Source organism: Panthera tigris, chromosome B2, assembly GCF_018350195.1.
Source record: "Panthera tigris isolate Pti1 chromosome B2, P.tigris_Pti1_mat1.1, whole genome shotgun sequence".
NCBI classification, from domain to species: domain Eukaryota; kingdom Metazoa; phylum Chordata; class Mammalia; order Carnivora; family Felidae; genus Panthera; species Panthera tigris.
The window spans coordinates 126,680,658-126,752,746 of record NC_056664.1 but is presented as its reverse complement, the minus strand read 5'-3'; positions in this window follow the sequence as shown (position 1 = coordinate 126,752,746).

Here is a 72,089-nt window from a genome sequence, read left to right as displayed (position 1 = left end):
AATCCATGATTCCATTGAGTATGTGGTCTAGTTGGGATGACAGCTGCAGAATTGGGTAATAAAAGCAATGTAGAAAATTCAGTGATAGAGAGATTTAAGGAACATTGGCCTTTGGAAAAATAGTCCAGAAGACAGAGTTTGTCCTGGGAGTGTTTCCACTTCACCATTTTATTCATTATCCTTTGATCAGACCAACAGGCTACTCTGTTTTTGTAATACAGCACTCCAGCTGCCATATTTCTCATCATCAATTCTAAATTTTACTCTGAGTCCCATGGCCCTGGTCATACGGCATCTATTATCAGAGGTAGAGAAACCATGATTGTAAGGAAGTTTTATCTGTGGGTCCCCTGCTTTAGCCTGTAATAAAATACCGTAGACTTGGTGACTTAAAAAGAGACTTTCATTTCTCACAGTTCTAGAGGCTAAGAAGTCCAAGATCAACATGAGGATATATTTAATGTCTGGTGAGAGCCTTCTTCCTGTCTTCTCATTATAGCCTCGTGCTGCCTTTCCTTCATGCTTGCACATGGAGAGAGGGGGTTGGGTATGTCGTAAATTTAAAGTCCATTTTATTTATGTCTTCCCTCACATGCACTTTCATGATTCCTCTCCAGTAAGTCCATCAAAACACCAGTAATTAGGAAAACAAATGATAGGCAATAAAAAACACATGTGATTTTAAACATATTGGAAAGCCATCCCTAATCAGTTATATTTTAGTAAAACAAGAATGAACAATCATTTCTAAATAATGTTGTATTAAATTTAATAGTGGCACTCTACCTTAATCAATCTTGAATTGGATCATTAGTTAATGAAAATAGGCACTAATTAAATACTCCTGATTTTTACTTGTATCATGAGACCAAGTTTCCTGATGAAATTCAGTATGAGCATTAGATACATTTAAGTATTTCTATGTTCAAATTTCTCTGCAAAGAAGAGACATCATTGTGAAAGGAAAGGTTTTATAAGCTATTGCCACTACAATTAAGTAGATGCAATATTGTTTTATGAGTACAGATCAGTCAACTCAGGAAAATCAGAATACCAGTCTAAATGGTACCGCTTTATTTTAAGACCTGTGATGGATATAAATTGAGATTTGTAATTGTCTATTCAGGAAACATATCATTCTAGTACATTAGATATTCAGATATCCGTAGAATCTCTCAGTGGAATGCCCACATTTTGTAAGTGGAAATCTAAATACTGTAGTTTGCCTAAGATTAAAGATTTAGCAATTGAGCTGAGGCAAAAATCATATTTCCTGATTCCCAACTTAGGCTTTTCACAGCACATCATTCAACCTTCTTTACATTAATGCGTTAACTGGCTAGAAGTTACTGTTCCTGTTTTCAACATAGCCAAGCGAGGCCCTGCTTTGATGTTGGGCTTTAACATTGGTTGATGTAGTGGCACAATTGCTTTACTTTCTACTGAATACTGTGAGAGATGGTGATGTCTCCAAAACCTAAATAAGGTCTTAATTCTATCCTGGGCCACTAATCTGTTCCCCTACTAACAACTGTAAGAAGGTTTGGAACTCTCTGAATCAACATACGTTTTATAGATGTCTTAGTAAATCATCAGGAGACATGCATCTCAGTTTTCCGACCCCAAAATTTCAAGAACTCATTAACTATGGGGAAAAAAATATCAAAAGAAGGGAAATCAGTAGATTCAGTTGAAAGAAAAGAGGAAAATTGACAACTGATTGAAAATGCCCTGGGTAGTAATAGACTTCATAATATTTTTAAAAATCATTACGGTTTCACATTAAATATCATCTACTCTTCATGTATTCAACTATATAGTTTTTACAATTTCCTTACAGTTCTCTTTTGCATGAAATACAGGAATCTTTGAATATGGCAGGAGATTTAATTAATGTACTTAGCATTATAAAACCATGTATTTCGTAATGCTAAGAACATTTTAGACAGATGTGATTAATTTCAGTGGTGTTATAAAGAAAACATCTGTGAGGGACAATCATATTCTAAAAAAGATTGAAATAGTTAAACACCCCTTAATTTTTTTTATTTTGGCACACTTGTCCAAGGCTTATACTAAGAGACTGTTTATGTTTTCTGCCAGGTGGATGCAAATTCACTCTACAAAAAGGAATTAATTTACTGAGGTATGATACATTTATCTTTTCTACTTTGGTAATTGAATATTCATCACATAACAAGTGCTGCTAACTAGCCAATTATTCCATCTACCCGAAAATAATGAACTTGCTATTCCTATCAAAAAAAAAAAAAAAGCAAGAATTGAAAAAAAAAAAAACAACACTTTTATTTAGTTACTATTGCTCAGATAATTTAAAAATCTTTAAAACATACAATTCATTGCACTATAATGAGTCATTATTCAGTAACCATGGGATTTAAGCTTTAATCTGTTCGGGAAATGGAAGTTTTGAGTTAACATTTAGTCAATGTAAAAAAAAATATCTGATCTTAGCAAGGCTATGTATTTGCTTGAATTTAGTAGTTTGGTGAAATTAACAATTATAGGTATTTCCTCAATACTTAAACTTATTTAAGGGAGTGATTCATTTTGAGAACTGTTTTAATGGAAGTTTGTTTTAGGAATTTTAATTATGTGCTTTGGTATTTAACAAGGAGCCTATTCCACTATTCTTCTTAAAGACTGATGAAATAAGCTAAATATTAAAAAATATTTTTCATTTGTTGTACTTATTTGTCCTTTTATCACCTTTGTATCCTATGTTAAGTATTATTTCTGTTTAAAATAATGAAATGATTGGGGCACCTGGGTGGCTCAGTCGGTTGAGCGTCTGACTTCGGCTCAGGTCATGATCTCACGGTTTGTGGGTTTGAGCTCCGCGTCAGGCTCTGTGCTGACAGCTCAGAGCCTGGAGCCTGCTTTGGATTCTGTGTCTCTGTCTCTCTCTCTGCCTCTCCCCTGCTCATACTCTGTCAATCTCTCTCTCAAAAAATAAATAAACATTGACAAAATTAAAAATAAATAAAATAATGAAATGATTGACAACAGAGAGTCCATCTCTGATCATTCTTCATATAAAAGCCAGTTTGCACCATACACATTCAGACCCCCATCATACAGTAGGAATTCTTACTGAAAATAGGTGGATTAAGTGGAATCCTGGATACTGAATGGTGACAACATTAGCTCCATTTCTTGACTAGGTCTAGGCTTTGCCTCGTAGGCAAGAAATTGTAATGTATGGATTCTGTGGAGAAGCTGGCTAAAGAGAAAAGTTTTACAGACTCTTCCATTTGGAAATCTGTAAGTGAAGTGGACAACTCCTCACGGAAGTATCCTTTATGGAGGTCTTCCAATAAATAAGGCTCATAAGGTTCAAAATGGTAATTTAATGTCTATGAACAGAGAGGGAAGGATCATCAAAAATTGAAGAAGTGATATAAAATGAAATATGGAGGGATGCCTGGGTGGCTCAGTTGGTTAAGTGTCCGACTCTTGGTTTCAGCTCAAGTCATGATCTCACGGTTCCTGAGTTCAAGCCCCACATTAGGCTGTGTGCTGACAGTGGAGAGCCTGCTCGGGATTCTCTCTCTTTCTCTCTCTCAATAAATAAATACACTTAAAAAAATAAAATGAAATGTGGAGACCAAATCAAGAGAGAACAATGATACAGAAGAATCAAACAATGCTAAAATAGGAATATATAATGGATCATAGTGAGAGAAGGGGATGGAGATATATATATATATATATGTTTAGAGTCAGAGGTAAGAGAATGTTTGGAGAGAACTGAGTTTTTAGAATGTTAAATTCTAATTTTCCACTGTAGGATGTAAATAATCAGTATTTATATTTTAAAAATCAAGAAGTAACTTTATAAGTATAATCTTCAGCAATATGGATACAAACACCAGACTTTGCCTCCACTCCTGCTACCACCACCAAAAAACCAACGAGAATAGTTGCCTCACGAGGATAGGCCATGGAACTATGTTTTTTCTATGTTATCTATTTTATGTAGTAATATAGAAAGAAGTGCTTATAATTAAATGGTGTACATAAAATATGTAATGGAGAAGGCTAAGTATGATTTAATTAGCCAATCAGAGTTCTGTAATTGAGTGTCAATTGCTATAGATATTGTCTGATGGTTTTAAGGTTGTACTTGGGACAAATAAAGAGTATGTGGGAAATTATGTCACAATTACTTTCCCTTCTAAAGAAAGCAGGAGCAGAGGAGGAAAGACATTACTGGCTTACTGAGTATCCCCAAGGATTACTCAGTGACACTGAGAACAGAAACTCTGGATTGAAAAGGGCAGTAAAACAGAGAAAGAATCAAATCTAAAGAATGATAACCCCTTTATGTGGAGGAAGACATTTATCCCTCAAGATTTTCTTTTTGAGATATTTATAGAGATGATTCTATGAGATTCCTATGACTGGTAACTTTCAGTTCTCAACATGTCAAGGATTCTGGTCCTGTAAATCTGCCAAAGAAAGCAGTCTGCATCTAAACTGAAATGAACTGCCCATCTGTGAACTCCAGGAACTAGCAGCACTCCAAGAACACACAGGAGGCACTCTGAATACCATCCAGGACCTGTCACCTGCCCAAGTCTAAGTTCATCACTAGTGAGAGGAATGGCATCACTGGGACAGGCTCAGGCAAATCAAAGTTCATTTCTCTAATCTGTAAGGGAAACTCTCTTTTCCAAAGACTGGTGTTTTGTGCAAGGAAGAAGGGATAGGTGGCCCCTTGAAAGGGCGTCTGCCACTATTATATCTGTAAGTAGTTATGAATTTGCCTCTTACTTTCAAGTACTTGTAGTTCTTATATAGTTCTTATGTAGTTCCTATATATAGCCCAGGAAACTGGGCTAAAACATTTAGGACACTGTTATAAAATAGTAGGGATATTATGGTGGTTCTACTTTGTACTTCTAAATGTGAGATATTTGGGGTTGATATGTTTTCCATTTAAAATATTTTTTTTTTCTTAAGAGGGTTTTTACTTTTAAAAATCAGGTATGAATTTTGAATTTGATTACTTTCTTATATGTCATATAAAGCATATGTCATATCATTTTGTAAGTTTTCCACTCTACATATTATTTGTTTTTGTGCTATTTGAAAAGACTATTAATTGATTTATGTGATTGAGACAGTCTAATATTTCTGGGATGACCCTTTATTAATCATATATCCTGTAAATGGTATATCCTATAAATGGTATAACCTATCAATATTAATTTTCCTAGTATTTTATTTTCAAGATTTATGGTTTATATTTATATGAAAGATTTTCCTACAGTTTTTTTTTTCTGTTAAGGCATCCTAGCTTATGGTTTTTACATCGTTTATCCTGTTCTCCTAGTTTTACAAAATGAGAAATATTCTTTCTCTAGGCTCTACAAAAGTTTAAATGACAAAAGAATTGTTAATACCCTTGAAGTTGAAACAGCTTGCCATACAATGTGTGCCTGAGACCTTTTGGAAGTATTTTTTTTTTACAAATTTAACAATATCTTCCACAATTATTGTCCTGTTTATATTAGCACAATTTTATGTATTTCTGTCGTTACATACTTTCTTAAAATCGGCTATTTCATCTAGATTTTAGTTATAGGTATAGGATTATATAATGTATCTGGTAATTATTTTTTTCTCTGTGCCTTGATTATATACTTGTTCTCATGTCTAAATTTATCTGTTTGTACTCTTAGTTGGTTAGGTAGCTAAAGAAATATAGTTTTGCTTATTATATACTTTAGGTAGTATATTTGGCTGTTTTTGGTACTTGTTTCTTTTAGAAATGAAGTTTATAACAATATCAAACAAATATAACATTTGTCTCAAATTGTCTTTGTAGTCTTTATAGTTTTTCTTTACACATTTGAGGTTATGATAAAGAAACATAGTAAGTAAGCAGTACTGCATCATATTTAAGGGTGTGGCCTGTGGATATAGATTATCTGGGTTCAAACTCAACCCTTCTACTTACCAATTCTGAAAGTTGAATAAATTACTTCATCTCCTTCTGCCTTCCTTTTTTAAATACAAAAATGGATTTTGTAATAGCACATAACTTTAAGGGTTTGCTTGGGAGTAAATTAATGTATATATAAAGAGCTTAAGATGGCCCTGGAAGAGTATAATTTCAAAGCGTATTAAGAGCAAAGTCAAGATTACATTAATCTTTAATGCTTTAATGCAGATTGTAGTCTTTATGAGTAATAGTGATCATCTTTGTCCTGTTTACTGATTTATCTTTTTTAACCTTAGATTCATTTTGTTTGATATTTATAGCTCTTTTCTGTTTTGTTTTTTGTTGACACTATTTAATACCTTATTCCTCCTTCAGGGTTGACCTAAGAAACAGGACCCTGGACACTGGCCAGGTCCAGGGCTACTGTTGCTAGAATTCCAGCAGGATTTCATGATAAGTAGAATAAAGAAATAAGGATATTTGGTTATATAAGTTGTTTATGCATAACTTGAGTGAAATAAGTGAGGGAAGTCATAGGGAAGCAGAAAATACACTCTCAAGAACACAGGTTTGCACTTTTCTATATTAAGTGATATGCTTCCTCTTAGGGACATTTCTCCACTGTCTTAATACATCTCCTTCCCAAACTTGGATCATTTGTTGCCCTACAATTAATTTTGTTAAATAGTGTATTAGGATTCATTGGAGACAGAATCAAAGGAGGTTTTTTACACATTTATAAAGAGAGAGAGGGGGAAGAATGGAGAAAGGGAGGTGGTTGAAGAGAAAGGAAGAGAAAGATTTATTTCTAGAAATTGGCCCACATGATGGTGAGGCTTTAGAAATCCAGAATCTACAGGGAAGGACAGCAGTTTGAAAATTCTAGCAATAGTTTATTTGTAGTCTTGAGTCCAGAGACAGTCTGGAAACAGGATTTCTTCCTCCTCAGGGGACCTCTCACTCTTTGCTCTTAACGCATTCAACTGATTGGATGAGTCTCACTCATACTAAGCAGGGGAATCTGCTTTAACACAAATTCTACTGATTGTAAATGTTAATCACATCTAAAAAAAAAAAAAAAAAGAAAAGAAAAAGGCCTTCGCAGCCATACCTAGACCACTGTTTGAGGAAACACCTAGGCACCATAGCCTAGCCAAATAGATACATAAAATTTAACCACCACCACTTTTGTTATTAAAGTACCATTGCTATCAGGCATGGAGCTTATTGGGCTCTTTGGACTGGACCTTGTGCCCTGAGGCTGCAATAACACCTTTAACTCCACATGGTCAGATTCCTTGGAACTTGATTATCTTCCCTCTTGTAGCTAAATGACTCCAGCATATTTTACCACTTTGCCTTTCTTCTCCATCCGTGATGACTGCTGCTGAAAAATAAACTTTTTTTTCAATAATATTTATGAAATAAGATAGTAATAAATGCAAATACTGCAATCAAAAATTAAGCTATGCATGGAGCATATGAAATACAGATGTAAGATACTCTAAAGAGTCAAACAATGTATATGTGGTTTTATACTGGAATCATCAAAATTAAATTCTACAATTTTTAAATTACTTCATTAATTTGGTAGATAAAAGGATAACATTGTACTCTTTATTTCATTAATATGCAAAAGTTTTAACTTTTAAACTTTTTAAACTTTCCTTAAAAGTTTAAGGAAAATTGGAGACAAGAGCAAATTGTTGAGGTCATCAAAAGCAGGAAAGAGCTGAGAAACTGTTAGTCCAGAGGATCATAAGGGAACATGACACGTAAATGTGACATGTTCCCAGAATAGAAAAAGGACATTAGGGAAACTAGTGAAATCTGAGTAAAGTATGAACTTTAATAAGAATGTAGTAATATTGGCTTATTGGTTGTGACAAATGTGCCATTATAATGTTAACAATAGGGGAAACTAAGTGTAGGATATGTGCAAATTCTCTGTGATATTCTTGCAACTTTTCTGTAAATCTAAAATTACTCGAAAGTATATTTTAAAAAATTTAGTGAGAAAAGACAAATTGTTGAATATTGCTTCCAGCCATGATAGAGTAATAAATACTAGACATAACCTCCACCATAAAAGCTAAAATTAGAAAATATACATGAAAAAAATCATTTTCAGATATTTTAAAAAAACAGGTAACATGGAACTATGATCCTTAAGAGAAGGATAGCATATGAGATAGATCTATGATTTTTCCACTTTGGGCCTGGAGCCACCAAGGAGTTTTAAGTTCATTATTCTCAGAAGATACAATGTTGAGGAACATTTGTAGCTCCAGGCAGCCAGGGTAGAGAATTTAGAAGGGATTCCAAGTGGGTCACATCTTCACACCTTAGTAGTAGAGTTAAATATTTCTATAGTGGAGGCTATTCCATATCCTCCCTAGAAATGCTTTAAAAACAGACCTGGACAGGACAGAATAAAAGCAATCTACCAATAACTGCCTGCTAAAACAATGCCTAATGTTCTTTGTAGAAAGATTATATATATATATATATATATATATATATATATATATATAGCATATATATATAAATTGCATATATATATATGCAATTTAATTTTCATGGAGTTAGCATCCAATCAGAAATCTCAAACCATACCAAGAAGCAGACAAATGTGACTCAAAACCACTCAGTTTTTTAAATTCAGTAGAAATTCACCCAGAAATGTCAAAGATGATGGAAGTAGCAAGAATTTTAAAAGATGATTATGTTTTTGTATAAATATTTAAATAAAAGCATGAATACAGGAAAGAGAAATGGAATATACAAGGAGGAACTAACTTAATTCTTCCCTGTATTATCAGGAAGAGGCAAGGATTTTCACTTTCACTATTTTTATTCATTATTTATATTCAATATTTTGGTAATGAAATAAAAAAATATATGTACAACTTGAAAGTTTTCTGCTTTTATTTGCAAAAAGCAATTTGTATGTTCAGAAATTCTATGGAATCTAATAAATGCTACTAAATAACTGACTTTTGCAAAACCACAGAGCAGAGCATATTTAAAAATTATATGTATATATACTAGCAATAGATATAATTATTTAAATTGAACAATAACATTAAAAGCCTCAAACCTGATACATTTTTGGATGTGTTTAATAAAATATGCTTAATAATTTTGTAATGGGAACTAAAATGTATTGAAAGCAATTAAGGAAGGCTTAAGTAAATGGATATTTTTACCATATTTCTGTGTTGGATGATGCAACATTTTTAAAGCGGTAATTTGATCCAGATTGATCTATAGATCCAACACAATCCAAATCAGTATCTCAGCAGATGTTACTTCTTTGTAGAAGTTGATAAGCTGATTCTAAAATATACGTAACAATGAAAATATTTTAGGATAGTGAAATCAATAATAATAATAATAATAATAATAAATAATAATAATATTAACAAATAAAAAGACCAGAGTTGTAAGATATATGTTGTCTGGCTTCACAATTTACCATGTTGTTACAATACTTGAGCCACATTTGTGTCAGTCAAATTTTGACAAAGATGGCAAGTCAACTAGAAATAAGATAGTTCTTCCAGCAATATTTGCAAAAACAAGTGGATCTCTGTACATACAGGCATATGTCATTTTATTGCACTTTGCTTTATTGCACTTCATAGATAATTGCGTGTTTTACAAATCAAAGGTTTGGTGGCAATTCTCTCAAATCTGTTGGTGCCGTTTTTCTGATAGCATTTATTCACTTCATGTTTTTGTGTCACATATTGATAATTCTCTTAATATTTCAAAGTTTTCATTATTATTGTATTTGTCATGGTGATCTGTGATCAATGATCTTTGGTGTTACTATTGTAATTGTTTTGGTGCACCACCAACCACACTTATATGAAATGGCAAACTTTTAACCCATACATGTTGTGTGTGTTCTGACTATTCCACCAACTAGCTGTTCCCCTGTCTCTCTCCCTCTGTTTAGGCCTCCATATTCCCTGACACAAAACAATATTGAAATCAAGCCAGTTAATAACTCTACAATGGCCTCTAAGTTTTCAAGTGAAAGGAAGAGTTGTGCATCTCTTAGTTTAAATCAGAAGTTGTGAATAATTAAGCTTAGTGAGCATGTTGATCGATGAGACAGGCCGAAAGCTAGGCCTCTTGCACCAGTTAGCCAGGTTGTGAATGCAAAGGAAATGTTCTTGAAGGGAATTAAAAGTATTACTTCAGTGTACATACAAATGATAAGCATAACTGCCTTATTGTTTGTTGATGGGGAAGAAATCTTAGTGGTCTAAATAAAAGCTTAAACCAGCCACAGCATTCCCTTAAGGCAAAACCTCATCCAAAGAATGCCCCTAATTCTTGAATTCTTTGAAAGTTTAGAGAGGTGAGGAAGCTGCAGAAATAAATTTAAAGCTATCAGAGGTTGGTTCATGAGGTTTACGAAGCCATCTTCACAACATAAAAGTGCAGGGTGAAGTAGCAAGTGCTGATGTCCAAGCTGCAGCAAGTTTTCCAGAAGATCTAGCTAAGACAGTTAACTAAGGTTCACTAAACAACACCAAATAACATAATTGCAATGTAGACAAAGCAACCTTCTGTTTGAAGAAGATGCTATCTAAGATTCTCATAGCTAGACAGGAGAAGTCAATGTCTGGCTTCAAGGCTTCAAAGGACAGGCTGACTCTCTAATTGGGGTTAACGCTAATGGTGATGTTAAATTGAAGTCAGTGCTCATTTACCATTCCCAAAATCATTGGGCTCTTAAGAATTAAGCTAAATCTACTCTTCCCATGCTCCGTAAATGGAACAACAAGGAAGCCTGGGTGACAGCACATCTGTTTACAACATGGCTTACAGAATATTGTGGCCCTTTGTGAGACCTAGGTAAAAAAAAAAACAACTTCCTTTCAAAATATTACTGTTCATTGACAATATACCTAGTCACCCAAGAGCTCGGGTGGTGATATACAATGAGATTAATGTTGTTTTCATGCCTGCTAACACAACATCCATTTTGAAGCCCTTGTATCAAGGAGCCATTTTGACTTTCAAGTCTTATTATTGAAAAACACATTTTGTGAAGCTAGAACTGCATAGACAGTGATTCCTCTGGTGGATCTGAGCAAAGTCAACTAAAAACTTTCTGGAAAGGATTCACCATTCTACATGCCATTAAGAATATTTGTGGTTCATGGGACGAGGTCAGAATATCGACATTAATAGGAATTTGGAAGAAGTTGATTCCAAACCTGGATGACACTGAGGGTTTCAAGTGTTCAGTGAAGGAAGTAATTGTGCAGAAGTGGTGGAAATAGCAAGAGAACTAGAATTAGAAGTGGAGCATGAAGATGTGACTGGATTGTTGTGATCTCATCATTAAACTTGAACAGATGAGTTGCTTCTCGTGGATAAGCAAAGAAAGTAGTTTCTTGGAGTCTCCTCCTGGTGAAGATGCCATGAAGATTGTTGAAATGACAACAAAAGATTTATAATGCTACATAAACTTAGTTGATAAGGCAATAGCTGGGTTTGATAGGATTGACTCCAATTTTGAAAGAAGTTCTATTGTGGATATGGTGCTATCAAACACGTAGTATGCTGCAGAGAAATCATTGAAAGGAATTGTCAATCAGTGTGGCAGACTTTGTTGTCTTACTTTGAGAAATTACCACAGCCTTCAGAAACCAACAACCTAATCAGTCAGCAGCCATCAACAATGAGACAACACCTTTGACCAGAAAAAGATTATGTCTCATTGAGATCTCAAATGATGGCTCGCATGTGTTAGCAATAATATGTTTTAAATTAAGGTATGTACATTTTTAAAACATAATGCAATTGCACCATTAAAAGACTACAGTAAAAGTAAACATAACTTTTATATATAAACCCTCAGAAATGAAAAAAAAAATATTTAGGTCACTTTTTTGGCAATATTGTCTTTATTGTAGTGGTCTGGAACCAAAACCACAATATCTTTGAGGTATGGCTTATATTCTCTATCAAGTTGAGCAACTTCCCCTGTGTTCCTACTTTACTGAGAACTTTTACGATGAATATTATTGGACTTTGCCAAATTCCTTTTCTGCATATACTGACATTATCATTTAATTTTTCAGTTTTAGCCTGTTGATGTGATATATTCCATTAATGGGTTTGTACATACTGAACCAGCCTTGCATACCTGGGTTAAACCCATTTAGTCTTCCTATACAATTCTTCTCATATATTTTTGGATTCAATTTGCTAATATTTTGTTGAGAATTTTGAATATGTGTTCCATAGAGATACAGATCTATAGTTTTCTTGTAATGTCCTTGTCTGGGTTTGGTGTTATGGTAATGTTGGCCAATGAATTAGGAAGTTTTCATTCAGTCTTTCTATCCTGTGAAGGGGATTGTGTAAAATCATTTCTTCCTTAAATATTTAGTAGAATTCACCATTGAATGCATCTGAGCCTCGTGTTATTTATTTTGGAAGGTTATTAATTATAGATTCGGTTTCTATCTATATAACAGTTATAAGTCCATTTGCATTTTTCCTTCTTGTGTGTTTTGACATATTGTGCCTTTCAGGGAACTGGTCCATTTCTCCTAGGTTATTAAATTTGTGGGTATAGAGTTGCTCATAGTGTTCTTTTTTTATTCTTTTAATGTCTATGGGATCTGTAGTGATGCCATCTTACCTAATTTGTGTCCTTTTTTTCTTTCTTTCTTTTTTTTTTTTTTGTCTTTGCTTGGCCAAAGGCTTATCAGCTTACTGAACTTTTTAAAGAACAAGCTTTTGGTTTTATTGAATTTTCTCTGTCAATTTCCTGTTTTTAATTTCAGTGACTTCTGATCTAATTGTTATCATTTCTTCTGCTTACTTTGGATTTATTTCGCTCTTCTTTTTCTGGTTTGCTAAGGTGAAACTTACTGATTTTAGACATTTCTTCTTTAAAAAATTTTTTTTTAACGTTTATTTATTTTTGAGACAGAGACAGAGCATGAACGGGGGAGGGTCAGAGAGAGAGGGAGACACAGAATCTGAAACAGGTTCCAGGCTCTGAGCAGTCACAGAGCCCGATGCAGGGCTCGAACTCACATACCGCGAGGTCGTGACCTGAGCTGAAGTCGGACGCTTAACCGACTGAGCCACCCAGGCGCCCCTGATTTTAGACATTTCTAACATATGCCTTGATGTTACAGATTTTCCTCTAAGCCCTGCTTTCACTGATACCAGAAATTTTGACAAATTGTGTTTTCATTTTCACTTGGTTTAAATTTTTTTAAGTTTATTTATTTTGAGAGAGAGAGAAAGAGAGAGAATGAGTGTGGAAGGGGCAGAGAGAGAGGCAGAGAGAGGATCCCAAGCAGGCTCTGTGCTGATAGCATGGATCCTGATGCAGGGCTTGATGAGGAGCTTGATCCCAAGAATTGCAAGATCCTGACCTGAGCCTACATCAAGAATAGGATGCTTAACTGACTGAGCCACCCAGGTGCCCCAGTTTAAAATATTTTTTAATTGCTCTTGAAATTTCTTCTTTGACTCATCCATTATTATTTAGAAGTGTTTTGTTAAATCACCAAATATTTTTTGGATTTTCTTGTTATCTTTTGTTATTGATTTCTAATTTAATTCCGTTGTGGCCTTAGAGCAAATATTGTATGAATGTATGCAATTGAATTTTCCATCTCATTGGATGAGATAATCCTGAATTTCCTGAGGAGATGTTAATGGCCTCCCCTGAGGCAGTTGCCATGTAAGATAATGCTGCCTCTAGCCAGACCCACACTTACCTATCTTTGCTTCTAAACCTGTAGCTAGAGGTAAGTCACAACAGACCCTTGAATATGAGGTACAAAGTGTGGCCCTTGAAGTGTGCTATACTCCAAAGAACTACTTGAGTTTTCTAATTTGTATAACCAAAAATCTGGGAAACGTGTGTGAGAATGGGTGGGTTTGAGATAATGGTGGAAGGAACATAAAGTTGGATCAGGTCAGATTTATTGATATGAGACCAATAAGCAGAGATCCTTCATTTAAACTTGCCACTTGAGTAGTTCACAAAGGTTCTAACAGTTTATTTGGTTCATTGAAACATGGACCAACAGATGGCTTATCATGAGTGAACCAGAAATGCTCAGCCTCGTTTGGTTTAACTTAACAAAGAGATTCAGAGGCTTAAGGAGATTGAAATACAAGAGTAAGTTTGTTATTTAAGACCTACTCAGCCACACTGGAAGGACCCATTAGACATACTTTTCATCATACTTGAGAAATAAATTTGTGAGAAAGCCTCCGTGTAGTTGAAGAGCTCCATGATCACTCTTCTGTGTAGGCCAGACCTTACAGTGGGTACCACGCTACTTAATAGGAAAACCCAAATTATTTCTCTTCTTTTATATTGGTTAAGGTATGTTTTGTGACCCAGAATGTGGTATGTCTCAGCGAATGCTCCATGTGAACTTGAGTAGAATGTGTATTCCACTGTCATTGGATGAAGTAGTCTATAGATGCCAATTATATCCAATTGATTCGTGGTGACCGTGAGTTCAATTTTATCCTTACTAATTTTCTGCCTACTGTATTTTTGAGAAAATAGTGTTGAAGTCTCCAACTATGATAGTGAATTCATCTGTTTTTCCTTGGAGTTCTATTTATTTCTGCCTCAAATAGTTTGATCTTGTGTTATTCGGCAGACACGTTAAGGATTGTCATATATTATTGGGGAATTGAGCCCTATATCATTATGTAATGCTCTTCTTTATCCCTGATAACTTTCCTTGCTTTAGTCTGAAATTAGTATAGCTACTCCTGCTCTTTTTTTTATTGGTGTTAACATGGTATATTTTTCTACATCCATTTACCTTTAATCTACATGGTGTCTTTATATTTAAAGTGAGTCTTTGTAGACAACATATATTCAGGTGTTATTTTTGACAAACTGTGACAATTTCTTTTAATTAGTGTATGTTGACCATTGATGTTGGAAGTGCTTATTGGTATAGTTGGATTAGCATCCACCATATTTTTTAGTGTTTTTAATTTTTATTTCTTTATTATTTTTTTAATGTTTGTATGTTTGTTTATTTATCTCTTTATGAGAGAGACAGAGACAGAATGCAAGTGGGTTAGGGGCAGAGGGAGAGGGAAACACAGAAGCAGAAGCAGGCTCTAGGCTCTGAGCTGTCAGCACAGAGCCCAACGTAGGGCTCGAACTCACAAGGTGTGAGATCATGACCTGAGCCGAAGTCGGACACTCGACCAACTGAACCACCCCGGTGCCCCATAGTGTTTTTTATTTATTGCCCTTGTTCATTTAAAAAAACTTGTATTCCACCATTTTTCTGCCTTTTGGGGTTTTGAGTATATGATTATACTTTCTCTCCTTGATTAGAATAATAGTAGTACTTGAAAAAAAATTAAGTGGTTGTCCTAGAGTTTTCAGTATACATTTATAAGTAATATATATTCACAGTCATAATTATTTTAAATTGCCTTTTGATCATATCTGAGTCTGGTTCTGATGACTGCTTTATCTATTTAGCATGTGCTTTTTCTTAGCAATTTTATGCCTCATAACTTCCAGTTGAAAGCTGGAGATATTATGTAATTTTATGCTTAGACATGAGTATTTCATTCTTTCTGCCAGGCGTTTAGTGGCTGGGCTGAATTGAAGTGTGTTGTTGCTATGTTTAGCCTCAGTGTACCACAGGATTCAAGTTCCTCTATTGATAACTTGTGTTTAGGTTGGGACCTTGTTTTCCAGAGGTCCTTTTCCCAATGTCTGCTCTCCTGGGTTTGGTCTTCTGTTTGTGCTGGTCTCCAAAAACAATCTGCATCTTTAACCTCTCTTAGCTGTATTCTGTCATTATTTTTACTCAATGCTTATTAGCCTAATGGTGGGGGCCAGTGCAGAATGTACTCCTGTGTTCTAATTAGGCTTAATCCTGGTTAGGCACTGTGTTTTTGGATCTCAAGACACATTCACTCATGCTCTCTTCCAGCTGCAATGCTGGACATAGTAAGTATTCCTGCTTCCCTCCTAGGTTAGTGATTTTTTTTTGGTCACTTTCCTTCTCTCACTGCAATTGATTTCTGCTAGTGTCCAAAAGTGGCATTTTTTTCCTTCTCCTACAGATGAAGCATTTGGTTCACAGGCAAAATAGGGCAAGATCTATCTGTTGGGGATACCATTACTGATTTCTGTTGTTCCCTCTCAACTAACACCACAAGAGAAGCTCCCTAAAGATTCTCACTCGTGTTCCCTGTGAGTATAGGTGGGGTTCATGTGGAAAAGGCCTGCAACAGTGCAGATTCCCTTCTGTAAAGCCTTCTAGGGGCTTCACATTCAGTGCTCAATTCAGAAAATTCAGCTGTATCTTTCATTGGCTTATATGAAGTCCAGTGATGTCTTCCTCATTTAAACACCTGTTCAGGTCCTGTTTCTCCCTGCAGGTAGCTGTCTTTCTTCAAATTTATGATTACATGGCTGCCCTGACACTTCAGTTCTTTGGTGAGTTTGAATATGTCATTCATTTGCAGTTTCTCCAGGTTCTACTTGTTAAGGGGTAAAGACAATACTTTTTACAGCTCTTTGCATGTATGAGCTTCATGATTTTTATATGTGTGTGTTCATGAATTGTCTTAAAAAATTACAGCACTAGGCTAAATTGACACATTAATAACATTAAAATTACTTATTGGACAAATAAGTAAGAAAAAAGAAGAGGAATTGGGTGTTTTATAGATCCTGGGAAGATAAATGAAGATTAAAATAGAACTTCCAATTTTTTTCTATAATTGTGAATGGGTAGAATTTAGTGAGTACAAAATACTTTGCTCCGAACCCTGTTATTCTGCATTATAATTATTTATTACGCTGTGGCTATTTATTAATGATAACCTTGTATCACCGGTAAAGGTTAACTGATGCCTGGTGTTCTCTTTGAAATTGAAAAAGGGACTGAATGAGTCATGAGCATGAGAGATAAATTCCTCATCCACATAGCTCATTTAGATCATTCTTCTCTCATAGGATCCTGTATTTAGAAACAGAGTTCCTAGTCACCTTGAGAGACAGTGTTTGGATGCTTTCATTGCTGTCCTAAAGCATTTTCTATTTTTACACTTTGAGCCAACATTCGTCTGACTTTAAACTGGGACACCAGCTCTATGATTGTTTTGCTCGGCCTCCAAATTTCCCTTTCCTGTGTACCAAAAGCAATTGTAAAATTAACCAACCACTGCTGACCATTAGCGTTTTATAAAGTAATCAAATACAGGGATAATGATCACTTTTCAATTATTGTCCAGTATAATTTGCAACAATATGAAATTGCCAATAAATCAAGATATACTCTCTCTCCACCTTTTTTTCTTGTATACTATTGTTTCTGTTTGTTTCTTTGTCTTATTTTTTATTTTTGTTACAAAATATAGAATAGATGCTCCCAGGATTTGTTGACGTCCAGTGAATAAAGTCTCAGTTTAACAAGCCATATTGTGTATTTTTATCCTTGAAAATGGCATTTTGAGCTCTGGAGTGATACACTGGAGATCAACTCTTATCTTGCTTTTTTTTCTTTTCTTTCTGTTTCTCTCTTTTTAATCTTTTCTAGCCGAGTCTTAAAACCTAAGTTTCATTGAGGTGAAGACTATATATATGATGTACCTGATAAAATGATAAAATTCATTTTAGGACAAAAGAATTTTGTGAATTTAGTGAATTTATGAGCATCAGTAAAGGCTTTGTCTCTGGTGTTGTCTTCTCCATTTTGAGTGTGTGTGTGTGTGTGTGTGTGTGTGTGTGTGTGTGAGAGTGATATAAGTGTGTTTTGGTTTACTTTCAGTCTGTGATCAAATGGAAAGTTCTCTTAAGGGTGGATAAACATTAGAAGACTAAGAACAAAACTTTAAAATATCAATATTATTGAGTCTATACATTTGTTTAGCCTGGTTTCTAGGTTAGTGTCTTCAAATAGGTTTGTGTTCCAAACTGCCTTTATTATAGATTTTTACCTGGGATTTTAAGATGTTTGATATTTTGGTACTTACATTTCATGGTCCTATGAAAATTATGAAAAAAGTTGAGATTAGATTTTCTTATCCTTAAATATTTCACTTAATAAGGGCTAAGCTAGGTAAAGTCTTAGACTTTTATAGGTACAAAAAACTTAATTTAGTATGATATTTGCTATCATATCCTACCTCTTATCAAATTGATATTTTAAAATGTATTGAAAACAACTAAATATAAAGGCTTGTCCCTATGGTATACATGCTAATTAGATATTAAAATGAGTTTAGGATTCTGTATCAGAAGCTTTGGGTTTAAGTATCAGCTCTACTTTATGTAAACTTGATACAAACATCTATCTTTTCAAGAGCCTCAGCTTTCTTATCTGCAGAAAAATTAGTGACAGTATTGCCTTCCTACTTCATAAAATTTTATGATAGGTAGTATATGTGAAAAAAGTTAACTGCATATTAACCTTAACAGGTTTTCATTATTTAAGTATTTTAATATTTATTTATTTTTGAGAGAGATAGAGAGGAAAAGACACACACACACACACACACACACACACACACACACACACACAGAATGTGAGCAGGGGAGTGGCAGAGAGAGGGAGACACAGAATCTGAAGCTGACTCCAGGCTCCAAGCTGTCAGCACAGAGCCTGATGCGGGGCTCAAACTCACGAACCTCGACATCATGATATGATCCAAAGTTGGTTGCTCAACCAACTGAGCCACGCAGGCATTTCTCATTACTTAAATTATATAGCTAGATGATAGATAGGCAGCAAGATAGATAGTAGATATGCTCTAGGCTTTGCAATACAAAGTGAAGTTTAACTTAGTGACCTGCCTGGAAAAGTGTGAAAAAAACAGGAGGTATTCTTTTTCTCATAGGGTTTCATTCTATCAGAGTTAATAACAATAAATATGACACTTCAAAATTATAAATACTTTGAAGAAAAAAAGGGGGTAAATTTTAAGTGAATGAATAGTTGGATGTTGGGTGGAATCTAGATTGAGTAGCAGGAAAGCTCTTGCAAAGGTGGTATTTTAAATTTTTTTTAAAAATGTTTATTTATTTTTGAGACAGAGAGAGACAGAGCATGAATGGGGAGGGTCAGAGAGAGAGGGAGACACAGAATCTGAAACAGACTCCAGGCTCTGAGCTGTCAGCACAGAGCCTGATGCGGGGCTCGAACTCTCGGACCGCGAGATCATGACCTGAGCCGAAGTCGAGCACTTAACCGACTGAGCCACCCAGGCGCCCCCAAAGGTGGTATTTGAGTAAAGAACTAGATGACAACACAGAGTGGCTAGTGAAATTATTTTAAGATGGAGAGAACCTTACTATTATCCAGGAATAGAGAGAACAGTGAGTTGGAATCACTGTAGGTAGAAGGATTGTGGAATGAGAAAGTGGAAGGTAGGCAGGATCTATAATAATAATTTGGAATCACTGCATATCATACTTATAGAATGATATAAGGATTTTGAATTTTATTCCAAACTTTTTAGGAAGCGATTTAAAAGTTTTCAGCCAGATTTAAAGGAGAAAAGGTGAACAATGTGAGAAATTAGTAGGCTATTTCAGAAGTCCATGTAAGAGATGATTGGAATTTAGAGTAGGATGGAGTTTTTATATATAGAAAAAGGGACAGATTTCAGATGTGTTAGTTGGTGAGAGAAAAAAGAATAATCAAAAATTAATTCTAGCTTTTTGGCTTGTGCAACCTAACCTGAGTATAATTATATTGAAAACACTTACATTAAGAAATTGCCAAATTTAAGTGGATTATAAGCATGAGTTAATATTTAATGCTTTATTCCTGGATAAATTGTATGCCTAGATATGTACACAAAGCCACACAAGGATTTATTTCATTTATAATTCTTTTACTTCAAGACTCACCCAGTTTGGAGACAGTTCCTCTACCTCAGTGATCTTCAGTGAATTCTGATCATTGACATTAAAGTTGTTTTGTTTGTCAGAAAAGGCCAAAGAGTACAATTTGTGGTAACCACTAGATTTGAGTGTTAGGAGGAATACAAATATAGCCAGTTTGGTCAAAGTGTACAAAATCAATGGACAAAACTAGTATATATGTACAAACAAGATAATGTTGGTATCAAAATAGGTCAATTAAATATTCACAGTTATTTGAATGAATTGAATATCAACAATATCTTATGATTTGAATAAGTTGATTTTGTTAATTTGTTTTAGACTTTTTGGATATGGTATAAGGCAAGCCAAAAACATGTCTGTCAGGCAACATAAAGATGCTAGATTTAAACAACCAAAACAGATAAACATAGGGGAAGGAAGGGAAAGAAAGAAAAAGAAAGAGAGGGAGGCAAACCACAAAACAAACTCTTAACTATAGAGAACACACTGATAATTGCTAGAGGGAAGGTGGTGGGGAATGTGCTAAAAGGGTGATGGTTATTAAGGAGGACACTTGTGATGAGCATTAGGTGTTATATGCAAGTGATGAACCACTAAATTCTACTCCTGAAACCAATATTGCACTATATATTAACTAACTATAATTTAAATAAAAACTTGAAACAAATGAACAAAAAAACACATCCATGATTATGCTAAGTGGTCTAAAAACCTAAACTAAAAGGCAGATATTGAAGTTGGATTAAAAAAGTTTTCAACTATATGCTGTGCAAAAGATACCCATTAAAAATATAAATACACAAAATATGTAAATACACAAATGGGTAAAAATTTAAAAGTTGGAAAAGATATAGCATGCTTACAGTAAATAAAAACATGTTGGAATGGCTATATAAACATCAGATGGAGTAGATTTTAGAACAAAGACTCATATCAGGGTTGAAGAGTATAATTGCATAAGTTTATTTTTCAAAAAGACATCAGAATTTTAAAATTTCAGCTGTTTAGTAACATAGCTTCAGAATACATGAAGCAAATCTGATGGAACTGAAAGGAGAAATAGACAAGTTCACAATCTTAATGGATGATTTCAATAACCTCCTGTTAAAAATTAATAGAAGAGCAAGAGAAAATCAGGAAGTGTATAGAAGAGTCGAACACCAGCCTGGTACTAATTATTTATAGAATAATTTCCCTAGCAGTAACAGGATTCACTTTTAACTACATGCAGAACATTTATCAAAATATGTAACATTCTGAGTAATACAGTCTGATAAATTTACAGGCATTCAAAATATAGTCTCCAATCAAAAAAGAATAAAAATGGATATACACAAAAATCTAGAAAAGCAGTATTTGGAAACTCAGTGACAGTTATTTTTAAATAATGTACCAGTTATTTTATACATCAGAAAGATGCATATTGATACCAGAAATGGATACTGCTATGCCCCCACTGCAATGACTAAAGTCAAAAAGAGAACAATATCTAGTGTTGCAAAGGATTTGTAGCAATTGGACTAAATACATTGCTGGTGGGAATGTAAAATAGTGCATTCTCCTTAGAAAAGTATAGCATTATCTTATAAAGTTAAATATATGATTACCATATGACAAAGCAACCTCTCTCAAACAGAAATTTGTCAAACAGAAATGGAAATATATATATCCGCAGAAGTACATTTACATTAATGTTCATAACATCTTCATTCAAAATTGTCAAAATCGGGAGGCAGATCATATGTCCATCCACTTACGAATATGAAAAGATAAACATTATTTTAGGTTATAAAATACTACTCAGGTATGATATTGGCAACATGAATCAATCTTCAAAACATTATGCTAAGTTAAAGAAGTCAAACAAAATATTATGATTTTACTTATATGAACTTATGGAGAAGGCACAATTTTGTGAAAGAAAGCGGACAGGTTGTCATCTGGGTCTGTGCTCACAGGGAGAGGATTGATTGCAAAGGGACACGGGAAAACTTTTAGGGTGATGGAAGACTGTTTCATATTTTTATCTTTGTGGTGGTTTCATGATTATATATAGTTACCAAACTGTACATTTGAAATAGATGAAATTGATTTAAACAAACAACACATTAAAAAACAAAAAAAGAGAGGAAAAAGCCCCTAGAAAAATGTCATCTCCTCAGGAAGGCCCCGCACAACCACTGTATTAGAATGTTTCCCTTTATACCTCTGAAAGCAAATGTTGTAGATGTTCATCACAAGTTATTCTCTGTCCTGCTGTAGAGGTTCGTGGTCTGCACATCTCCCTGGTGAATTCTTTGTATTTTTATTTTACAATGAAGAAGAAATAGAAATTATAAGTAGACAAATCTAGAAACTATTAAATGGGTGGGAGTTGAGGAGCAGCCAATATTAAAACTCTCATTTTAAAAAGAATAATGCTTTAATGGAGAAAATGTGTTTTTCAAACTAGTAGTTTTTGCTCAAGAATTTTGTTTAGCTTTGTTTTTGGTTAGAAGGGGGCTTGATGTTTTCCTTATTTGAAGGAGAGCAGTGGATTCTGAACTATTTCTTCTTCCAGGAAGGATCTTCAGAGCATGTAGTCAACACACATCTGGAAAGCAGAAGATGTTTTTGGAATACAGAAATTCTATATTTCGTCTTCTCACAAAGTGATAGAATAGTGATTATCTATTACCACGATACACACCTGAAAGCAAAGAAGCTTGGCTATGTAACATACCATTATCCACTCACCTGCGACTGCACTGCAAAATTACTAAAATGAGCAACAATCCAGTTTAAGAGGATGTATCTGTGTTGACTTCTGTTTGAGATTGTAGGATGCAAATGATCGTTGCTCTGTGACAATTAGAATAGTTGAGATAACCTGTACAATCTTTCTTTTTAAAACAAATCAGAGAGCTGAGGACAAGACAAAATTGAAAGCAATTAAATTCCAGAAATTGAGGAATTCTTCATAAGTGAGTAATTTTTATCCTTGGCACAGCAGCTAGAAGGACAGGAATCCACAATAAGTGGCTGTGTGGGGGAAAAAAACCAGCTGATATCGTTAAAACCAAACTTTTCATTTACATTGAAGTTGAAACCAGTTTTTAATGGACATTGAATTGACACGATAGAATCTCAGGAAGTCCCAGCCAAAGAAAAAAATTCAGGCACTGAACAAAATTTTTTCTCACAGACCTTCAGTGAGTACATATTTATAGCCTTTTTAACAAAGGGTGTAAAGCAGGCCATCCGAGAGATCCTGCCTGAGGCACAGAACATTTTCCAATTAGAGACAGTTACCTGCTAAAGGCTGAGAGTATAGTGAGCTAGCTGAAAGACGTGCCCTAAAGCTTACCAGACTGTCAGTGAAAGTGTTGCAACTCCCCAATGAAGAGAGGGGGAAGGTAAGGAGAAATGAGATAAAGAAATAAATCCCTTGAATGCACTTTTACTGAGGGATTAGCAGAGATCCTTTGACAACTAGAGGTGGGTGAGAAATCTGAGAGAAGAACTCAGTGACACTCTATACCTTCACTGAGTACAGTGCACAGAAGGCAGGAAACAAGCCTGGAAAGTCCCTCAGAGATACTGCAGGCCTCTATTTAGTGTATTGCTCTAAATACTTGAACAGCACAGCAAAGTGAAGGGAGAACTCCTGAAAAATAAAATCTGAAACTGGGACTGAAAAGCAAACAGCACCATTCAGAGATCTAAAACTAAATTTAAAAACCAACTCCTCATCACATTGTCAAAATATTGGAAACTAGTAATGAAGAGAGTCTAACTGAAGTTTAAATTCAAATTTCAGTACCAGCAACCTGATGATAAGGAGAGTTTTATTTCTGGTAGTAAAGGCTATTATTATATTTTTAAGACTTGTTTTATATGGAATTCCATGTTTGCAATGAAATGTTAAGAGAAAAATTAAAAAGCTACAATAAGCAGTCCATGAACAAGGGCTAAAATAGTCAATACAAGCAAACAGAAATGACCCAGATGATGGAATAGCCAGAGAAGAAACATTGCAATGACTATAATATGATGTCAAAGGATCTAAGGTGACAACATGCTTGAAGAGATAGGGACTATCAGCAGATAGAAACTATGGAAAAAATTTGAATAATAATGATAGAAAAAAAGTTATTCAATAGGCTTGAAAGCAGAAAAAACTCAATAGAAGCAAAATTGAGTGAACTTGAACAAAGATCATTAAAAATTATACAATAAAACACCAAGAAAAAGATAAATGCTCAGTATGGCCTTATAGCAAATAGCCTAACATAGGTGTCATTGGAGCCCTAGAAAGTGAAGATAAAAAGAATAGAACATATTAAATAATTGAAGGGAATATGGAGGAGAGTTTCTAAAAATGGTTGAAGACATCAAGCTAAAAAAAAAAAATTAAGGAACCCAGTGAAATTCAGGTAGAAACAAAAAATAAAACACTAGGAATGTTATAGTCAAACTGCTGAAAGCAAAGATATAAAGCACTAAATGTTGACAGGGAGGATAAAAACCTTACACAGAGGAAGAAAAGATGGCTAACTTCTCCTCAAGGATGTTTTTAAATGCTGGAGGGAAAGGGCAGTTTAGATTTGATATTCATGGAAAATACCCTTTAAAAATGAAGGAAAACCCTCTAATAAAAGATTAATATCCAAAATATGCAAAGAATTCTTAGAAGTCAAAAATAAGCAGATAATACACTTAATAAGTGGGCAAATGATTTGAACAGATATCTCTCCAAAGAAGGTATACACGTGACAAGTGAGCATATGAAAACATGCTCAGTGTCACATTTCCTTAAGGAATTGCAAATTAAGACAATAGTGAGATGCCAATACACATGTAGCTATTGGAATGACTAAAATCCAAAATATTGACAATACCAAATACTGGTGATGTTATGGAGCAATACGAACTCTCAATCTTTGCTGGTACAGATGCAAAATAGTACACCCACTTTATAGGAGAGTTTGGCTGTTTCTTGAAAACCTAAACATACTCTTAACATATGATTCTTCAATTGTACTCCTTAGTTCTTACTCAAATGAGTTGAAAACTTAGGTCCATACAAAAGCCTACACACTTTTGTTAATGGAAGCTTTATTGATAATTGCCAAAACTTGGAAGCAACCAAGATATCCTTCAGTACTTGAAAGGATAAATAAACAGTTGTACATCCATACAATGAGATATTGTTTGGTGATAAAAAGCCATGAGCTATTAAGTCACAAAAAGATACGGAGGAACATTAAATGCCTAAGTGAAAGAAGACAATCTGGAAAGACTACATGTTATATAATTTCAACTGTATGACCTTCTAGAAAAGGAAAATCATGGAGAAAGTATAATAATATCAGTGGTTTCCACGAGTGGAAAGAGGGAGGTGAGAATAAATAGTTTGGCACAGGGGATTTTTAGAACACTGACAAATATTGTCCATGATACTGTAATAGTGGACCCATGTCATTATACCTTTGTCAAAACCTGTAGTATTTACAACACAAAGAATGAACTCTAACGTAAACCATGGACTTTAAATAACAGTGTATTGGCACTGGCTCATCAGTTGTAACAAATGTATAACACTAAAGCAATATGTTACTAATGTGGGAATTGTGTGTATTGTGGGCATTCTGGGGATAGTTTATGGTCATTATTTCTGCAACACTAAAACTGCTTTATTAATTTTAAAAATTTAAAAAAGGGAAATTAAAACATTTTCATACAAAAAAAAAAAAAGGTATAAGTTAGTCTCCAGTAGATCAGCCCAAAAAGATATGCTAAAAGAATTCTTGAAGTTGATTGGGAATGATACTGCATGAAAGTTGAGATCTGCAAGAAGAAATGAAGTGCGCTAGAAAAGTAAATATATTTGTGTATGTGAGTGTACATGAGTGTGCGTGTGTATGAAGCAGATGAAATAAGAGCATGAAAAAGATATGCAAATAGTGAACATAAAAACATGAAATATTAATATCAGATAAAATAAATTTCAAAACAGTATTATCAGAGATAAATATGGATATATCATAGTGATATATTAGGAAATATTATCCAGTTTGTCAAGAAAACAATCATATCATTGCTGCTATTTATAGATGTTCAAAACCTGTGAATTAAAAAATTGGCCAAAAAAAAAAAATGTAGGGAAATCCAGAATCGTGGATATTCTTACCTTGGTATATTTAAAACAAGTAGACACAAACTTAGAATGCAGAACACTTGAACGACCCTATCTACCAATGTGGTCTTGTGATATGTAGAGAGTGCTGCCCCCAAATGTAGAATATTCTAGTTATATCTGGAAATATTTCCCAAAATAGTCAATAGACAGGACCACGAAAAAAGGCTCAATCAATATCAAATAACTAAAAACATAAAACATGTTTTGTAGTGATGATGTTATTAAATTAGAAGTTACCAATTAAGGTATTGGTAAGTTTCATAAATTCCTAAAAATTTAAAAACATGTTTGTAACAAACCACTGAAAAAAATGAGAGAATTCAGGAAATATTTTGAACTGAATGAAAAGGGAAACATAACATTTATTTCTGGGTTAAGGTAAGCTTTAATTAATGGAAGTTTATAGTATTAATAACAATTTTTAATATAAATACCTTATATTAGAAAAGACTTACCCAGACTTCCAAAATAAGAAGCTAGGGACAGAAAAGCACATTAAACTAAAGGGAGGTTGTCATAAAAATAGGGGTGAAAATCAGTGACATAAAACAATTTTTTATTTTTATTTATTTATTTTTTAATGTTTATTTATTTATTTTGAGAGAAAGAAAGAGCATGAGCAGGGGAGGAATAGAGAGAGAATCCTGAGCAGGCTCCATGCTGTTGGTACAGAGCCAGATTCCAGGAATCATGATATCATGACCCGAGCCAAAATCAAGAGTCAGACAACTAACTGAACCACCCAGGCTCCCCTAGAGGAACATTTTTTTTTAAATTAGTTTAAACATTGATATTGACAAAATTAACAAAATGAATAAACTCATGGTAAGACTGTTAATGATGGCAAGATTAAAAAAATACAGATATCACAATCAAAAAACCCCATAGACATTAAAAGGAAGATAAAGGGATATTATCAGTGCTAGGCTTATTATTGATATAGCCACAACATACAGTGAATCTCAAACACATTTTTTTTTTTGGGTGAAAGAAATCAGACACACACAAATACTTGCTATGTAATTTCATCTATACAAATTCTAAGAATAAACAGAGCTAATTCATGGTGATAGTAATCAGAAAGTAGTCACTTTTGAGTTAGGTATTTACCAGAAATTAGCACAACAGAATTTTTTGCAATGACAGGAATGTGTTTATCACATTTTGGGTGGAAGATACGTATGTTTGTTCAAGTATTAAAATTCATTGGCTGGAGTGCTAAGATTTTTATTTTATGTAAATTACATCTAGAGAAAAGAAAGGATGGTTTTAGTCAATTTCACGTCACCTTCTACCACTATATCCCATGCCTTATTAGTGTCATATTTATTAATATTCTTATGCTTTATATTTAATTACTATTTCTGAATATGAGTTTTTTGTGTTTGTGTACATGTGTGTGTTCAGTAGAATTGATGTTGAGGCAATGGAAGTAAAAATACTTCTAGTATAAGAGACTTAAAGCTGTGATCGATTCTTGCTATGGCCAGAATGTATTCTCCCAAATTCTGATGTTGAAATCCTAAATCTTCATAAGTCATGGTATTAGGAGGTAGTAGCCAACTCTGTTTACTTTGCTCAGTTTGCTTTGATATAGTATTTGTTAGACACTTGATATAAATTTTCTAGATACAGATTGGTATATATTAGAAAAGGAATGTCTATAAGATATCTAGGTATTGGAATTCATGCCTGGTTGAGATTTTTTTTTTTCCCCTTTAAAGTTGCCCTCAGTGCTATAATAATATTAGTTGATTCTATTAAATAAATTAGTTTTAATTAATTATATATGCACATAAACAGCTAAGTCTCCAGTTGGTCATGGCTTTTTATTACATAAGTATGGAGAAAAAGGAGAAGAAATATACCTAGCCCTATTTTTAACAGTTGCAAAGGTCCTGTTTTCCTATATGAATGACAATGATCCTGCTGAACTGAATAACTATTGTTCTCATTCTCTTCACAGCTGGCAGATGATATAGTAGAGACAGTTCTAATTACCTGATGGTCTATGAATAAACAAGGGGAAGATCAGTAGTTTGGTGATTTAATCACTGAAGAAAATTAGTGTGGGACCCATTAATTTCCTTTTATATACAAGCTACCATAAAAAGGCTCTTTAAACTGATTTCAGCATTATTACTACTATTTAGAAATTTTAAATAATATTATCTCATAGCATTTTCCTCCAATAACAAAACTGTTGAATACTTTCTCTGCTGGAAACGTTATTGAGAAGCTGTTTAAATTACTGAGGCATTTAAAAACTCAACTTAATTGAGGTATAAGGCACTACTTTTAAGTACATATTTTGATGAGTTTTGATGAATTTATACATCGGTGTCAGTCAAGATATAGAACATTTCTGTTACCCCCGTGCCCATTCCTAGCTAATCCTAGCCTCCCCGGCCTAGGCAACCACTGATGTACTTTCTGTTCTTATAGGTTCTGTCTCTATGGATATTTTCACATTTTTTCATCCTGTCTTCTCTCACCTAGTAAGACCCTCTTTCAGTGATAAAGAAATTAGCGTAAATTATATCCGAGATTCAAATAAACTACCTATTTTTTCTTTTTATTAGAAATTACCGAACGCTTGCTTCTTGTGTTCTCTAGAAGCTTCGTGTGGTCCTGTTATATAACATTGTGATTTAATTAATAAATATTCAGCTAGAGATTGGTTTTACCAAATAGTACACACAAAGTCATTTGACAGTTATATATTCACTGTGTGCCATGTTTTAGGCTCCCTGCCAGATGCTGGTGTACAGAGTTAGAAAAGGTACAATATCTACTAAGGGACATAAAACATAGCTGGCAGTTATAATTTCAGGTGATGAGTGAGTATGGGGACTTGTGAACATGGATGAAGGAGTGTGTAGTACAGTCTTGGGGCTCATAGATGAATTTTGAAGGAAGTGACATCTCACCTGAGGCCTGATGAAAGTATAAGAATTTTCAGGTGACACACACACACACACACACACACACACACACACACACACACACACACAAATTTCTTATTTTGGTATAGTAAATCGGTGTGGTAACATTTTTGCCTCTATGCACCAACACTTGTACTTTTCAAATTTGTATAAGGTCCATAATTTTCTTCAGAAAACAAACTGACTCCACTTTTAGATGTGAGGGTGAGGGTAAGTAATTTGGAGATAATAAAAACAAAGTGAACGAAACCAAAATAATCCTCATAAAATATTAAATATCTTAAAGTCTGTATGTACTATTTTATCAATTTCCTTATATTTAGACTGTTTTTCCATATATTAGCACGGTGTCTTCATATCTTACATTTGGGATGACTATAGCTCTTTTTATGGTTTCTGCCTCCACGATTCTTTTAGCTTTAAGAAGAATTGTAATTCATACACTAGAGTTTTTCAGTCGTTTTTGTTTTGTTAAAGGAGCCTTTCCAAAGTTGTGTAATATTTTATGGGGTTATCACACATACGTGCGCGCACACACACACACACACACACACACACTCTTTAGGATTTAGGAGTTGGAAGGAAATTCCCTGAATGAAAACACAAAACTTGACCCAAAAAACCCACATTTAATTTTGTATGAGAATTGCAGTTTTTGATACAATGATTATTTTTCCCACGAGTGGCTTACTATGATGGATGAACATTAGCAGGACGTGGATGGAATCTAGCTTTCAATTAACTTACCCAAATTGAAAGTTGTTTCCAGAATTAGAATTGGTAATGGTTATTGGAATATGGTTATTCCTAACGACTTTGAGGGTTTTTTTCTTTTTTAATTAGATTTAAAGAGTCACAAACTAGAAGGGGCACTGGTATAGAAGAGGAAGATCAGATCCTAGTCCAGAACTTGACACTGTGCTGCTCGTGTTTTGTGATTTTTTTTTCTTGTTAAATTAGGACCTTGGAGTAGAAAATTTCTAAGTCTCCTTCCAATTTTGTAAAAATTTGAAGGCAAGATACATTTTGTGCTGCTGTATCTTAATTTGTTTCTTTCATGCAGATTCAACAGAGTCAAATGAACTCTTACGGTTGTGATGCTGCAAAGCTGGAAGGGTATGGTGGTGCTCAGGTCCCTTTCCTGAATTAAATTTAAGCATGCATTTTCATATTCCATTTTGCAAAGGCATTAAAATCTCACACTGTGGCAATTCCGCTGCTTTTGATCTTGCTTATGTAGCTGTTTCTTATAATCATAATTGACAAAGTGAAAAATAAATGGAAATGGCTTCCAGCAACATGGATGGCTGACCTGATCAAAAATTCCTTGCTTAAAATATATAGAAATGCTGGGTAAAATAGAATCACCATTTAAAGTTGAGCTCAAGAGACAAAAAAATAAAAATTAAAATTAAAAAAAAAGGAAACCATAGATGATGCTGGATTGAAGGGTGAACTCAAACTGGGAATGGAAAACTCATGATATGACTAGGAAATGACCTGGATCCTGGAATAAAATTGGGATTACCCTACCGGCAAGCAACTGTGTTTTAAATAAGGAAATCTGCATGCAGTCTTATCCCTTCAGAGCTGAAACTGAAACCCCTATATAGTGAGGAATTTCCCTTTATAAGAAAATGACTAAGGAAACCTCACTCAGTACACTGAAGGAGTTACAAAGTGGATAGTCTTCCACAGACTTTGAGAGGAGAGATTGGGGGACTAGGTATGGGAGGTTAGGATCCAATAAGATTAAATTAAACTCTTACTTAAAGCCACATGATGATGTGGGATCCAAAAGTCCAAATTTATTTCATCCAAGATGTGTAGTAATCTATGACTGTAAGTTAATGTTAAAGTAAAACCAGTTTCAATATTAGCTCTGGTCCCAGTAGAAGGAAACAAACCGTTCTGTAGAATCATGTCCACAAAACAGTTCGCATAGGACCCAGAGAGGGAAACAAACCCAAACTAAACCTTGTTAGAAGAGCACACATTTAAAACTTTGCAGTCAGAAGACTTAAAAAGTCACACTAAGGAGGAGTCAATAGAAATTACAGATAGAATAATTAATACCCCCAAAATGTATATAATGAAATAATTTATAAGAAATGATAAAATAAGTGTGTATGAAAAAGGAATGAATAGAGGAATAGAATTATAGTTGACATTATAGCAGAAACAAAGATATTATACTAAAATTAATAGAAATTATAGGAACGAAAAGGACAAAAGCATTTAATAAGAACTACCTAAGTCATCTAGAAAAATATCAATGTCTACATCTATATTTATATCTATATATATACACCCATATTTTCAGGTCTATAGCTGTGTATCACTGATATTCAATGAGTGGACAGTTGGACATGTGAAAGCATAAAATTAAACAGCCAAAACGAAAAGACAGTTTAAAGTTTAATATGAATCAACATAAACTAGAAAAATAGAAGGAAAATGTGAAAGAGCTGCTACAGACCAAATTATTTGCAATAAGAATGAAGAAGATAAAATTAGAGAGAAAAGGTAGAGGTAATATTCACAGATATAAGAAATGCAAATTTTTCAGAATTGGAAAGAAAACAGAAATATTTAGTTTTAAGAAGCATAATAAATGTTTAAGATTAGTAAAAATGATTTCATCCCTACAAGTACCAGAGTGAATACTGAAAAGATAGAAATTTCAAAATCAACTAGAAAGTAAAGGAATATATCTACATAGGGATGAAACACTTAACAGCAAGACTTCTCATCAGAAAAATATATAGGATAGGAGACAGAAATAATATATGTCAAATGCTGAGGGAGAAGTAATTGACTTAGAATATATTGCTAACTGGTCAGAATGAGGATAAAGATAGCTTAATGCATAGAAGAAAATGACCACTTAGGGATCTATACTGAAGAGGTAGTTTTAAATATATATATTAAAAAGAAAACTTACCACATGAGGAAGAAAAAGGAGTGGCTGATGCATGGGTAATAAATATGTTGATAATTCTAAATGATAAATGTGGGATTTCAAAACATTATAATTAAAATATTATATTGCAAAAATATGAAAAAAGGATATAATCCAAGGTAAAAACTTTAAGCTTCTTGTAATTTTATGAAGGATACAAGAGTAACAGTTGTAAAAGGGAGGACTTTTTAAGAAATGTGATCTGATTCTCAGATAACTAAAACCAAAAAGCCATATTAATATTCCAGAGAAGGCATACTTAAGTTTTGGCTAAATTTTGCTTAAGAAAAAAGAAAATGATATGCCATTTCCAATCTATTAGTTGAGGAAAAAATAAAATTAAACAAAAAATATATGTGGAGCAAGAAACAAAATCTTTAAAAATCCAATGGAGGGGCGCCTGGGTGGCACAGTCGGTTAAGCGTCCGACTTCAGCCAGGTCACGATCTCGCGGTCCGTGAGTTCGAGCCCCGCGTCAGGCTCTGGGCTGATGGCTCGGAGCCTGGAGCCTGTTTCCGATTCTGTGTCTCCCTCTCTCTCTGCCCCTCCCCCGCTCATGCTCTGTCTCTCTCTGTCCCAAAAATAAATAAAAATCGTTGAAAAAAAAATAAAAAAAAAAAAATAAAAAAAAAATAAAAATCCAATGGAATATCTGAAAAGAGGAAAAAAAAAAAAAAACCAAGAGGCACTAGAAAACCAAAAACAACAAATGGACATAATTCAAACATGTTAGCAACCAGTGTATTTATACAGAATAAAGTCACATATTAAGAAATATTTTAAGATTAGATTTGAGATAGAGGCAAACGGAAAATGTCACAGACAAGCTGAAAGCAAAAGCAAGCAATAGATATTCTGAGATAATAGTAATAACAACAACTATAACATCAATAACAATCAAATAAGCTATCATAGTAATTTTAATAGCAGACAAGCTTATGGTAATTGGATATCAGGATCATTACTTGATTCTAAGATAAATAATATATGAGACAAATAATCCTTGATCTTTGTGCACTTAATAAGGGGGGCTGAAAATGTTTCAAATAAAACTTTACCAAATGTAAGGAATAATAAACAAAAATTCAGAAATCCTTTGGGAAATTATAACACAATAATGCAGAAGTTGATAAACAGTTTGCAAATATCAGTGTGGGTATAAAAATATTTGAATAACAAGAGAATAACTTGGATGCTGCCTGCAGCATGTATTTTAAGGACATGTTCTTTTCAAGCACATCCTTGAAACTCCTTTTCTAGGATTATTTCCCAAAATTGATCATTCATTAGATTATAATGAACATCTTAAAAATCCCCCCAACATGATCTTAATTTTCAGAAACCTAGTATAACACTTCCATGTTTGGTGATAATCATAATTACACTTACAATACCTGGAAATTAAAATCACTTATTTAGATTAGCATTTAGACGCTTATTTAGACTACTAGATTTATCAGTATCTGTAAATATGTGTAACAAATTAGTAAGTGATGTATAAAATAATGTCATTTATGAATCTTTAAAACTATATTAAATGACATACATTATCTGTGTAATAAATGGACAGGAAACATACATGCCAGTTTTAAAGTAGTGCTTATCTCTGTGTAGGTTCAAACTGGGTAGTTTCTGAGTGTCTATAGCATTATATTTAAGGCAAAAAAAGAAAAAGCTTAAATAGATATGTCAAGATGTTAATATTGGCTAAGTCTACATAATAATATATGGGTATGTGTTACATGTTTCTGATTTTGGAATGTTTTATAGTATAAATTTCATGAAGTGAATTTAAAAGAATCTTCAAATAAGGTAAAAACATATTGTAATAATTATCATCTCCATTTTATGGCTAAGGGGACATGATAGTGCAGATAGTTAAATAATTTCGTGTAAATTTACATAGCAAACAAGTAACATCACTAAGAAACACAACTAGTATTCACATACAAAATGATGGATTTTCAATTTTGCGATATTTTCACTATACCTAATGGCCATTTAACCTGTTACCGATCTTTTACTTTAACCACTGAAGAATATTTAATATTGATGATATCAAATCAATATCATCAGATGATATTAAAGCAATATCATCTAATAATAAGGATAGCTTTTAAATAACTCTACATTTTGGGAACTGTTGTGTGCACTTTATTGCTTTTTCTCCTTTAGTTTCCTCATTCAGTCTTCACAACAGTCCTGTAAAATAGGCACTGTGGTTATCATTTCCACTTTATAAATGAAGAAGCTTATTAGCTGATCTGTTACACATTGAGATTAAATTCTCTTAGGGATTGGGGTTCCTGGGTGGTTCAGTTGGTTGAGCGTTGGACTCTTGATTTCAGCTCAGGTCATGATCTTGTGGTTCGTGAGACCCCATGTGGGACTCTGCTGACATTGTGGAGCCTGCTTGGGATTTCTCTCTCCCTCTTTCTCTCTGCCCCTCCTCCACTCACTGACACATTCTCTCTCTCTAAATAAATAAACTTAAAAAAATTCTTACCTGTTTTTCACTGTGCCATGGGACCATTGTTTTGTTAACCTGTCATCATTTATTAGTAAAGAGATAAAACTTAACTTATTTAACCAACTATAACTGTGAATTTTATGGTACATTTTTTTGGAATTTTAAAGAAATAGACTCTAGATAGAAACAGTTTCTAGATCCATCCATCTTATTGCAAATGGCAAGATTTCATTCTTTTTTATGGCTGAGTAATATTCTGGTTGTGTGTGTGTGTGTGTGTGTGTGTGTGTGTGTGTGTGTACGTACCACATCTTCTTTATTCATCACTTGATGGGCATTTGGGCTTTTCAATAATTTGGTTATTGTTGATAATTCTGCTATAAACACTGGGGTAAGTGTATCCCTTAGAATCAGTATTTTTTGTATACTTTAGGTAAATAATCATGCAGTTGCTGGGTGGTAGTGTGGATCTATTTTAACATTTTGAGGAATCTACATACTGTTTTCCAGAGTAGCTACACTAGTTTGCATTCCCATGAACAGTCTACAAGAGTTCCCTTTTCTCTGCATTCTGGCCAACATCTGTTGTTTCCTGTGTTGTTAATTTTAGCCATTCTGACAGGTGTGGGATGATACCTCATTGTAGTTTTAATTTGTATTTCCCTGATGATGAGTGATGTTGAGCGTCTTTTCATTTGTCTGTTAGCCATCTGTATGTCTTCTGCCAATTTAACTGGGAAAGGTTATTTTGGAAGCATTGTATGCACATTTAGAAGGTAATGTGAAAAAAAATTCCATATTATTTACTTTCATGACCATCTTAGAATTATTTTTCTTGTTTGGTCTATAAATTCTGTAAGTTGAATGATATAAATATTTCTAAGAACAAAAAGTCCAAATTAAAACTGAATGGGAATTGTGGAAAGTAATGAGATAATCTTTTTGAATGTGTGCATTTCCATATAATGCAGATAATAGGTAGAGAGATAGATCAATATCTGTCAATACATGTAGAAGAGAAATCTCTCCCTCAGGGTAGAAGTTATTAAATGTTCTACAAAGAATGGAGTTAGAAAATCTACATTTTGCAACTATTATGTTAATTAATTTAGCCAAAATAAACAATAAACAATGGTGCTAGAAGTAGTTTGTGAAAGTTTGATGAGGCACAGTCTTTTACAGGGTTATAAAGTTTCCTCCCACAAAATACTTATTGACAACAAATGGAAAAATAATGTATTTAATTATAGTGGATAAGCCAAGTTATCTTATGTTAGTTATACATCATTGAAATTGATTAAAAAATAATTTTTTGAAAAATGATTCAGGAGGCACCTGGGTGGCTCAGTCAGTTGAGTGTCCGACTTTGGCTCAGGTCATGATCTCGCGGTTTGTGGGTTCGAGCCCCGCATCGGGCTCTGTGCTGAGAGCTCAGAACCTGGAGCCTGCTTCGGATTTTGTGTCTCCCCCTATCTCTGCCTCTCCTCCACTTATGCTCTATCTCTCTGTCAAAAATAAATAAGACATTGAAAAAATTAAAAAAAAATGATTCAGTAAAATAAAGGATCAGGAGGAGATTTTTTTAGGGGGGGTAATGGGAATATTTCTGTTATTTTGAAGGTAAAGGTGGTTATATGGGTGTATGTCTTTGCCATAATTCATCTAAGTGTATTTAAAATGAGCGCATTTTATTGTATGAAAATTACAATTCAATAACATTGATTGTAAACATTCCACCTAAGCTTAGATTCCTTAATTAGATTCCTTAATCTCTGTCTCTATCTCTATCTTGATTTCCATTCCTGTATCTACTTCTTACTGTATATGCAGTTGCAAAAATGCAGCTATACCATTTCTCTTTTGATTTTTTTCATGAGGCAATATTTCAAAAACACTTGAAGATATTTCAAAAACATACCTCAAAAATATTTCAGAGAGTCACTTGGGTTAAGCATCCAACTCTTGATTTCAGCTGAGGTCATGATCCCCCAGTTCATGAGATTGAACCCTGTGTAGGGCTCTATGCTGACAGCATGGACCTGCTTGGGATTCTCTCTCTCACTCTGTCTCTGCCCCTCACCCACTTGTTCTCTCTCTCTCTCTCTCTCTCTCTCTCAAAATAAATAAACATTAAAAAAATAGTTCCAAACACTTGTCTTGGGACACCTGGGTGGCTCAGTCATTTGAGGGTTTGACTGTTGAATTTGGCTCATGTCATGATCCCAGGATTGTGAGATTGAGCCCCCAATCGGGCCCCATGCTGTGCATGATGCCAGTTTAGTATTTTCTCTTCCTCCCTCTCTCTCTGCCCCTCCCCCCTCTGCTAGCATCCATGTGAATGTGCACGTTCTCAAAAAAATAAAAAATAAAAAAATAATGCTTGTCTTGACAACTATATATTATGCTGAAATTGATAAAGATTGCAATTTATTTACTATATCCTTCGTTATTTGTTATTCATATTGGTTCCAAATTGTGGTTGTTATAAATAATAGCAATTGATATTTTAATAGACTTCTTTTTCATATATTGCTGGTAATCTCCTTTAATACATTTATTAATTAGTGAGCATTTATTATTAATAAAGTGAGCATTCAGTTTAGTGAGAACACATAGTACACTCAAAAGGTACTGTGACTATATATATGTATATATATATATGCATATATGCACACACACATATATATATGTATCTGATAGGATACTAGGTACCATATATATATAATATATATATATATATATATTATATATATACACACATGACTGATAAAATATGTCATATATATATATGACTCACGTATATATATATACATATATCTATATCTATATCTATATCTATATCTATATCTATATCTATATCTATATCTATATCTATATCTATATCTATATCTATATATGACAGGATACTAGGTATTTGTGACCCGAATGGATAGACCCATTTTTTTAAAGCATTCATTAGTTAAGGACAAAAAGCTTAAAATATAATAATAATTTTAATTTCCATTCTGCTAATACTTATGAGGTTGAATATGCTTTTGTATTTTCCTTGCAGTTTATATTTATTTAACTGCAAATTTATTTATTCATTGGTTTGTATTGTACATATTATAATTAAGATGTTTACTTGTATTTTTTAAGGAACTCCTCACATATTAAATAATCTGATATTTTTGACATACTCTGTAAATCTTGTAGTAATTCATATATTTCTTTTATCTATGTTTTTCTTTTTAATAGAGAATGTTTTACATTTGACTTTTTATTTCATATGCCATTTCTTCTGATACTGAGTGTATACATTGTTTTTTTCCAGTTAACCACTTTTCTCCAAATTGTTTATTTGTAAGCCATTCATACTAATTTAATTCTGGCCCAACAGTAATGGACCTGAAAGACATTATGCTAAGTGAAAGAAGTAAGTCACAGAAGGACAAATACTGTATGATTTCCCCCTCTAAGATATCTAAAATAGTGAATCTTACAGAAGCAGATAATAGATTGGTGGTTTCTAGAGGATGGGGTGGAAGTGGAGAAAGGGACTTGTTCAGTGGCTATAATGTTATGCAAGATGAATAGGTTTTTGAGATATGTACAACATAATGCCTTTAGATAACAATATGGGATTGTACACATAAACTGTTGTTCATATGGTAGAACTCATGTTAAGTGTTTTTGCCAAAACAAAACAAAAAAGCCAAAGGGCACAAGGAAAGTTTGGAAGTGATGGATATGTTTATTTACCTTGATCATAGTGATGGTATCACGGATGTATATATATGTTCAAACTCATCAAATTGTACACATTAACTATGTGCAGTATTTTTTTGTGTATCAATGATACCTCCATAAAGTTGTAGAATATATCTTAGTACCTGACAGGGGTGTGTGTGTGTGTGTGTGTGTATGTTTCATTGGCCTACATGAACATAATATTGAAGAGAGGCTGTTTACCTCCCGTCTCTATCTCATTTTGAGAGTATTTGGTTTACTGCAGGTATTAGAGATGAGAAAAAAGGTGTATTTTCCAACCTGGCAAATTCTGGATTGTGTATGCCCTCAAAATAATGCTTACCAAATTATTGTTGAGCCCATCTCTTACTTTTAGTTTTTATTTTTTGTAGCTAAAGAGCAAAGCCCAAGCTGTCAACATTCTATTTTCCCCACATTTCTTCTTGTACAATTCCAAAAATTCATTAGGTACATTTTCAATCTTCTAAGTCACTTCACGTGAGAGTTTTACCAAATATTTCATCACTACAAAACACATGTCTCCAATTTCTAATCCTCTTAAAACAGTTGCTCTGACATTTGCCTAGCCCTTTCTGTCTCCTCAGGGCCTGCTACTTGTAGCAGAGACAATGCCAGATAATTTAGATTTTTATAGTGGCTGTACCCCTTTTTTTGTGCTAATTTCTGAATTAATCGACTCTCACTACAAACCACAACAGCTAAGTATTATGACTTAGCTCATGAGTTTGCAAATATGCTGAGGGGTAGGCTGAGATGAGCCAGCACACTAGCCAAACCATGTACTTCATGGACTTTATCTCATGGTGAAAGCACAGATATTGCAAAACTGCTTTTCCAGCCTTTGGTCAAATTACTACCAGTAATACTCCCATTGACGAAAGCATATCACACAGGTCTAAGAGACATGGAAACATATTCCATCTCTATAATGGGAGGAGCTGCAAAATCACATGACAAAAGGCATGAATATATAAACTAATGCAATATAAGACAACTTGCAACCTTCCTGCTTCACTGATACAGGTTTAGCGAAGGTATATAGGCCTTTGGCATTTTTGTCTTTATGGATCCAGATTCTCTGGAAAGGGCTGAAAATGTACTAGGAAATAAATAAATACAGTGATTTCAGAGTTTGTGCTTTCTAAAAGATTGTCAGTAACGATTAACAAGTACTTAGGCAGCATTCATTGGTTGTTGAGTGCATGTACTAAGACACAGATGCCTTGGTTCAAATCTCATTTTTCTCTACTTACTAAGTTGACCACTTTTTAGCACTTACTAAAATTTTCCTATACTTTCTTTGTCTTCATTTTTTCTTAAAATGTAATCATGATAGTCTTTAGATCATAGGCTATTCATTAGGCTTGGATGAGTTAATATATGTAAAATTCTTTAAATGGGTCTTGCATATAATGGTGCTTTGCATATAGGAAGTCATACTAAGTTTAGCAAAGGCCACTCTGAGAAGATGATATTTTGGTTGAGAGCTGAATGATAAAATCAGCTAGAAGATGTGTGCAAGACAATTCTAGGCAGAAGATGTAACAATATGAAGGCCCAAAGATAAAAGAGATCTTGACATCCTTGAGGAACAGAAAGCAAGTCAGTGTATTATTAATTCATTCACTTGAGGACATCAAGGATTTCTTCAATGTATATGAAGATCAATGTTTCATTAGCAGACTCACCATTTCAACTTAAAAAAAAAATTGTGCTTTTAAACTAATTCCTACAAGACATGTTCATTTTGGTATCTTCACTTTCTTCAAAACGTGGAATTTGGAAACTTGGAATCATCATATTTTCCAAAATGTGTCACTTTTTTCCTCTTTAATCAAAATGAAGATATCATTCTCCAGATCCCCTATCAAAAATTATTGGAGGCTCTTTTGATTTCTAGCACTCTTATCTAATTTATCCTTTTAATGTTTTTTATTTTTATTTTTGAGACAGAGAGAGAGACAGACCGTGAGCTGGAGAAGGGCAGAGAGAGAGGGAGACACAGAATCCAAAGCAGGTTCCGGGCTTTGAGCTGTCAGCACAGAGCCTGATGTGGGCCTTGAACCCATGAACCATGAGATCATGACCTGGGCTGAAGTCGGATGCTCAACCAACTGAGCCATCCAGGTGCCCCCATTTAGAGGTCAGGTTTTATAGATTTCTCTTATGAGGTATCTAAAACACTGTTTTCTTTCCCCTGGTATCTCCAGATATCAAAATTATCTAGCTTCTGTTTACTTCATTCATGATCTGCCTGTCTCCTCATTCATTTTAGTCAGTGTCTAAGCAGGTGTTAGGATACTACTTAAACCATCTTGTCTTTCTATAGCATTGCCACCTCCTCAGAGTGCTACCCCTATTTTTGCTTATGTAGTATTTCTACTAATACTAAGAGAAGAGTGTTACAGTGACAATTCCTCAGCTTGGTAGCAGGATCTTTAGTGTTTCCATTAATAATTTCTTAAGCAAGTTACTTAACATTTCTAAGACTGAATATTTTCATCTTTCAAATGACCGAGGATGTGATTTTTTTATTCATCCATTCATTTTTCAAACTATTTAGCCATTCAAACATACATATATTCAATCAATATTTACTGTTCACTAAGTTCCAGTGACCCAACTATAAGCGAGGAATACACAAATGAAAAAATGAATACAAAAAAATACGCCTGTAAGAAGTACAAGTCTCAACTTTCATATTTTTGTTTCTATTTAAAAGCAAATCAAACAGAAGACAAATGAATGCATATATAGTAGTTCAAGAGAATTTTATTAATAAATGAAACCTAAACAGAATTGTGGAAAATAGGGCATTCTTAGGTATTCATTTTGAGCTTTATTCTTTATCCATCTAAAAATAGTATTTTTCTGAAATGACAATTTAAAATGGCTATTTATTGGATAAAAAAATAAAATGCACTAATTATGTTTTTTCCCAAATTTATTTCCATGGAATAGTTTTGTAGAAAACATTAAAGAAAGTGTCATTTGGGAGTGTTTAATTTTTAGGTTTGGCAATGACTAAGAAAAGGTTTGTTTTAAACAATTAAGTCATTTTGGTCCTTGCCAATGCACACTTTAATTAAATTGATATCAATGAAGGTAATACAACATAAAAATAACATTGCCATGGATTTAATGTTCACTACCTTCTATACTATTTAGTTTGGGATAATTAAACCTGGCATATTTATTAAAGAAAAAAACACATCATTTTAAGATTACTCTTTAATGAATTTATTTGGTAGTAAAACCTTTAACATTAAATATTTAAAACAGTTTATGAATATATTTTATTCCCTCAAATATACTAATGAATTTTTAATACTAAACAAATGTTCTATTTTATTTCTTTTTTCAATGTGTGTTGTGTGTGTTTTAGTCCATCCTGCCAAGACTCTGTGCTAATGTTTAAAATTGATTTCAATTGAGTCTATTTATAATTCAAAAAACCTTAAGGTGGACACATGTTTTTTTTCCAGATAGGTGAAATAGTAAATCCCAGCTTCACAGACTTAAGACTAAGTGAAAGGAGGATTTAAAAGAGGATCTAATATATTTATAGGCCAAAGTCTGGGAAAGTCATGTCCTTAAACGCTCTTCCTTCTTCAGTGGAAAGCTTTCTTGCTTTTAAGGATTAAGATACTCATGTGAAATCTTCATTTCCCTTTACTAGACTCAAATTCATGCTCTAAAACAGAGTTAACTTAAAGTAAAAGTCTATAAAGTATTTGGCTAAAATCTAAATGATATTTCACAATAAGATCATGAAATAATCTGTTTCTAGGCAACTTGTTTGAACTACCAATGGGGTTCTTCCATAACAGCATGCTTTGGGGGACAGATGCAGATACCATGGCCTGCTTTTTAGTAAGTTGGCTTTCTGTGATTTAATTGACCATTTCTGTTTTTCATCTTTTGGCCTCAATACTTTAGGCCCTGCAAATTTAATACAGGATTTGTGCTTTTATTATTTATGTTTATATTTTGTGATTGCTTCTAAAATTGCATATTCATTTTCCCTGCATAACATTTTCCTCTTCTCAGTTAGGAATTGTGTTCTATTCTGTTAAGTATAGGTTCTGAAGACAAGAACCTTTCTAAGGATACTAATCACTGATAAGTGGTAAATCACAGTCTAAATTTCTTTTTTTTTTTTTTTGCATGTTATCTTTTGACATGTAAATTTTATTTTATCTCTACCAGTTTGTCAAATGAAAGAAAAATAAGCCATTTGTATTAACTTGTTTGGGGAAATCAATTGTTTTTCTTTAAAAGGAATATGTGCATTATATATTTTTTCTCATTTTCATACTAATTACCTTGCAAGTTACAAGACATTTTTTTATATATGGTTTATTCAGTGGTGATTCTTGTACAGAAGGTCATCTGTGAAAATCTCTAACTCAGCTGTATCTAAGTTTGCAGTTGGAAGAATATAAAGAACACAGAACATAAAGAATATAAAGAGTACTTACTGCTAATAACAGCAACAACAAAACAAGTGTTTTCTTAGGTGGACATTTTTGCATCTCTCAGATTCTGTTAATTTATTATCTGCTTAATTTTAAAGAGGCACAGTGATTAATTATGCTCTTTCTTGAGGTTCATAGTAATCATGACTGATTTGTTAAATGCTTGCAACTATACTGTTATATTTGTTTATACCATATATTTACTTTCTTCATTTCCTCTCCTTCTCTTGTTCTCTCTTGAATCCTCTCCAGTCATGCTGTCATTCTCATACTCTACCAGTACTGATCTCGTCAAGGTAATGATCTCCAGGTTGATAAATCTAATGGTCAATTCTCAGCATTAACCTTATTTGACCTATAAGCTATACTGACGTGCTGATTGCTCCTTCCTCTTATAAGGAACTTGTCACTGGACTTCCAAAACAAAACCATCTTGGTTTTTTACTATCTTGGGTTGCCATACCTTTTAATCTTCTTGTAGGTTTGTGCTTTTCTTCTTGATTTATTAATGATGGGATACTTGAGAGTTGTGGATGTCTTTAATATTCTGTTTTTGCTACTTATTTCTTTGTAGTCTCTGATGGTGACCTCATACAATCCATGGCTTAAAATACTATTTGTAATCTGAAAAGTCCAAGTTTATCTCCAGATCTCTTACTCTATATTATAGCTGCAGATATACAACTGCCAACTCATCTTCGTTTGCATTTCAGACATCTCAAACTTAATGTGTACTGATCTTTTCCCAGTACTTGTTTCTCCCTCATTTTTCCTGTTTACTATTAATGGCAACTCCTTTTTTCCGGTTTTAAATATCAAACCACAGAGGTCACGCCCTTCACTTTTGACTTCTTCCTATATTCCAAACATGTTTCTTCAGGAAATACCGATGGATCATTAGATATATCTAGAATCCAACTACTCCTCATGTCACAGCAGTCCAAGGCATTATTATACCCTATCTGCATTTCCCCAGTAGTATACAATTTTTGTTCACAAAAAGTAAATTCTCAACACAGTAATCTCCAAGATCTTGTTTATCAGGATGATGTCACTTCCCTGATCTAAATTTTCTAAAGGCACTGTAATTCCCTGAGAATATGTCGGTGTTTTTATAAAAGCCAACAAGACCTTACATGATCTGAAGCATGTTAATTCTCTTGCCTCAACTTCTACATTCTTTTTCAATCTCATCCAGCTTCGCTGGCCTTAGAGCAAAGGAGGTCCAATCTCAAGGCCAGCACTGGTAGTTCCTATGTCTGGAGTGCCCTTCTCCAGATATATACAACTCTCATTCCCTTAATTAATGCAGATTATGAGGAAGGTATTTCTCTTAGTCTTTTTAGGTTGCTAATACAAAGTATCATAGACTAGGTGGCTTATAAATTACAAAATATATATATTATTCATAATGTTAGATGCTAGAAGTCCAAAATCAGGATCTCAGCATGCACAGATACCGGTGAGAGCCCTCTTCTAGGTTACAGATGGTCTAGATTACTGTGTCCTCACGTGGCAGAAAGGGTGAGTGAGCTCTCTGAGGTCTCCTTAACAGGGTGCTAATCCCATTCATGAGGGCTCCACCCTCATGATTTAATCATACCCCCCACGTCCCACCAACAAATACCATCACACTGTGGGGTTAGGATTTCAACATATGCATTTGTGGGGCACACAAACAGGAAATGAACATAGGCAGGCCTGTTAGGAAGCCATTGAAATAATTGAGGCTAAAAGTAAAGAAGGTTGACTTAAGAAAGGACAACAGAATTGAAAAGACTAGGTTGATTTTTAGATAATGTACAAAACACTGTACATTTCTTATTTTAGTCTACAGGGTGCATAGTAGACAAAAAGTTGAACTATTCCCCATGAAAACCTTGGCCATGTTATTATCTGCCTATAATGTATAAACCTATGTCTCTTACAGGGACTGGCTTATAGTTTTGTCTCAGTAAACATTTGATGAATTAATGACCATATCGATTTCAGTACACTTGGAGTTTTCATAAAATAAAACAGGTCTGGTTAAGTCCTAAATCATGTAGATACTCTCTTGTATCACCACTACCCTAAACCAAATCTCAAAGGCAGTACATACTTAACAGTCCTTGTGATGAATAGTGACAATTCTTTACTAATTTTCTCCTTAGATTTAATCTGACAAGCATTCTGGACCCACAGTGTTGAAGAGCATCCTAATATACTTAAACACTAAAAGTTATCACACCACTTTGAAGGCTTTGTGGAAAAGAGTGTAAATGTGAGCCTGACCATTACTTACCCTAATGATTCCAGAATTGATTGCTCACTCTGTACACAGACATTTCCTTCATTTTTCTCCACAGGGACTTTTGCGCGGGGGCATTTCCCTGCTCTGTGATACAGGCAGGAATGCCAGGCTGAGCTCGTGGCCGCTGCTTTAACGCTTTGGTGGAAGAGATCAGCTGGCCTGAGATTTGGGCATTGTAAGTACATTTCATGTTCCTTCCTTTCCTTGGTTTTAATTAGCATTGGAGATTTAAGGCCACTACATTTTTCATCCAAGTTTTTCTTTCAAGTCACTGATCAATAGCTCGTTAATGAAGCCAGAAAAAAGAACGAAGCATTCTTAAATGTCCACTACCTCTCTCAAAAGCAAACAAATAAGCCAGTTGTGGTGCTGAAGAAATCATTCAGCTAGCTAAAACATGCGGTTGCTACAAGGAAGGATAATTGATTTAGTGGGGAGGGTGCTAACTTCCTAAATAGTACATTCAATGCATCACACTTAAAAGATTGCTTTAATGATTATTAATATTTGCATTATAATTTTCAATTTAACTTTCATGAACTGGCATACGTTTTGATAATGTAGTTCCAAGCTATAGGTCATCTTAAGAGCCATTAATTCAACCTTTTCTAAATAGAGTTCTTTAGAAGACCATTACATTGTGAATCTCCAAAGGAACAGAGCTTTGTGTGATGCATATCCTCGGTATCCATGCAAAGACTAGGGAAGGTCATTTGCACTTATGTGCCAGACATTTCAAAAATAAAGCAAAAACGTGGGGGTCTCAGTGCACAGTGCAGGACACTGACCACTAGGTGGCAGAAGCGCTCCTTCAGCTCCTTCGCCTCTCCTGGTGTGGGCTGTAATTAGGTCAGTGTAAGTTAAAGTAGGGCTGAGAGATGAATAAAGTAGATTTTCTCCTCTGGAACACACTGCAGTTTAATTTTACTTCTTTCTACATTGTGCGATGAAGGTGGATTTAACTTTTAAAGGCAAAGAGACAAACCTCTGCCAGGATAAATGAAAAGACTCAGGGCAACTGACAAAAAAATGTAAAAGAAAGGAAATGCCTTCTGGCTGTTGCCTAATTTTGATATTCGGGTCATCATCAGAAATGTTTTTCAGAGGTAAAGTGCTGTACGTGTCCTATAAGGAAAGGGTTGACTGATGAAACCTAACGGGATATGTATGCTTGTTGGGTGTTGATGTTCAAAATTTGTCCCTCCTGGTAGCATTAAATAAAACAAAGCGACTTCATCCTTGAAGCTGGTTTTCTAATTTTGTCAACAGCCAGAAGCATTTCAATCTAAGGGGCAAAGTCTTTACCCCAACAGAGATTTCCCCTGCCTGCTTGAATAAGTCACTAAGGGAGGATGTTGTCCTGAGGATTAAAGTTGAAACTGGATGTCCTTTTGAATGATCTGTGTAGGACAGGAACACCTCAAAAATGGAAAGGCTGTGTTTGTTAAGCAGCTATGGTAGGTAACAGGCCACAGTTGAGTAGGTTCATTATCAAAGAGCATCAAGGGTCACTGTGGTCACTTAGGTGAGAAATGGTGGGGAAAAGAGAAGAACAACCCCAGGAAAATTTCTCCTTTCCTGCATTGCTGCTCATGGCCTTGAATGTGCAAGAGTTAGAATTTTTTTAAGAAAATAAAGGCAAACAAGATATAATATCAGACATAAGCAGTAATGTATCCTGATTCTAAGTTTTGTAGTGGTTAAGAACATTCAGCTAGTTTAGGTTGTGTTTTGTTTTTTTTTTTTTTTTTAATTTTTTAACGTTAATTTATTTTTGAGACAGAGAGAGACGGAGCATGAGCGGGGGAGGGGCAGAGAGAGAGGGAGACACAGAATCAGAAGCAGGCTCCAGGCTCTGAGCCATCAGCCCACAGCCTGACGCAGGGCTCGAACTCACAGACCGTGAGATCGTGACCTGAGCTGAAGTTGGACACTCAACCGACTGAGCCACCCAGGCGCCCCTGTTTTGTTTCTTTGAATTGCTGGTCATCTCACAGTCCATGCCAAACTCAAAGAGAAAGGAAGGGTGATTGGCAACATGTGTGCTGCTACAGTGATAATTAAGGAAATAAGCTAAGTACATAGGCAGGTGACTCAAATATACTAAGATTCTTCAAATAATTCTTGGATGTCATGGAAAATGTTTAGGATTGGACTTGAGAGTACTTTCTTCTGACACCTCTTCAACATAGCCCAGTTGCTAATATCTTTGTGTTTGTTACCCAAAGATTTGCTCAAACATATTGAAACTGGAAATCCACTGGTTAGCAATACCTCCTGTTTGTGCAGGCTGTTTTCCATCTGTAGCCACAGATGATAGGACTACAGACTTTGTGTGCAATTCAGTGTTCTTATGTTTGCCTACGGAATCATAGACAATCACATTAAAGCTATGTGCAAACATGGTACATGACTGAATTCTCCATTCTTGAAATGTCGTTCTGTGTATGTCTCAATATTGTGAGAGAGAAATAGGAATGGAAGAGAACAAAGAGGAAGAAGGCAAAGAATAAAAATCATTAAAAAGAGACTCTTGCAATCTTGTTTGAAGGGCACATTCACTGTATTATAGCTTCTCATTTCAGTTATACTGAGTTTCATTTGCTGACAGACACTGGTCAGATACAAATACTTTATTTGATGGGATTGAAACAGAAAAGACAGCCAATGAATAGCAATTTATAAAGACAGTGGACTGGTCCCTGATGTGTATCTCAGAGATCAGATAGCTATTTTATCCTGGTTTGGAATTTAGAGACAAGTGTTTGAAAACAATTGTGTCAGTTAATGAAAATTTATTGAAAGGATGCAACATAGCTAAAAAATTGAACATATACATATATATATACATGCATCTACACACACAGGTTGGATTTTAATTGAAACTTTTTATTAGAAATTATCATTTCTTCACTTAAAATTTGCAAAACCAACTTTTGGTATTTGTTTGTTTTAGAATATAATTCCAAAATGGATTTTGGGAAGTAAATGTTTTGTTCCTTTGTGAACTTTATGAGAATAATCTAACTATTCAGTCCTTTTAAAGTGTAAGCCATAACCTCACCAAGTCTATAAATCAAGAGTCTTTGGAAACAGCATGAACAGTCATTGGACATCATATAGACAGGATCATATATTTCCTTAAGGATATTTCAAGTAGCCCTGTCCTTTAGATGCTCAGCAGGAGTCATAATACAATGAGACAAGTGATCTAGAAGGAGGAAAGACTCACACCTGGACTTTGGCCTTCACCCCATTATTATTCTCTCATGTACATCCTCATGAATCTTTCTGCATACCCTTCATTGTTATATCACTGCATTTAATTATTTTCATGTCTGTCCATCGATGAAAAAGCAAATGAATAATCTATTTTAAATCCTCACACCTAGAGATGCTTACTATGTAGCATATATTTGATAAATATATGTTGAAATAATGAATAAATAGCTAGTTATGACATGTAAGTACTATTAGAGTTCTACAGGTAGTGTTCCAACTAAATCCCAAGTTTCTAATTTCTTTATTCCAATGATTTTTTTTAATGTTGTATTTTTGTTTTTGCATTTGTAACAAAACATTGCCCAAATTTTTCTTTTTCTTTTTTTCTCTCTCTGTGTGTGTGTGTGTGTGTGTGTGTGTGTGTGTGTGTGTGTGTATTTTCAGTGTATGTATTCCTCATCCCTCTCTGGGGAAGTATAATCTAGCTATTCAAGGATGGGTACTGCTAGGTCACTATGTGTCTCTTTAAAATGAAGAGACATTAAGCCTCTCATACAATAAATATTTGTAAATTAGTAAATTTTGTCCATAGTGTAAAATGTTCTCAAACCCAAACTTTTTTTCTTTAACTAATGTTAATCCCCAAAAACTTTTACAAAGAGTCAATTCTGACACTAATTATATAAAGGTAATCATTAATTGGTATTCATTCTGGAGAAGTATATTATTTAGTTTAAGAAATACGGTATTTCTAATAATTTCTTATATTTAGGCAAAACTTTTGAAGAAAATAACTTATGGTCCCAATATAATCTTCACTGTAACAATATAATTAAGTGTGCATATTTTAGTGTATCCATAACCATGCATATATTTTAGCAAAATTTTAATAACTTTTATATTAGAGTAATACATATATGCTTCCTTCCAATGAGGCATTTAAATGTCCCTTTTTATATAAATGTACTACTATATAATGTATGCAAAATAAAGTACATAAATAATAAATATACAGTTTGACGTATTATCATACACTGACCACACCTGGGGAATCAAAATCCGGGCAAAAAGCAAAATTGTGCCCTAAGCCTCATCCTGCTCCTTTCCTTATTCTTTATTCACCAACCTGGTACCACAGTGGTAACCACTGTCCTTACTTCTAACCTCATAGATTAACCGTGTGTAGTTTTTAATTTTATACAATTAGAATAATACAGTATGTACTTTTGAGGGTCTTTTTTCTTTAACTCAATATTTTATTTGTGTGATTTATCTAGGTAGTGTGTGCAGTTGTAGTTGTAATTTATTTATTCTTACTGTGCTGTTAGGTTCCATTGGATAAATATAATACAAATTATTTATCCATTTTATGTCAATATTTATTTTTCAGCTTGGGAATATTAAAGATAGTGTGAGCATTCTTATACTTGTCCTTTGTGAAGCTTATACATGCCTTTTGCAGAAAACTCTGTGTATGGAAATGCCAAATAAAATATGTACATTTCCATTTTTTGACTTACTAAAAAGACTTTAAAATAGGTGCATAAACTCACAATCTCATCAATGGTATATAAATATTAAAAGTGATCTGTGTCTTTATCAACACTTGGTAGTGTCTGTCTTTTCCGTTTTCACCTATCTGGCTTTGTATTTCTTTCCATAGAAATAGTGATCAAGCCAGGAGATGTTTACAAGTAGAGAATATAGTAGATGCAGTTAGTTGACTCAAGATAGATTATTTGTTTTATTTCAATTAGTTGGCTGGTTTTTTTGTTTTTGTTTTTTTGTTTTTTTGTCTTGTTTTGTTTTGGTTCTCTTACTTAATCTTCTTTACAATATTACCGTGGGGCGCCTGGGTGGCTCAGTCAGTTGGTTGAGCGTCTGACTTAGGCTCAGGTCATGAGCTCACAGTTGATGAGTTCAAGTCTCGCATCCGGTTCTGCTTGACAGTTCTGTGTCTCCCTCTCTCTCTGCCCCTCCCCCACTCATGCTCAGTCTCTCTCTGCCTCAAAATATATAAACATTTAAGACAAATTTAAAAAAAAATCATTGTGGCTACAAAAGAAAGAGTATAATTATGGATATTCTTTATTTTGGAAATCAGGCAGAGCTGAAATGAAAAAAGGGCACTGTTTGACCTTCTGACCTTCAATATGTGAACATCAAATTAAAGACCAAATGAACAATTCCTTTGGTATTAAAATAATCACAATGAAAAGAAAAACAAGTTGTAACATGGAGTCCAAAAAATGTTGATTATGCCTCTACCACTTTTGTTAAATTAGGCCCCAAGAGTGAAGTCAATATGAGGAATGCTAAAACATTTCCCAATCATGAGACTAAAATTTTTTTCCTGAGAGATTCTGGGAAAACTAGAATTCAACCTGAAAATTACATAGCTGGCAGACTACATCTAAATACAAGTATGTCTCATTTATGCTAAATTAATTAAAACAATTTTTTCTTATATAAAATATGTATTAAGATTTGTGTAATCAATTATTAAAAGACAATGTGACTTCTATATTTGAAACTATTCCCTTTACTTTCTAGTGTTACTAATAAATTTTATTTGCTTTTTAATAGATTATAGAGCTGAAAAATGTGACATTTATAAAAACCATTTGGCAGGAAAAAATAATTCTTTTCAGTCATTTATTGGCAAAAGATGTTACAATAGTCATTCATTATCTAAATTACAAGATATTTACTCACATTAGCACAAATATTTGATTAATAAAAAATTTTGAATATTAGAGCAATAATTTTAATATATATGTTGAGAGAGCTTTTGGCAAATTTTTATGGAAATAATTCAAACCTCTTTCTTGTAATTGATTCATTGTATATTATGGAAATGTAGTCAAAGTCCAATATTTAAGTAATTAAATTTCAAATGTCCCATGTTCCATAAGTTAATTAATATTTAGTCAGAATATATTACATTTGAGTTATGTGCAAAGTGCTGTATCCATGTGAGGGGTACTCTGTGCTGAGGATATAATATTAATTTTATAAAGGATATGTAGTATACCAAAAACATTTGGTTTTCATTTATTGAATGTCAATTTCTATTGCTGTGATAAAAACTGTGAATCATTTCATCATTTTGCCTAAATCATTTAAAATATTTGGGTATGTCAATACTTTTTATACTTAGTTATTTCACAGAGTTTGAAAGTTGAAAATTATAAGGAAGGTTCATGGAAATAGTGAATACTTAGAGACTGTGCTGCAAAGCTGTGAGGAGAGATACTCTTTTTGGTAAGGATCTTGGGAAAGTTGTAGTAACAGGAGATATTTATATTCGCCCTTGAAGATTCAATCAGGGAACAAATGTCAAGTGCACAAAATGAGATGTAGTGATCCTGGTTGGTCCTTCCAGTTCTTTCTTAACCCATAGTTTAAAATCCCTGTCAGTCTCCATACCTTTCAAAAATGGATGTATAATATAAGATGATTTTAAAGAAAAATGACTGATACATGTCATATCTTCAAAATAAATGAAAATTTCACTTGTCTCCTATTTCTGTTCCTGTGTTTTCTCTGATAACATATCCATTCAATATCAGGAGACTGAACTTATTGCTCACTAAATTAGCACTTTGATGGAAATTATGTGTGTTTAAGAGTACATAAACTTTTTTTTTAATGGGGAGAAAAATTATTTCTTGTCCTACAGATTCTTATACAATGATTAACCACAGTGTGTGTGTGTGTGTGTGTGTGTGTGTGTGTGTGTGTGTGTGTGTGTAAAAGGAAGGTGAAATAGCAGGGGGTAAAGGGACTAAACAAACCACTGTGTTCTAAAGGAAAAATGTCTAAGGTTTGGAAATTATCAACCATGTTACTCAAAAAGCAAAAGTGTATTGCATGCATTTATTATTTATTTCCTTTCATTTTAGTATTCTTTATGATTTTATAAATACGATTTGAAATTACAGTTTGAAATTACTGCCTGAAGGAACACATTATTGACCATTGAAATTTCAGGAATTTGGTTCTCCTATTTCAATGAAGTGTGGTCACTCTAACAAATGTCTCCAATGTAGGTTTCAGTGTTCTCTAGAGATTAGAAAAAGCTTTGGCAGACAAACATCAAATGAAATCTGATATCCAGGCAGTTAGAATCTTGTCTGACCTTCATTCCCACATGCCCATGATAATTATTAAACAATTAGGCCATTGTTTTACAACAAAGCATTTTCTTAAAAACACAAGTTTATTGCATCTCTTGTTGATCTAACTTTAAACGATTTATCAATGACATTTTGATTTTCATGCTTGTGAGCAATTTTTGGTAATATTCCTCTCTCTCTTTCTCTCTCTCTTTTGCCTTCTCTCTTCCTCTAATGATAAATTGCTACAGAATGTCTGTCATTATAGAAGAAACAGAATCACCATATCAAAATTCTCAAAGTTCTATATAGACTAAAACACAAGCTCAGGAGGTCAGTTCAGTGAATTCAGTCAGTGTTTCAACTGTCTCATATGAATTGCTATCAACTCTGAAGCGAGTACTTGCACTGGATTTTATGTTTTAGAATATCAACAGCTAGAAACAATGCAATGACATGACATAGTATCATAGAAAAACAATTACATTAGAAAAATATGGAAATAATGTAATTTCAGATTACAACCAATATCGATAGAGTACGAAATAAGTATAAAATTTGCTTTACTACTCACTTTGGAGTGGTCTACTTCCAGGTAAAGTTTTACCATTCCTGGTACTGTTTACTCTGCTACATAGATTGGAGAACTTTAAATAAAAAGTTTGGGGACCACTAACCTAGATAAACACTTTTATTTGATATTAAAATACTGAGGATTAGAGAAATGCAAGTCCAAGAGACAATTTTTTATATGTTTTTTATGCACATGTCCTTGCACTAGTGTTTCAGTTTAATCTGTCAACTTTTTTCCTGCTTTTGATTTTATAAAGAGCTTGATACACCAAGAGCTTAAACCTGTAAACAGTGACGTCAGACAATGCCCAATGAAATGGCCCATGCAGATCACACTACAATGAAATTCATATTTGACAAGCCCCACTTTTGCACATAGAGTATGGGGACCCTGCTAAATCTGTCTTTCCTGGTGTCTTTACAGTTTCACATTAGTTCATCCTTGGCTCTTAGCAATTCATCAATAATTTCGAATTGAACTTACACTTTGGTTTATATGTCATTCATTAGCATTTGTTCTAAGTAAGTGAATGCCTATTTTTCCCCTTCTGGTGCCTCTCTAGCCCACTTCCCCATTTCAAGTTGGTTCCCCTAAGCACTAAGTTTTCTGAAGGATTAAATAGAAGGTGTTTCTTTGCAGCCTGTCCAGTTTTGTTCTTGTTGTTAGTTTATAAGCAAATGTCTTTCCAGCATTCCGTGTTTCTGAGCAAAAAACAGATGTTGAATTATTATTTATTATTATTATTTTTCCTTAATTTTTTGTGCTCTAATTTCTACCTTTTTTAATTGACTAATTATGTAATTTTCCTAACTGTCATTTCCTGCTTTATATTCTCTGTTTTTTGCTATCTTTCTATGGGAATTTTCTAACTTTATCTTCCACAGTTCCTATTAGCTTTTCATTTTTACCTCTAAATTTAATTTAAAATAGGTGTGTTTTATTTGTTCCCTGAATGCTTACTTATTATACTTTTATGATTTTCTGGAAATGCTAGTCTTCTTTTAATTTTTTTTTCTTACATAGCTTCTGCTTTCTCCAAGATATTTTTAATCTACTTGTTTTAAGCCCTTTCTTCTATTAGATGGCTTCCTCAACTTTCTTGTCATCCTTGTCTGACTACTCATGTTTAAGTTGTGGAAAATTGAGACACATTTTTCCAAGAGACCTTTGGTAAGAGCAATGGGATTCTGCAGATTGGGATGCACACATGTTCTCCCTGCACCCAGCTCCTTTGTGCAGTTCTTCTGTCAGGGCAGTTCAGGCTGTGAGGACCTGCCCTCACAGAGGAACTGATTCGATTTGGTGGGAGCTTGGGAAAGATCACGTCTGGGAGCACTGATGGAAACCGTAGTGATTTCAGTGGAGGACAGTCAGGGAATGTGGACATTGCAGGTCACCTAATGATAAGGTACTTGTTGGGGCAAGAAATCAAACAGAAAATCGTCCAGAAATTTCATAGGGGTCAGAGAATAAGACTGCAATAGTGGACAATAATGGTTAGTTTAATGTATTAACTTGACTAGATGATAGTAACCAGTTATTCAGTCAAACACACTAATCTACTAGGTATTAATGTGAAGGTATTTTGTAGGTACCATGAACACGTAAAATCAGTTGACTTGAAGTAATAGAGACTACTGTTGATAGTGTGGATGGGCCTCATCCAATCAGCTGTACACCTTAAGAGTGAAAACTAAGATATCCCAGAGAAGAAGAAATTCTACCCCAATACTGCAGTATTTATTTCAATCTATGTTTTCATCTTGCCAGCCTGTCCTACAGCTTTTGGCCTTGCTATACTTTCTGAAAGTTCTCAAAAAATATAAGCAGATTTAATCCAATAGTGCATAAAAGAATTATATATAATTAAATATATTATATATTAAAGTGAGATTTATCCCACGTATGTTCAATATTGGAAAGTCAATTGAAGTGATTTATTATACCAATAGAATTAAAAATTAAAAATATAATATGATTATAGCAATAGATGCAGAAAAAGCATTTGACAAAAAATTCAACAGCCATTCCTAATAAAAGCTCTCCGTAAACTTGGAATCGAGGGGAACACTCTAAATTGATAGAGATTATCTACAAAATTCCTGCAGTTAACATCATATTTAATAGTGAAAACCTCAAAACTTTTCCACTAAGATCAGGTACAAGGAAAGGATGTACCCCTTTACCACTCCTTTTAACATTGTTCTGGGAGTCCTTACTAATGCAGTAAGGCAAGACAAGTAAGTAAAAGTCACAGTTTTGAAAGAACACATAAGATTGCTTTGTTTGCAGATGACAAAATTATTTACATAGAAAATCTGAAAAATCAGAGAAAAACCCCAAAACTCCTAAAACTAATGAGTAATAGCAAGATTGCAGAAAACAAGGTTAGAATACAAACCAGTTATTTTCCTATATGAACAACAAAAATGAAGAGGAATTTGAAACTAAAAGCACATTACCATTTATATTGGCACTCAAAAAAATGAAATACTTAGGGATTAATCTTTCAAAATATATACAAATTTATATGAAGAAAATTACAAATGAACCAAATCAAATTAAAAATAAATGGAGAGATATTCAATGTTCATGGATAAGGAAGATATATTATTGTCAATGTCAATTCTTGTTCTATAAATTTAATTCAATACCAATAAAAATTCCAATATGTTAATATTTTGGATAAGGAAAAAACTAATTCTAAAATTTATATCAGGCAAGATACCCACAATAGGCAACATAATATTGAAGAGAACCAGCTTGGAGGACTGATAATACCCAATCTCAAGACTTACTATAGCTATAATAATTAAGAGTGTATGGTATTTGCACAATCAAAGAAAAAAATGGACTTTGCAACAGAATAGAGAGCCCAGAAATAGACCTCTATAAATATAGTCATTTGATCTTTGATAGATGAGCAAAGGTACTTTGTCAACAAATGGTGCTAAAACAACTGGACATTCACATGCAAAAATACATACATATGTATATATATATATATATATATATATATATATATATGTGTGTGTGTGTGTGTGTATATATATATATATATATATATATATATATGTAAACCTTCCACTGTTCACAAAAATTAACTCCAACCCCAAGTAGATCAAAGACCTAAATGTCAAACACAAAATTTTAAAAACTCTTAGAAGAGGGGCGCCTAGATGGCTCATTTGGTTAAGTACTGGACTTTGGCTCAGGTCATGATCTCACAGTTCATGGGTTCGAGTCCCTCATCGGGCTCTGTGGTGACAGCTCAGAGCCTGGAGCCTGCTTCAGATTCTGTCTCCCTCTCTCTGCCCCTTCTCGGCTCATGCTCTCTCTCTTTCAAAAATAAATAAATATTTAAAAAATTAAAAACTATTAGAAGATATCATAGGAGAAAAATCTAGATGATCTTTGGTATGATGTTGCCTTTTTAGATACAATACCAAAAACCTGGCCCATGAAAGAAATAAAAAAACTTCATTAAAATTAAAAACTTCTGCCACTTAAAAGATATTATCAAGAGAATAAGAAAACAAGCCACTGACCTAGAGAAAATATTTGTAAAAGATACACGTGAAAAAGAACTGTTATCCAAAATATACAAAGAATGCTTAAAACTTAATAAAAAAACAAATCACCCAAATAAAAATGGACTAAAGGCCTTAACAGATAACTCACTAAAGAAGATACTAAGATTTAAATGAGCATTTGAGGTGCGCCTGGGTGACACTGTTGGTTAAGCATCTGACTTCGGCACAGGTCATGATCCAGCAGTTCATGAGTTTGAGCCCTATGTGGGGCTATGTGCTGACAGCTTGGAGCCTGAAGCCTGTTTCAGATTCTATGTCTCCCTCTCTCTCTGCCCTTTCCCTGCTCGTACTCTGTCTCTGTCTCTCAGAAATAAATAAACATTAAATTTTTTTTTTTAAAAATAAATGAGCATTTGAGAAGATGTGCCACATATTTCATCAGATAAAATTAAAACAATGTGATACCACTGCACTACTACGGATTTCACTGCATTATGGTCACCAATCTGGAACACATGTATTTATTCTACCACCTATCCCCGGCTTGGTGGCAAAAATGCCCTCTTCCCTCTTTCTCCCTGGAAGTAATTTTCCTGTATATTTCCCCAGCTTCTGCTTGAAGTTCCTGCTTCTTATAAGCCCTCTTGTGGAGCTGACTAGGATCTCCCTGAGGGCGTCAAAGAGCTGGTAGGCAGGTTCCCTGCCATCTCCACCTGACTCATTCCAACATTGAAACCAAGTCTGTAGCTTTCCCGTTTAGGAGCTTGTCCACATATCTAGCACCCTATTATGGTTACTACCCAGGGATTGTTTTCCAAATCACCAAATTCTGAGAACTCACGGGACTATGCATTCACAAGTCCCCTGGGACCACATAAAACAGAGACAATTCTATTTGGGTGCACAAATATTTCCAGTGACTATTTTCTTACGCTTACTGTAGAGTAACATACAACTTACCAAGACTGAATTGTCATCTCTACATAGAATTGTGTACCTTTTTTATATTTGTGTGCTTTGTGAATGACTTTTAATGTCAATTCAGGGAATATCATGTTTAATGGAAAAATAGGTAAGCAATAATTATCCTTTTGGAAAAGAATCCAAGGATATATGCAAGTCCATCATTTGCTTAGAAATATTTATCTTATCAATATCCAGGTATTAGTATGTTTAAAGAAGGTGAATGAGGAAGAAGAGGAGAAGAAAGAAAAAAGAGAACAGGAAAAATAAAATGTCAGCAACCTTTTCCAGACAATATGATAGGACATTTTTATCTTACCATTTGCACATGTCAAGAGTAGATGCTAAAATCATGTCAAGTTATGCGTGGGCTTCTATCTTAAAAAACAAAACAAAACAAAACACACACACCTGATAAAATGTGGCACCTCATAGTGAGGATTATACAGAATGACAGTTTTTTCGAAGTATTGATAAATAACTTTTGGACAGACTTTTTTTTTTTTTTATAAAAAGTATAGATTTAAGTGTGTGTGTGTGTGTGTGTGTGTGTGTGTGTGTGTGTGTGTGTGTATACACTTTATTGGCAAATTGGTTTCCATACAACACCCAGTGCTCATCCTAACAGGTGCCCTCTTCAATACCCATCACCCACCCTCCCCTCCCTCCCACCACCCATCAGCCCTCATATTATTCTTTGTATTTAAGAGTCTCTTATGGTTTGCTTCCTTCCCTCTGTGTATTCTTTTTTTCCTCCATTCCCCTCCCCCCTAGTCTTCTGTTAAATTTCTCAGGATCCACATATGAGTAAAAACATATGGTATCTGTCTTTCTCTGCCTGACTTATTTCATTTAGCATAATACTCTCCAGTTCCATCCACGTTGCTACAAATGGCCAGATTTCATTCTTTCGCGTTGCCAAGTAGTATTCTATTGTATAAATAAACCACATCTTCTTTATCCATTCATCAGTTGATGGACATTTAGGCTCTTTCCATAATTTGGCTGTTGTTGAAAGTGCTGCTATAAACATTGGGGTACAAGTACCCCTACGCATCAGCACTCCTGTATCCCTTGGGTAAATTCCTAGAAGTGCTATTGCTGGGTCATAGGGTAGATCTATTTTTAATTTTTTGAGGAACCTCCACACTGTTTTCCAGAGTGGCTGCACCAGTTTGCATTCCCACCAACAGTGCAAGAGACTTCCCATTTCTTCACATCCTCTCCAGCATCTAGTCTCCTGATTTGTTCATTTTAGCCACTCTGACCAGTGTGAGGTGGTATCTCAGTGTGGTTTTGATTTGTATTTCCCTGATGAGGAGTGGCATTGAGCATCTTTTCATGTGCCTGTTGGCCACCTGGATGTCTTCTTTAGAGAAGTGCCTATTCATGTCTTCTGCCCACTTCTTCACTGGATTATTTGTTTTTCGGGTGTGGAGTTTGGTGGGCTCTTTATAGGTTTTGGGTACTAGCCCTTTATCTGATATGTCATTTGTAAATATCTTTTCCCATTCCATTGGTTGCCTTTTAGTTTTGTTGGTTGTTTCCTTTGCAGTGCAGAAGCTTTTTATCTTCATGAGGTCCCAATAATTCATTTTTGCTTTTAAGTCCCTTGCCTTTGGAGATGTGTCAAGTAAGAAATTGCTGTGGCTGAGGTCAGAGAGTTTTTTTCATGCTTTCTCCTCTAGGGTTTTGATGGTTTCTGTGTCACATTCAGGTCCTTTATCCATTTTGAGTTTACTTTTGTGAATGGTATGAGAAAGTGGTCTAGTTTCATTCTTCTGCATGTTGCTGTCCAGTTCTCCCAGCACCATTTGTTAAAGACACTTTTTTCCACTGGATATTCTTTCCTGCTTTGTCAAAGATGAGTTGGCCATACTTTTGTGCGTCTAGTTCTGGGGTTTCTATTCTATTCCATTGGTCGATGTGTCTGTTTTTGTGCCAATACCATGCTGTCTTGATGATGACAGCTTTGTAGTTGAGGCTAAAGTCTGGGATTGTGATGCCTCCTGCTGTGGTTTTCTTCTTCAAAATTACTGTGGCTATTCGGGGCCTTTTGTGGTTTCATATGAATTTTAGGATTGCATGTTCTAGCTTCGAGAAGAATGTTGGTGCAATTTTGATTGGGATTGCACTGAATGTGTAGATTGCTTTTGGTAGTATTGACATTTTAACAGTATTTATTCTTCCAATCCATGAGCAAGGAATGTTTTTCCATTTCTTTGTATCTTCTTCAATTTCCTTCATAAGCTTTCTATAGTTTTCAGCATTATAAATGTCTATGCACCGAATTCGGAAGCACCCAAATATATAAAACAATTAATCACAAATTTAAGTGTATTTTTTAATACATGCAATTCTATGGTAGAGATAAAAAGCATCACTAATTAAAAAAAAGTAAGCATAATTGATAGCTATCTCCATTACCATTAAATTTACAATAGAAAACACTTTTTCCTGATTAGTACAGGAGTTTAACACAAGTAACCTTGCTTTAATTTAGCAAGACAAATTAATTTTTTATAATGCTTATAATTTTTAACAATAAACTTATTTTAGTTTTATTTTCTGTTAAATGTATTTATCAGAACTAAGACATGACTTTTAAGGTACAAGACTTATGAACTCAGGATCTATGCGATTTACACTAGAAAGTTCTTGAAATAGAGTCTGTTCTCTTTGAACAGCCTTGTAGGCATATTACAATATTTTAATCAGAAAAGAACAAAATGATGTATGGATGATTTACCTTGGATTTGAACTCTTTCTTACTATGGCCAGATAACTTTCTAATGTTGATGAATTGTGTGTTAAGCTTCGGTGAACAATTTCAATTTTGGTATACTGGGAAGGAGCATGTATTACTACATTAATGTGACCATGAGTAAATAGCTTACTGATTATTACTTCTCAGTTTCTCTAATGTGAAAATTAACATGCTACTGTAGAGTACAAGCTAAATTGATCAAAATTTTTAATTATTACTAAGAAATATACATTGAATATTAAATACCTTCTCTACAAAAAGATTCCTCTTACAAATATATTTTAATTGCTGGATACCTCCTGAAAAGTCTTTTTCTTTCAAATAATCTTAGTCTCTTAAAAATAAAAGATTGTTATTATTTATATTATTTGGATAAAGACACTTTGGGTGTTTAGATATCAGAGTGGAGTAAGACACAGTTATCTTGTAAGGTAATTTCATGAGATTATTCATCTCATGAGATCATGAGATTTCATGAGATTATTGAATATATAACATGGTTACCGTAAATTATAGCAGACATATAGAGCAAATAAATCAAGAATTTATTTTTATAAGATCGTTATTTATTTCCACATAAGAAGTGATTTAAAGAGACCATGAATCTATAAGAAAATGTGTATATTTTTCTTAAGGGAAAGAAAGTTAGCCATTCATGGGACAGAACCAACACTGATACTTGGTACATAGGTGACAAGTTCTTTACTACCTTCTTTTTTTCCATCTTGCTCTCTATGGATTCTTCTATATACAGCTGTGATCTATGCAGCTGGAGAGCAGAAGGTGAGCCTTATTGTGTGAATAAAGATGTTTCTTTTGGTTACAAGTACAGGGAAGAGTGAGATGTCAGTTCCCTCTGAGATGAGGAATAATGCCAGTTGAATAATTTCATGGAATCCTTTTGTGTCCAAAAAGGTTTCATATCATGCTTTTCTGTCACTTGAGGGAAACTAAGAGTCAGATTAACTTTGTCAAATTCTCTTTTTGAATAGTTATGTTAACTGTACATTTTAAACTCCAGATTGGACCATGATCTACATAGATAACTCTAGACTTTTTAAGGCAAGAAAAATTCCTTCACTTATTTCAAAAGATCCCATTATAACCCCTATAAAAACAGTTCAAGCCCTGAAGCATGAAATTTGATTGCCAACTCATCTACTTTCATTGCTCCCTACACAGTAGCATGATAATGTATCCTCGAATTTTAGTGAGAGATTTATTTCCACTACAGATTAAAAACCAGCCATTCTCTTCAGAAACACATTTGCCACTATCCTTTTAGATTAGAGAGAACTTTGTTAATAGCATTTAATGTTGCTGCATCTGGGTACAAGTTTGTTTATGCATTTGGAAACCAGGAATACCATAATGATACTTTCTGGCATTTATAAAACTCCACAGAACGCAGAGCTATTTGTAGAACTACATAGTATCCAAAAGACACATATGAAACAAAAATGGATCTTTTTGATTATGTCCACATCAATAAGTCTATTCCAGCCCTAGTCAGGGAAATCTAATCCTAGAGATACAAATTCAAATATATGTGGTTTAAACTAGGACTAGCTTGCTTACCTTCTTCAATAGGAAACAAACAAACAAACAAACAAACCCAGCATTTTTTCTTCAAGCGTAAAACTAGATGCCACTCTTAATGGTACACCCACCCAGAATAATCAGCCACCTTGAATTTGTAACAAAAGGTATTTGTATTTATCCACAGAAAGAGATAGGACGTTTTTAGGGTGTCATAGATTCTCCATTACTGACAATTAGAAAATAATTTGACAAAGAGTTAACAGACAAATATGTATCTTTAACACTAAACTTTGAATTATTAGAATGACTTTGTATTGATTTGGTCACACACCAAAGGGTATATAAAAATAAGTTATATTAAATTAACTATATCAAATTGATAGTTTTTCCTCAGAGAAGAAACATAGAATTAAACCAAGGAAATTTTCAACTTGATTCCCTGACTATACACCATCAATTGGATACAGAACTACAAAGAAAGTTTGGCCATTGTTTAGTGAGTCTGCTGTTGTTCATACTACATGTGTAATAGTTGCATTTTTTTTGTATTTATTGTCAGGGTTTTTTTTTGTAAGATCAAAGAAATGGGTAAATATGTTGATGCTCTTGAGAAACTGGTTTTGCTGTGGGAGAAAGGAAACACAAAGATTGAACTGGTAGAAGGAAAACAACACAGTGCTGTCACACTAGAATTAGGACTACCTGCTCAATTCTGTCCTTAAAATTCTACACCTATTCATGGTAAACTCTCAGAAAACGAGTAATAGAAGAGAATGTCCTTAACTTATAAAATGGCATCTGGGAAACACAGCAAACTCATTTATAATTATTAAAGATTGAATGTTTCCCAAGAATATCAGGAACAAGGCAAGAATTTTTACTAGAGTTTCCAGTTATTGGAGTAAAACAACAAAACAAACAAACAAAACTCTGAAGATTAAAGAGGAAGATTTATAGGCAATGAGATTTTGAAGGTAGAAAATTTTGAATTTATAAAAAGATATCAGAATTTAAAAAATGACTTTAGCAAAGTTGGAAAATTTGAAGTTATGATATAAAAACTAATTATATATCTAAACTCTAAACATGAATAATTAGAAAATAAAATTAAGTAAAAACAATTTCATTTATAGTAGCATCAAAAGTATCAAAATAATTAGAAATAAATTTGGTAAAATGTATGAAAGACCTGTACTCTGAAAATTACAAAAACAAAATCAAAGCTAAAGCAAAGCTAAATAAATGCAGAATTACACTATATTCATGTATTGGAAGGTTCACTATTATTATGCTATTCTCATATTTATAGATTTAGTGCTAATTGCAAAATCTCAGTGGATTTTTTTTTGTAGAAATTGACAAGTTAATTATAAATATATTTGAAAATACTAATCACCTACATGTCAAAGTAAATTGAGAAAAGAACTAAGTTGATGGACTTATCAGATTTATTATGAAATAATAGTAATAAATATAATAAAGTATAATAAAGTATAAATATAATAAAGTTCAATGAAATAGAACAAAACTAACACATATAGGCCAGTTGATTTTTGACAAGATGCCCAAGTATTCATTGGGGGAAAGCATGGCCTTTCCATAAATAATGATGATATGGTATTTGGTCACAGTGCCATGTAGTTACCAAAGGACAGATGTGAGAAAAAGTAACCGGGAATTATGAAATACAGTATCTATGATAAAGACAAAAACTAAACATTTATGAATCTGATTGTATAAACAGTCAACGAAAGAATGCTGGTAAAAAAAGTGAAAGAACCTTGAATCAAAGATTTTTAAAAGGTGAGATGTGGAACTCTTCATACTTCTTTGGTATTTAGAAAGGAATATTGTAGACAGTAGTTAAGTACAGATTAAGAGAATTCGAAGTAAATGTGGACTTTAAATGTAAATAGAATAATCATGTTAATCAATTGCTAGGTTCTTATATAAAAAATCAACTTATAGCGTACATTAAATCTTATGGCTTCTTCAACAGTTATTTAAAATATGGATTCCACTGGCAACTCAGAGCCTAGTGCTAAATTCTTGAGTACCTACTGACATATTTTGTGTCTAAAACAATATGTCTATTGTTTTTTTTAGTTTTGAAAAGTATTTTTATAGTAAGTATAAGGTGTTCATTAGCTCCAAGAGAGAAAGGCATCTTTCTTTTTTTCTAAATTAGATTCACAGCATAGTTGGAGACTAAATATGTTGATATTATATGCAATATCTTAGAATGGGGAAAATGAGGCATACATTACATGAAAATGTAATTTTAAAAGAAATTATTTCTCCATCACTATTTTAAAGTGGCCACTGAATAGTAGTTATTATGAAGACAAAGAGAAAAAAAAAACACTTAAAAGACTCTACTTCTGGGAATATTAAGTAGATATCTTTCCCTTCTCCTTCTGCTATGTACTGCTGAAATGCCTGATAATTACATATAAAACAAACATAAGAACAATCTGAAAGGTAAAAAGAAGAAAAAAACCAAGTAGGATTTCAGGATCTGAAGAATAACCTGGGGATGAGTTCCCTGGATTTTCTTTCCTTTTGTTTTTTTTTTTTTTTTTTTTTTTCCATGTATCCCACAGCAGTTACTGGAGAAGTCCGTGACCTAGAAATGTTAGCAATTGCAGAGAAGAAGAAAGGGAAGGAGGAGAAGAAGAAAGAAAAAAAAAAAAGAAAAGAAAAGAAAAGGGAAAAGCCTATTCTCTTTAGCCAAAGGACCAAGAAAGAGGCAGCCTGGGAAACACAAATCTTCAAAAAAATGACTTCTACTCCAGTAAATTTGAAATGAAGATGGCAATCCCCTCACCAAGGAAACTGAGTAGAGAGCTTCAACTTCCACCCTCACTAGGCTATAGCCAGTTCCAGAGTATTGTCAGAGAAGGAAGAGTTGAGATCAAGAACACTGATCGCCTCTGGATGGTTATAAGGACTCTCCTATAGTGTCAAGGTAGAGGCTATATGGGGAGCCTGGGCTTCCACCTCAGCCTAAAAGGTGGGGAGACACTCCTCACTCTCCTCCCTGAGTAGGCATCAGAGGAGGTCCAGCGGAGAGTTAAGGATGGCAGCAGTGAGGCCACCCTTCTCCTATGGGGTATTAATGGAGACCGCGTGAGGAACAGTAAAAACTCAAACAGCCAAGTTGGTCGGTAGCAGTGAAGGCCCAGTGAAGAACCTGTATCCTGATCCCCAGTCTAGGAGTAATAATGAGGCCACTATCAACAAAGTCCAAAGGGAGAACCTGGACTCAGTCCCCCACTTGGCAGTAACTAAGTGCAGCACCCTCCCCCAGTGGGAACAGTGTCAGAGAAAAGCCACTAAGGCACAAGATTTAAATAACAATCACTTACAACAGATGACTTAAAATGTGTGTTTCACTCAAAGATCACTCCTTATTCTAAGGACCAGAAATATCTCAAATTAATGAGAAAAGACAACAGATTCTGACATTGAGATAAACAGATATTAGAAGTCTCTCAGAAGGATTTCAACAGCAGCCATCATAAGAATGCTTCAGTTAAAATTCTAAACATCTTTTAAATAAATTGAAAACAGTCTCAGCAAAGAAACAGACAATAGAAGAATAAAATGGGGATTTTAGAACTGGAAAAATTAAATAACTTAAATTTTTAAAAAGTCAGTGAATGGTCTCAAAAGCAGAATGGACAGGGGAAAAGAATGAGTGAACTTGATAGTATAACAATAGAAAGCACACTATCTGAATGACATAGTAAATAAAATATGAGTACATACAGTAGGTTTCCTTTACTTCTTGAGTTTTTAAAATTTTATTTGGCAGTTGAAGCAAAAATCAAAATATCTCATGTGGTTCTAAATATATAGAGAACATATTCATTTGGAGGAAATGTATGGGGAATTTAAAATAATTATTTTATAAATGGGAATGGGTAAAGCCTGTAAAGAGAGAGAACATTTTATACATCACGTGAACTGGTAAAATGTCTATAGTAGAAGGCTGTGATAAATCAAGCATATGTAATGTAATTCAAAAGCAATGGTAAAGGTAAAATATGGTGAATTAACCCATAGAAAAGGTTAGAAAATAGACTAGTAAAATGAAAAAGAGAATAATGAGAACACATATGAATATAGATCATATTCTGAACCATAAAGCACAATTTTTCAAAAACAACAAATTTCTTCAACAAATTTAAAGAATTTGAATCATGCAGACTTGTTCTTTTACCACAATGGAATTAAACTATAAATCAAAAACTGAAAGATTTTCAGAAAATCTCCAAATATCTGAAAAAGACACTTATAGACAATGCATGGGCAAAGAGGAAATCTCAAGGGAAATTTAAAAAAAATACATTGAACTGGGGTGATTGGGTGGCTCAGTGGGTTGAGTGGCCGACTTCAGGTCACGTGTTTCTAACATGCAGAAAAAGGAGGGAAAGAAATGGGACAGGGGTGGATGGTAGCAGTCACTATTATCAAAGAAATGTTTTTATTACTCATTAATAAACAACTGTAGGCAATGATGGCAAGCCAGTTATAGTAAATGCTTCACATTTGTATGCCAGTTCAGAGAATCAGAAAGTAAGACAGATGAGATAACGTGAGATCACATCTCTCCTGAGTGAAAAAGAATCAATGCAATACATGAGAATAAGTATGTCATTAAAAAAAAAAAGGCACAAACTCTGGAATCAGAGCCCACAGTTTGATCTCTGCTCCACCATATTTTTTCTCTGTATTCTCTGAAAACAGAATTAAAACTGCCTACTGTGAAACTTGATTTTGATAAATAACAATAATGCACGCACGATGCTGCAAAAATAAGTTATCCAGTTTAGTTGTTTTTGTTTTGTCAAATAAAAAATAATGTTATTTATATATTACCTTTGAAAATATTAAAACACATAAAACATAATTACAAACTATTAATATGATACTTTATTTTTAATGTCTATAGGGATGAAATGTCTTCCTTGCAACCATCCAGTATAACCACAATTAAACATTTTGTGCATTTTGTTTCATGTATGTTGTTACACATTTTGTAGAAATGAATGTCAAATTCAAGGGTTTTCAGGCTTCTGTTTTAAAATATACACTGAGTGGTAGTCCTGAATATCAGTTTTTAAGGGGCACCTGGGTGGCTCAGTCAGTTAAATGTCTGACTCTTGATTTTGGCTCAGTTCATGATCTCATGGTCGTGAGATTCAGCCCTGCATCAGTCTCTGCTTGGCATGGAGCCTGCTTGATATTCTCTCCTTCTCTTCCTCTGCCCCTGTCCTCCACTCATGCTCTTTCTCTGTCAAAAAATAAAATATATGTATGTCTATATATATATATATATATATATATATATATATATATATATATATATATATAGTTACACTAAAATTTCCATGATGGTTCACTAAAAATGAAATGTTAAAGTGTGAATATTTTAATCAATTAATCATATATATGTATAATTACATTAAAATTTTTTTTTAACATTTATTCATTTTTGAGAGACAGAGAGTGATGGAGTGTGAGTGGGGGAGGGACAGAGAAGGGGGAGACACAGAATCTGAAGCAGGCTCCAGGCTCTGAGCTGTCAGCACAAGAGCCCGATGCGGGGCTCAAACTCACAGACCGCAAAATCATGACCTGAGCTGAAGTCGGACGCTCAACCTCTCAACCGACTGAGCCACCCAGGCACCCCAGGAGAATATATTCTTAACATTAAAAAAATTGTCTCAAACCAAAAATAAGCTACGGATCATACTGAGTAATAAACTCTAGAAGCATTCCTATTAAGTTCAATAGAAGAATGGCATTTATCTTTTATCATTAGAAGTTGGTATCAATTCAATAAAATAGAAAACCAAGATATAAATATTAGAAGTAAATCAATATATGCTCAAGTTCATGTGGTATTTGTATAGTGCAAAAATGATATCAGTTGGTAAACTGTCAAGAATTTTATCAAGTTTGTGATTACAGAAAATAATTTAATAATTTACAATATGATGGCAATAACAACTTACAAAAATATAATGAAAAGTAACTCTTTACAGGAATTATTGTTGTTTAAATGGGTCTAATACATAATACCATATTTTCTCCATTTGAGCTGCTAATGAACAAGACACAAAACAAGAACTTTAAGTCAGCAGAGGATGTAACATAATCTTTATTACTGGTAAACTGATGCTAAATAATGTGCTGAATCTGCAGGAAATTGGCCTTCTTGTTAATAGTGAATCCAAGAATTAAAGAGACTTAAAACCTATAATAGTGCTGGATCTCTGCAGGCTTTCCGATGTGGTGGCCTGTCCTGTAGAAGATAGTGTCAGGATCTCAGCAGAATGTGCTTTCTCTATGGGAAGTTCATTCTCAAGAAGCAGTGGAGAGAGAAGCCTGAGATAATTGAACCAAGCTTCTCCTTTAAAACTCATCCGTTAGATTGAGTTACTCCTTTTCAAGTAAGCTTAAAGGATAAAAAAATGGAAAGAATTGGAATAACGATGGACTTCATCCACCTGGAAGGGAACATTAGAATGTGGTAGAGAAACACGTTAACCAACAGTAAACAAGCATAGGATTGATTACAAGCAATGTATTTGTATAGGATAGATAGGAATACATCTACTAGATTTAGGAGAAAAAATAAATAATTGGATTAAATGTTGAGAATAAATCTAGTGTTTCTCTAGGAAAATCATATATTATAAAGCTATTGCATCTTCACAAAGGTAAGAGGATATTGCATTCAGCTAGCTGTGTTGCTTGTCTGGTTTATTTGGCATTTAGTCTGTCATCTCAGAAGAGTGACTATCCTTCTGCTTATATGTACTGACTGCAGAGCAGTGTGAATTTGGCTCTAGTTCAGCACCTAACATATGAGATTGAATCGTGAGGCATTTTGGTAAACTGTTCTCCAATATTGAGTTATTTCACCTGCCCAATTAGGTGATTGCATAAAATAGTCCCTTTTAATAGAAGTATCGTTTTAAAAATATGTGCACATACTTTTCTTTGTCCTTACTGCAGTGCCGTAAAATAAAAGAAATGTACTGGGCTTAACTCTATATTTAAATGGAATGACAGAGAGTCTTGCTTGGGTACAGGAAAACAATTAGGGTTATACCAATCAATGAAAATATTAGTGTATTTTGAAAATTATAGTTCTTGATGGAAAGTTCAAGATAACTCATGCCTGCTACTTAGAATACTTAACAATATTGAGAAATAAATGCATCTGATTGAACTGGAGTCCTACTTCATTGACTGAGTGTGGAAGAGAAAGAAATCAATGCTAAGATCCTTACCACAGTCGTGAGAGTTGTTGAGTATTCTGCCTCCAACTTGGGAAATATATCTAATTAAGGGAGGTTTGCCTTAACGATTTGCCTTAGGATCACAATTAGTAGAGACCTCTAGGGATTGCGGCTTCTACTTAGGGTTCTCCAATTTGACTACACTGTTAACCGAGATAGGAAATTAATGAAAGCTTCATGAAAGAGATATATTGTCTGCTTGAGTGAATCAGTTCCTCTTAGGACTACATTTCCCTTCTTAAATATTTTAAGTGTCACTCTACAGCTTATAAGGAAAAGTTTCCAAATACATTTATTTTTGTATGAAATATGACCTTTTCAGTTTAGGTGATGACATATGGCAGTTGCCTTTAATAGTCAATGTGAAAATAAATGATTGCCTAGGGATTCATTCTTTATTCAAAAAATTTTGACATCTAACTATGCAAACTGATTTTTCATATAGGGACAATAGGGTGCTCAATAAACTTACACTTGTCCAATAGTAATGTATATTATATGGTAGTATTTTATTGTTTGATAGAAGAAAACAAGCATTGTATAGGCAGCTTATAAAATTCCCACTTCCTGGCATTCACACCCTTTGTTATCTACTCTCCATAAGCATAGGCTGAACCTACTCATATGCTTTTAAAAACAGAATAAAGTAAAGTGAGAGGAAATCAATTCTAAGATAAGACTACTATAGACTATTATTCCCATCTTGCCTGTACTCTCTAGATCTTGTCAACTTGCTCACTACAGTGAAGCAAACTGCTATATTATAAACTGCCCTATGATCCTACTTAGCCAACATGTCAAGGGACTAAGGTTTTATCCAGCAATGACCAATGAGGAATTTAATTACTCTTACAGTCTACAAGGAACTGAGTCTTGCCAACAACCACATGAGTGAGATTTGAAATCACGTTCTTCTCTGGTTGAGTCTTGAGACTCAAGTCCCCAAAACTTGGTTGCAGTCTTGGAGAAGAATCTGAGAAAGAAGAACAATAAAATTTAAACCTGAATTTCTGACCCATAGATGCTGTGAGAAATAAAGGTTGTTATTTTAAGCCATTAGGTTTTAGGGTAATTTGTTAGGCTGCAATAGTTAACTAATACAAATGTATATGCCTATAATGTTTAAAACAGAGACATTGTCACAAAGAATAACCAACAATGAAGGGAAGATAGTATTACTAGTATTTCCAAAAATTTCTCGGAATCACTTGAGTTCAAGCAGCTATACTAAATGTTCTTCTTACAGTGTATAGAACTATCATAAACTAGTGTATATAATTATATGAATATAGAAGTTTAGTAAAATTTGAATAGCTGGCTTGCCCTATAATAATATTATGAGTTTGAAAATAATAAAAACATTGAATAACCAGATTCTTTTTGAATTAAAGAGACTCCTTAATTACACAAAATGAAAATTTTGGTTTTCAATAAAGAACAATTTGTAACTATTTTAAAAATAAATTAAATATGATTCTTCATATCAAAGGGATAAGCCTGTTGTCTGTAGTTTATGCTGGAAATATTTGGCTCACATGACCTTTTATTTAAATGGGCTTTACTTTTTAGAAAAGTTTTAGGTTCACAGTAAAATTCAGCAGAAAGTACAGAGATTCTCTGTATCTCCAGCCGCTCACTCATGTAGCCTCCCCCATAAGCATCCCCCTAGATATACCAGAGTTGTATATTTGTTACAATTGATGAACCTACAGTGGTGCATTGTTATCACCCAAAGTCCATAGTTCACATTAGGCGTCACTCTAATGTAATATAGAAGTGTTGTTTATTCTGTGGGTTTGGACAAATGAATTATGACATATCTATCCACCATTGTAGTATCATAAAGTAGTTTCACTTCCTTAAAAATCTTCTGTGCCACATCTATTCATCTGTTCCTCTCTCAGCAACCCCTGATCTTTTTACTGTCTCCATTGTTTTGCTTTTTCCAGTATGTCATATAATTGAAATTGTACACTATGTAGTCTTTTTAGACAAGCATCTTTTACTCAATAATATTCATTTAAGTTTCCTACTTGTCTTTTCATGACTTGATAACTAAATTCTTTTGAGTGCTGAATAATATCCCATTGTTTGGATATTCCACATTTTATTTGTCTCTTCACCTACCGAAGGACATTTTGGTTGCATCCAAGTTTTGGCAATTATGAGTAAAGTTGCTGTGGCATCTGTGCACAGGTTTTGTGTGGACATGTTTTTAATTTTTTCGATAAATAATGGGGAGTGCCATTGGCGGATGGTATGGTGCAATGTTTAATTTTATGTCAACTTGACTGGGCTAAGGAATACCTAGGTCACAGGTAAAATACTCTTTTTGGATGTGTCTGTGAAGGTGTATTTAGAAGAGATTAGTATATGAATCAGTAGATTGAATAAAGAAGAAAGCCCTCACCAGTGTGGGTGGGCATCATCCATTCTCTTGAGGAAGAACTTGTTCTCTTGTTCTCCTGAATAGAACAAACAGAAGGAAGATGAGTCTTCTCTCTCTGTTTAAGCTGAGGTGGCCATTTCTCCTCCACTCAGACATTAGTGTTCCTGGTTCTTGGGCTTTAAGACTCTGCCTGGGAATTATACTATTGCTTTGATTCTCAAATCTTCACCAGCAGTTCTGCTCACAGGGACAAATCATGGGACTTCTCAGCTTCAATAACCAGAGAAGCCAATTCCTGTAATAAATTCCCTCTTCCTTCCTCCATCCATCCCTCCTGAACCTCCCTTCTTCCCACCTTCCTTCCTCCCTATCTTCTGTTTATCTATCTATATCTTATTGGTTCTTTTTCTTTGGAGAACCCTGGCTAAGCAGTTTTAGTACCAAGAGTGGTTCTAGAGAAAACAGAATTTTAAGGAAGAATTTTCTGAATTGTTCTGAGGTCCTGGGATTGGCTCTGTAATCTGGTTAGATATAAAGATGTGAATGATTCTAGTTCCAGTAATAAAGAGAACACTGATAGTCCATGATGTGAACTGTTAAATATATGCAAAATATCTACATTTTATCCTCCTAATCAATCACTTGTAAGAAAAAAAGAGCTAAGTGACCATGTATATGATAGTTTCAAACATTTTTTGAAGACTAGGAA